At 49.9% G+C, this 70,951-nt stretch overlaps 2 protein-coding genes, 1 long non-coding RNA gene and 1 other non-coding gene across 4 annotated transcripts in view; 3 read left to right on the top strand and 1 right to left on the bottom strand.

The window, feature by feature from the left end:
- The window catches only part of LOC102397154 (proline and arginine rich end leucine rich repeat protein), a 12,846-nt gene extending 2,090 nt beyond the window's left edge, over positions 1-10,756 (top strand). Inside the window, exons 2-3 of the mRNA XM_006072402.4 lie at positions 5,361-6,346; positions 9,299-10,756. Of these exons, the coding sequence (XP_006072464.1) occupies positions 5,377-6,346; positions 9,299-9,474 (1,146 nt within the window). The 5' untranslated portion in view covers positions 5,361-5,376 and the 3' untranslated portion in view covers positions 9,475-10,756. The remainder of the gene's footprint in view (positions 1-5,360; positions 6,347-9,298) is intronic.
- A 5,760-nt stretch (positions 10,757-16,516) lies between these two features.
- On the top strand, positions 16,517-27,043 carry OPTC (opticin). The gene is made up of 7 exons (XM_025277703.3): positions 16,517-17,652; positions 19,183-19,393; positions 20,139-20,274; positions 23,486-23,644; positions 24,360-24,562; positions 26,179-26,274; positions 26,702-27,043. The coding sequence occupies exons 2-7, from the start codon at positions 19,190-19,192 to the stop codon at positions 26,870-26,872; spliced, it is 969 nt and encodes a 322-aa protein (XP_025133488.2). The 5' UTR covers positions 16,517-17,652; positions 19,183-19,189; the 3' UTR covers positions 26,873-27,043.
- LOC112582632 lies at positions 18,086-18,196 on the top strand. Its single transcript, XR_003107038.1, has one exon. It is a non-coding gene; the product is annotated as a U6 spliceosomal RNA (small nuclear RNA).
- A 263-nt stretch (positions 27,044-27,306) lies between the features above and the next one.
- On the bottom strand, positions 27,307-34,131 carry LOC123333750. Its single transcript, XR_006551258.2, has 3 exons — positions 33,916-34,131; positions 28,491-28,619; positions 27,307-27,991 (listed from the first exon to the last, which is right to left on the bottom strand). It is a non-coding gene; the product is annotated as an uncharacterized LOC123333750 (long non-coding RNA).
- Positions 34,132-70,951: the final 36,820 nt, after the last annotated feature.

Below are 70,951 nucleotides of genomic sequence, written 5' to 3'. Positions count from 1 at the left end.
GCGAACATTCCCCAGATGGCTGGGGCATCTATGGCTTCTCTAATTATTTGACTCTGAGACCTAAGTGTGGTTTCACAGGCCTGAAAGGGGAGGAGCTTGCTCTGTGTAGGAAAGTTGGTAGAAATCCAAGTAACCATCTGCAAGGATCGGAATTCAGTGGAGGGAACGGCTGTCCTCTGGCCAAGCTGAAGAGAAAGAGACCCCATTGCTTTGAAATAATGTCAATAATAGCTTAACATTCACCAAGCACTTGGTTTTTGCACATTTACTCACTTAACCTTCCAAATAATCTGATAAAAATGTATTAGTATGCCCATTTTACAGATGAGAAAACTGAAGCTTAGTAGAGGCAAGAGATTTCCCAAGAGTACCCAGCTAAACAGCTGAGGAGTTGCAGGGTTGAGACCCACATCTATAAGCACTCAACATATCAGACAGATTCCTGTAGGCTTTCTTCAGGGGGTGGAAAAGCTAGGGGATCGAGGCAGAGAGAAGGACTTAGTGAGGAGCCGTAATGAGAGGACAAGAGCCATCTCACCCTAAATTGTTCCCCTTGCCTTTAGAATGGAAAACTTGCTCTTCTGGACTAGTGGCCTGAGGCCAAAAAATATTGTGTTTACATGTTGCCTTGTGGTAGACACTGGGGAGACAGATGATTTCTCCATTAGAGTGTTAGATTTATTTTTAGCTCTTTTTGATCTGTAGCACATTTTAAAGTCACTTATCACGTTTACTTCTGAAAATAACCCGATGAGGAACAGAGGGACAGAGAAGATTTCTTTATCTGTGTTTTGCAGGTAAGGGAAGCAAGGCTGAGGACAGGGTCGCGTCACTATAGACAGTGGGGGCTGGGCGGGGACCCCACACCCTCTGTCTAGTTTGCACCATGATGCTCTCTTCACCTTTGCCCCAGTCAGCCTTACTCCTATTCTGATTTCACTCCCCAAGAAAGGGACAGTGAGTCGGTGACTTGCTGAATTCACCATGCCTCCACGTTAGTCCTTTCCTTACATCAGAACCCCACAACGCCTACTTGGAGGCCTTGGAAGAGTCTAAGGCAGCTGCGGTGGGCCTGCCTCACTCCTCTGTTAACAGCTGGGCAGAGATGACCCGATTCTCCCGGCTTCCAACTCCCCTGTGGGCTTCAGGAAGACATAGAGAATAGAATGGCTTTCAGAAGTCTGAGTTTAGGACAGAAAGAAGGAAACCAAAAAAAGAGGGTCATTCCAACGTCCCTGGGCACGGCTCTGGCAGGGGCAACCCCACTCCAACGGCAGGGTCACTAGCTGGGTTAAGCCATGGAGGCCTCAGGGGTCATGAGCTGGATGTGAAATCTGACAAGAACACCAGGAAGTAGTGTGGAGTCATCTTTCTTTAACCCAAGGAGACACACCCAACCTCACTCTCAGCTCAACCCCAATCCCAGGCTCTCTCCATACAAAGCCAATTACCCTATGATTTAGTAAACCCTTGTGGGCCTCAACCAAACCCTGCCCTGAGGCTAAACGTTGCAAGAGCCCTGGGAGTATGAAGCTTAAATGAATGAATTTATGAGCTAAACAGGGACAGGGCTATCTCACTTTAAAAATCAGAGTCTCTTGAGAGGGTATGTTCTTTTGCAAACAAATAAATGAATAAATGAAACCCCTGCCATTTGCAGAGACTTTATGCTCTATGACATGTCTTCATGTGGATGATCCCATTTGATCCTCACACAGTTGAGGAGCCTGGTCCTGAGGAGGTGGGTCAGAGCCAGGATTCAAGCCTAAGTCTCTAATACTTGAGATTGAAATTTGAATTTAAAACTCTCTTAGAAAATCTCAAATGGGAGAGTGAATTTTGGGTTGGTCAAAGCACTTGCTTTCCTCTCACAAATGAGCAGCTTTTTGAGAACAGGTGTTGGTGAATGGGATTAACAGGAGGTCAGTGGTTATAGGCGGTCCAAATGCATTTATTGATCAAGCAGTGAGCTCGGCCCAGCAGAAAGTGGGGAGGTGTGCTTGCGAAGGCATAAGAAATTTAAAAATCACATACACTTAAAATCCCGCCTAAGGAAACTTATGACGCGACAGAAGGTTCTGGAAGACAGGAACATACGACGGTGTGACTTTGGGCTTTGTGGGAGAGACTATGGCTCCCTTTGGAGTCCAGGGACTTCTCGTCTGTCCCAAATTCTGGTTTGGAGACTTAGACTGTGGGGACAGCCCAGACTCCCTCAGGAAGGAGCACCGTCCCATGAGAAAAGCCTTAGAAATGAGCACTGCTCCCTCAAGGACGGAGCGTGCGTGCACACACACAGAATGGTTCAGCCCCAGGGCTAAGAGCAGGGGAATTCAACAGACCTAGTTTCTCCAAGAAACAGGCCCAGGAGCTTCTCCTTGAGAACCTTCTCAGCTCTGAAAGGAGCGTGGCCAGCCCCTAGAGGTCTGGAGTGTAGACGGTCAGAGGGCAGGTGGGGAGATAAGGGAAGTTCCCAAAGGGTCTGGCACAGGAGGTGGCGGCAAGGGCGGCCTGTGTTCACAGCGATGGCAGGGGTGGGGGGCACGCCCGTCGGGTGGGGCTGTGACTGACCCGCGGCTCTGAGGCGCTTGAGCCAAGTGCTGCCCGGGCCCCGCGTCACCGGGAAGCGCCTCGTGCCAGGGCCGGCTGCCGCTCCGCACGGGCGTGACTTGCCCACTCAGGGCCCAGGGTGAATGCTCCTGCTGACCAAGGCAGTGAAGTGGACGGGGCTCCTCCAGGCTGGGAAGCTTCCCGGGGCTTCTCACTGCACAAGAAGCCTCTTGCTTATTGTCAGGCTCCCAGCTGGTCAGGAAGTAAAAAGTGCCAAAGCAAAAAAATGTAAGGTCACAAAAACTGGGGCTTTTAAAAATGTTAGGTTTTAGCACACGAATATAATGCTTTAACCCCGTTTAAAATCTCTATTTCAAGAAAATGACAGAACTTGTAACAATTTCATTGATCACCAATTACAAGTGGTGTGGGGTCTGGCCACAAGACTCAAGTTTAGTCTTACAATGAATGTCTTTTCACCTCAGTCTTTTTGGTATATCCCCAAGATTGTTACATGCGCAACTGGAGATAAAGCCAAGAATCTAACTGCAGCGTCCTTTGTGATAGGAGGCCAGGGGAAATGGCCCCCTGGACCCCCTTGGAGAGGTCTCCCTGGGAAGAGACCACCTTAGAGGAAGGAGGAGAAGGAGCAAAAGCTGCAGGGCAGCCTCCTCTCCCTTCCCTCCACGCTGTCTCCATTCTGCTCCTTCCTTTCCACACTCTATACTCCATGAGGACCCACGCACGCACACCGAGGAGGGGCGCATGCGTTTGCCCATGTGTGTGGCACAGGGAGAGGAGTGTCTGTGCGAGCGTGTGTGGGCTGGGTGTCCAGGGCAGGTGTGCAACAGGTGTAGGTAGACTCCCTCGCCCCTCCAGGGTGAGCCCTGCCCTCGTCCATGTTTCTTGTCACACTCAGCTCCTTCCAAGTAACAGACTCAGGCTAAACATCTGGTGAGGGGCTTCTACTGAGCTAGCTTTGAACAAAGCTAGCAGGAAGCCAGTACTGGGTCTCACAAGGGAAGAACCTAGCTGATGTGGGCTCCAAAGAAAGCAGGGGAAGCCTGGCGCAGAGGCAGTGATCACAGGGTCCAGATGCAGCTGAGGATACACTCCAGCCCCCTCTCTAAGAACTCCAAGAAACCTGCATCTCCAAAGTGTCCCAGGCCCTAGGAAGGGAAGGGGCAGACCACCGCAAATAGTGAAGAAGCAGCAAAGAGGGCCATTGGAAGCAACGTGGAGACAGAGATCCCGGAGCAGACCAGAGGGGCTGTCACAGGGACCTTGGGAGGGGAAAGGACAGGTAACCCGACAAGCTAGGGCAGGAAGTCTGAGAGAGATGCCAGTTTTTGTCTGCAGCCTTGGGTCTACCCCAGTTTCCTCAGCTTAATTTGACTCAAACCACATGGCCCTATCTGTAGCATCATCAGAATCAATGGGAAGGGCAACCCCAAAGCATCCTTCAGCAACATATTCCACTATGTCTCTGAGGCGGGCGGGAAGTTCTCCTCTATATCCCACCCCGATATCATCAACTCCAGTGCATATGGGAAGCAGCAATACCAGATCAGAAGAAATGAAAGTGGTTTCCCTGCAGCTTTTTAAAAAATTGAAACATAGTTAATGTACAATATTATCTAAGTTATAGGTGTACAATACAGTGGTTTACAATATTTAAAGGTTACACTCCACTTATAGTTATCATAAAATATTGGCTCTATCTCCTGTGTTGTACAATATATCCTAGCTTATTTTATACGTAATAGTCTATACCTCTTAATCCCCTATCCTTATATTGCCCCTCTCCACTAGTAACCACTGGTTCTCTATACCTATGAATCTGCTTCTTTTTTTGGTTATATTCACTAGTTTGTTGTATTCCCCACAGCTTTCAGTATCTTCCTTGTTTATTTCCCCAGGAGCCTCCACATCTGGGGAGAAATTCTTGGTGTGTGTCCTGCTGGCAAAGACCAGCGTTCTCTGAGCTGAGCCCTGGGAAGGAGGGGTGAGAGGGGACAGACGCAAGGGGACCGCAGCACTTCCTTCCCAAGAGCTTGCTGAGCCCACGGAGACGTGGGTCTTTGTCCTGGGTCTGCTGTTATATAGCTTCCTGGCCTTGACAAGCTACTACTCCCCTCCAGTACTCAATTTTTATAAATAGTTGAATCTGGACTTGGTGAATTTCAAAACACTTTAAGCAATGCTACTTTTTTTTTTTTTCAAATGCATGCTTCAGCTAACCCTTAATTTGTGTAGCAGATTTTAAAACCACAGAGCTCCTCATGTTGGACAGGGGTGAGTTGGGGGGTCCCCCAGGGCCATCCCCTTGGTCTCCCTCCCTCAGGAGGACTCCACAGAAATGGGGCACAGTTTGGAAACCACTGAGTTATGGAACCAGTAAGGACCCTTCCAGATGTAATACCCCAGGACTCTATGGCTCACATACCCTAACATCCCTCCTATAAGGGGAGAGATGATTTTCTCATGCTGCAAACCAGGAGACTGAGGACTAGAGTGGTTAAGGGTATTCTCCAGGAAACCCTGGGACTTCTGATTCACAGCCCAGAGTGCATTCTGCCAAGACAGCTGACACTCCAGCACATCAGCACCTGGGCCTCTGGGAAAGGGAGCCAGACACTCAAACCCTTGCTGCTTTCTCACCTGCTGGATACAGGCAAGCAAGGAGATGCTTCCACAGGTCCCTGCCACAGCTCCCCGCAAGCCCATCCCAGCCAACTCCAGCTGCAAAGACACGTGTTCTTTTTACTGAGGCCCAGCAGGCTGATGACCTCCTGCGTTCCTCCCCACAGGTGTGTCGCCTGGATCATGAGGTCATCCCTCTGCTGGCTCCTCACACTTCTCCTCATCTTGGCCACAGAGGCCCAAGGCCAGCCAACAAGACGACCGAGACCCAGACCGAGGCCTCGGCCCAGACCCAGACTCAGACCCACACCCAGCTTTCCACAGCCCGATGAGCCAACGGAGCCTACAGACCTGCCTCCCCCACTCCCCCCAGGCCCCCCGTCGGTCTTTCCTGACTGTCCCCGGGAGTGCTACTGCCCCCCTGACTTCCCGTCCGCCCTCTACTGTGACAGCCGCAACCTCCGAAAGGTCCCTGTCATCCCATCCCGCATCCATTACCTCTATCTCCAGAACAACTTCATCACTGAGCTCCCGGTGGAGTCCTTCAAGAATGCCACGGGCCTGAGGTGGATCAACCTGGACAACAACCGGATTCGAAAGGTGGACCAGAGGGTGCTGGAGAAACTCCCCAGCCTGGTGTTCCTCTACATGGAGAAGAACCAGCTCGAAGAGGTGCCCGCGGCCCTGCCCCGGAACTTGGAGCAGCTGAGGCTAAGCCAGAACCAGATCTCCAGGATCCCGCCCGGGGTCTTCAGCAAGCTGGAGAACCTGCTGCTGCTGGACCTGCAGCACAACAAGCTGAGTGACGGCGTCTTCAAGCCCGACACCTTTCAGGGCCTCAAGAACCTCATGCAGCTCAACCTGGCCCACAACACCTTGAGGAAGATGCCCCCTAAGGTTCCCTCCGCCATCCACCAGCTCTACCTGGACAGCAACAGAATCGAGGCCATCCCCAGTGGGTACTTCAAGGGCTTCCCCAACCTGGCCTTCATCCGCCTCAACTACAACCAGCTCTCGGACCGGGGCCTCCCCAAGAACTCGTTCAACATCTCCAACCTGCTGGTGCTGCACCTGTCTCACAACAGGATCAGCAGCGTGCCCGCCATCAGCAGCAGGCTGGAGCACCTGTACCTCAACAACAACAGCATCGAGAGTGAGTGCGGGGACTGCGGCGGCGCGGGCGGGGGGCTGGCTCTCCCTCCTCAGCGCTTTCACGCGGGCCTCAGGCCTGTGCCTGAGGATGCAGAAGCACCCAGTCTGGCACGGTCTTCAAACCTTTGTCTTTCCACTTGCAGCCCACATGACCTTCAAAGAATATCTGACCTCTCTGCGAAGTCTCCTCATTTGTAAAATGGCACAAAATATATATGAAGATTTACTAGTTTAGTATGGATAAAGTGCCCAGAATACCATGCTTGGAGGGTAACAGCTTTTCTACCTCCAGCCCTTCTCACCAGCCCCTGCTCCTTTGCTCTCCAGACCTGTAGGTAAGGGAGACGTGAAATACAGTCCTGGACATTCTTCTAAAGAATGGTGACATTTAAATGCTGACTCTGGAATGTCCTGGAGAAGCCAATGGCACCCCACTCCAGTACTCTTGCCTGGAAAATCCCACGGATGGAGGAGCCTGGTAGGCTGCAGTCCATGGGGTCTCAAAGAGTCGGACATGACTAAGCAACTTCACTTTTACTTTCATGCATTGGAGAAAGAAATGGCAACCCACTCCAGTGTTCTTGCCTGGAGAATCCCAGGGATGGGGGAGCCTGGTGGGCTGCCATCTTTGGGGTCGCACAGAGTCAGACACAACTGAAGCAACTTAGCAGCAGCAGCAGCTGGAGTGTCCTGGATCTGTCCACTGCAGCTGTGAGAAAATGGGCTTCTTCCCAAGCCTGAGCCTAGGTAAAAACATACAGAGAGGTAGTTCTGTGTATATTATGAGTGGCTGGTGGTTTAATCGCTAAGTCGTGTCCGACTCTTTGTGGCCCCATGGACTGTAGCCTGCCAGGTTCCTCTGTCCATGAGATTTTCCAGCAATAATGGTGGAGTGGGTTGCCATTTCCTTCTCCAGGGGATCTTCCCCACCAAGGGATCGAACCTGGGTCTCCTGCATCGCAGGCAAATTCTTTTACCAGTTGAGCCACCAGGGAAGCCCCACACTAAAAGCATACGACTGGAAAAGACATGGCAGTCAGGAGAATATGTCTGTATGTGGATGCTTTCTGAATCTATCTGGAAGGCTGAAGGATTCGGTCATAAAAGTCAGTATACTCAATGCAGAATTTGCCTAAGCTACATTTACAGGGTCCTGGGCTTTGGATAAAAATTGTAGGTCAGAAAAAAGACTGGAAGTGACAGTTTTGCCCAATCAAAAACATCAGATCTGAGTAGAGCATCAGCAGAACAATTTAAAAACAAAAGTGAGAATATTCTCTGGCCCCTGGACAAAATCAGGCTACATCCACAAGACGAATGCAGCAGCTATGGGAATGGAGACCAAGGAGAAAGAGAAGCACTCCCAAAATGATATTAGGAATCCTTAGCTTTCAAGCCAAAGGATGAGAGGGAGATTTTTGAATTTCTATAATCTCGAAACAAGTGGATAATAGAACAGGCTTATTCACTCATCTGAGATAATTGCCCAAAGGTAGGGGAAGTCTTCTTAAATCTTGCAAGAAAGAAATTCAGGAAAAGGCAAAACTGTCTAATTTTACCCTGCAGGTAGCAAACTGATGGAACACATTACTCCCACGAGGCTGTATCGGCCAAAAATCTAGCCAGAAAGGATACCTTGATTAATAAATGGTTGACAATTTTCTATCAGATTGTGGATAAAAACAGGCTGTGGTAAGAGGGGGTGGTGATCCAGCCTTCTGAGGTTGAAGACGGAAAGATTCCACCCACTCTCACCATTTCACAATTTCAGAACAGCGCATCAGGGGGGTAAAGTCCAAAGCTACAACAGGTCATAGGAAGAAAATTCATCTATGTCAGGGCTCTTTCTGCTGCTCCAACGCTGAAGAGAGAAGAAAGCAGAGAGAGGGAAGATGAGGAAGAGGAGGAAGGAGATGAAGAGCACCCAACCACCGCCCACAGAAGATAAAAGAAGCAAGGCTTGGGAGGATAGAAAGCTTCATTTAGAAGAGGGCATACCAAAAAGGTGAAGGGGAAAACGGAAACTCAGCTTCCATTTGAAAACCTACCTCCATTTGCCCATCTCTTCCCTTTCTAGCTCACTTTCCCCAGAGTCAGTCATCAGTCCAGAATCAATGGCTCCATCACGTCCTGGGGCCCCGTGCCCCTCCCTGGCACCCCTTCTCTTCCTGTCATCCCTAGGTCAGTCAACCTAGCCATCTTCTGCCCACCCTCAAGCCTCACATCCCGCTTACAGGAGAACCTCTGGGGTAATCCATCCACTGCGGGCTTCAGATCTTGCTTCCCTCCACTGTTTCTCCACATGCAGCCAGATTCATCTTTCTACAGTATAAACCTGATCATAACGCCCTTCCAGATTTAGCCCCCCTGGGACACCAGTTCATAAATCCCACCGTCCCTCTCATAACAGCAGTCCTGCTCAGTGACCTTCCTCAGACTAGAAATCAGAGACCCCATCCTTAGTGAAATATCTGAAAGTCTCCTATAATTGGTGGCCACAACTGGAGCCTCTCCAGTTTACTCTGCTTAGTATATCACGTTGTACTATTTACTGGTTCCTAACTCTGCCATGAGCTTTTTGCCTTCCACAACATCATTCAAACAGGTCACAGCATCAGAACACCGTCCCCAGGTCTCTACATGTTAATCCTATCTTTGAAGGGTCAGCTCAAAGTTCACTTCTTCCATGAGTCTTTAGAGTGAGTTTTCAATAACAATTGTTGATCAGTTCCAATTTAGTTCATTTTACAAACGGGTAAACCAGCCTGGAGGTTAGGGTCAATCACTCATGGTCGCATGTTCCCGAGAACTGGTGAGCCAGTTCCAGAGAAGAAATCTCTAGGGTCCTTATCCTTGTCCACCCTCTTTTCCCTCCACATTTTGGCCTCTAGCCCTATCTGGCCTGACCCCCTGCCCACCTCTCCTGCTGACTTCTCCCTTTCTTTCTCCGCAGAAATCAATGGGACCCAAATTTGCCCCAACAATATAGTTGCCTTCCATGACTTCTCCTCGGATCTGGAGCACGTGCCGCACCTCCGCTACCTGCGGCTGGATGGGAACTACCTGAAGCCGCCCATCCCGCTGGACCTCATGATGTGCTTCCGCCTGCTGCAGTCCGTGGTCATCTAGGCCCTTCTGTGCCCCTGGAGCTCCTCCGGCCGCGCTGAACGTGGAGGCCCAGGCGCCCGTGCCCACAGCTTGTTTGCTCTGTCTCCTTTTCTTGCTCCCAGCTCTGCCCTTCTTATCCCACCTTCCCGAGTCAGGGACAAGCCACATACTCTGCTGCCCCTGCAGCTTCTAGAACAAGATTTCCAAAGGCTTGATTTGGTCCACCCAGTTCAAAGACACCTGCTGTGCACCCCAACTTCTGGTCCCAGAAGCACAGGTGTATGTCTAAAGACATCCCACTCTCTTCCTCCCTCATCACTCCTGGGTTAGCCCGGGCCATGGATGGAAATCTGGTTCTCGTCCTGGCCAAAGCAAGCAGAGCATGGTCAGGGGCAGCCTAGACGTGAAGTTTGGAAAGTCCTGCTGGAAACTCCTCTATTGTGGGCAGCTCTGACCCAAACAGACTGAGGAACTCAGGTCTCCTGGGTCAAGGATCCCATCTTCCAAAACTGCTGCTGCCCTGCCCCATTCACAGGCACCAGACAGGCACCTGCCCTCTGCCAGCCTGGGTTCTGGAAAGGAGATGCAAGGGAACGGCTGAAGAAGGATGCAGGCTCAGAGATGGGCACAGGGACCTGCTGCTCCTTCATAGGGTGAGAGGGGCCCTTCTCGGCACACAGCCTCCTGGCTGAGCCTCTGTGCCAACAGTTAGAGCAGGGAGGAGCATTCCAGGAGGAGAGTGGCACAAAAACCCAGGGACCAGCCAGTGGGAGAGGCTGGGAGTCAGAACCCACGATGGCCCGTGTGGGTGCGGATGGCCCCTTGGCCGCTGGACAAGAGGCCCAATGCCTGAGGAGCAGCACGGAGAGGGTACAGAGCCAGCAACACCGCCCTGCCCTGCCGTGGGCTCTCTGCTTCTCCGTTGCTGGGGAGCGGCTCCTGAGGAACTGCTCAGAGAAGGGGTGGGGAGCCGGAAATCTCCCAGAGCCCTCTTCTGCTTGTGCAGCGGCCTCCCCTCTCAGCCAGGCACAGCAGTGACATCTGGTGGCTGATACTGCCCACAGCTGGTCCTGTGTCATCTTTCGGGGTGATTTGCCAAGGTCAGGAGTTGGCCTCTAGTTCCCACTTGAAAAGCTGTGGGCGACACGTGTGGTCTCTGTCCTCTGGGCTCTATAGGGCACTCGGGTATAGAGGCACCAAGATAGGGGACCTGGTTCCCATATGAGTGAACCCAAGAGGGAAGCTTCAGGAACCCAGAAGAGGATATGGCTTGTTCCCCTCTGCCCTCTCACCTTGCGGGTCCCTTCTGCTCTACGCTTTCAGGTGGTAGACTAAGGAGGTGGCTACAGTCCCCTCCAAGGACCCTCTGGAGCTCATGTTCCCTATGCAGCTCCACCTTTTAGACCATGTTCTAAGGCAGCACGAGTCCTAAATATTATCTCTTTCCTTTGCAATAATTTATTCCCTATATTGGAGAAGGCAATGGCACCCCACTCCAGTACTCTTGCCTGGAAAATCCCATGGACGGAGGAGCCTGGTAGGCTGCAGTCCATGGGGTCGTTGAGGGTCGGACACGACTGAGCAACTTCACTTTCACTTTTCTCTTTCATGCACTGGAGAGGGAAATGGCAACCCACTCCAGTATTCTTGCCTGGAGAATCCCAGGGACAACGGAGCCCGGTGGGCTGCCGTCATGGGGTCACACAGAGTCAGACACGACTGAAGCAAGTTAGCATAGCATAGCATAGCATAGCATTTCCTGAATGGACTGTCCTTCCCCCAAAGTTTTCACACACACTGCCTCCCAATCTGGCCCAGGGGAGCAGTGTGTGAAAGGCCTCTAAGGCAAGCCCGAGTCCCCCAGAGCTGACTGACCTTCATCTCCCCTTTCCTCCCTCTAGTGGGTGGTGATGCCCCCCCTAGAACCCCCAAGTGTACGTTGGTGGGACCACGGGGTGTGTGTCCTAGAAATGAGTAGGACACAGTGCCCACTCTCAAGTTAGGTTGAGAAAAGTTCCAGAGATGTTTAAGAAATTGGATTAAGCTAGCTTCCTAACTTCAAGAAATCCCCATTTTATCCTAATTTTTCTCTTTTGCTAATTTACAGAAAATAGGCCCATTTCATCAAGTTCCTCCCCATGTTCCCATTCAACTGCTTCATTCTTTGCAGCTGCAGCTGGTTTTTCAAAGCTCTTGCTTAAAGTCAAGATAAACTGTAGCCAAGGTGCTACAGCTTGGATAACCGCCCCTTGTGTATCTTACTCCCTTGCCCTCTCAGCCCCTCTGGTGATGAGCACAGCGCCTAGGACTCCTCACGGAGGAGGGGTGATTCCCCTGCTCCTGCAAACCTGAACTGTTTTGTTTCAGCAGCAACAAAATCACCATCATCCCAGTGCCCTGTCTAGAATATGCCGGCTCCCTCTAGCTCCCTGCAGCTGTAAACCAGAGGAAACGGAATTGGCCGTATAGTTCCACCCCCGCCCCCCACACACACAATGCGCTGGTTTCCCCGGGATTAAGGAGGCCGCCTCCTCCATATACAACTTCACTCTCTCAGTGCTGTTGGCATAGCCACATACAGGTGTGTAGGTAGGTGTGTTTGTGTACTCTGTACCTACATCTATTCTTTCTTAAAGATCATGACAACTTTGTGAAACAACTTTCACATTCCATCACGCTTCACAGCAGAGAAAATAAAGTGATATGAAAAATATCCTGCTTGAATCTGACAATGTAAACAGGTGAGAATAGTACCTTAAATTCATCTTGCCACCCTCTCCCCCTACCTCCAACCTTACTACCTCTGAGAAGACTGGTAGAGATAGGAGCCTATTCCTAAGAAACTCTAGGGAAATGATTCTAAAACCTTTTCTTGGGGAACTTCCCCCATTCCTAAAGTCAGATAAAAAAACCTGGCAGCTACATGTGAAGCCCCAAACTCCAAGTTCTTTTCAACCCACAGATACTACTAGATGCCTGAGGGTCTCCCAGATGCTCAGCACTGAGACAGATACAGAAAGACACAAGCCAGACTCCATTCCTAACCAGACAAAACCTACAGACTGGTTGAGGACCGGTAGTGTAAGATGCACAGAACAGTGTGGCAGAGGTATATCGAGCACAGTGAACAAAGGGCCAACCACCGCATCTGGAATGGTCTGTAGGCCATGCAGACATTCACAGAGGGGCAAGATCAGGATGCCCTGGAATCTCTCTTCCGTGGAAGGTTTGTTTCAGAATCCTCCCGGACTACACCACCTCCTTTTGGATAAAAAGCTGCCAGATACTGTCCCACTCCTTCTACCTTGCCTCCTAAATTTCTGCCTCAGTTCAATTCAGCAAGTGTTCAGTGTATATCAACCACGGGCAAGGTTTCCAGCTAAGAATTCAAGGACCGGTAATATATACTCCTTGCCCTTGAGGAATTCATAAAGGGAAAATCCATGAACTAGTAATTGCATGTCTTAAGTGTCTGCAATAATGCTGGGTACAAAAAGCATTGTGGAGGGGTCTCTCCTCCTGCCTGGAGAAGCCAGAATGCTTCCTATCATTTGCTCTGGATCTTACGATTTGAATCAGATTTTGCCAGGTGGGAGGAGGAAAAAGCACATAAGCAGGAAAGAAGGGAACCTGCTTGAGAAAAAGATCGGAAGACATGGAGTCTACTGTGTGTGTGTGTGTGTGTGTGTGTGTGTGTGTGAGAGAGAGAGAGAGAAGAGGAAGAATGATTTGCAGTCATGGATTTATGGGGCTACAAGCCCTCGGCAGGAAATAGACCCCTGCTGTCCAAAAAGCAGGGGAGTTCCTGACACTTCCACCCCTGCCTCTCTCTCTCTCTGTGCCCTTGAACAGGGAAGCAAGGGGGTCACCCTGACCCAGACCTCTGTCCCCAGGGCCTGCCACCTCCACTCCATCATCACGCCTCCTGCTCCTCCTAACGAGGCTCGGATTAGAGCGGCTCTCCAGGGCTGAGCTGCCTGGAACAACAGCAGGACAGTTAGACGGTTCCCACGCAGATCACACACACACACACACCATGGGCCCTCACAGACATGCACACACACACACACCACAGGTCCTCACACACACACACACACACACACACACACACACACACACCATGGGCCCTCACAGACACGCACACACACACATACCACAGGTCCTCACACACACACACACACACACACACCATGGGCCCTCACAGACACGCACACACCCACATACCACGGGCCCTCACACACACACACACACATACCATGGGCCCTCACACACACACACACACACACACACACACCATGGACCCTCACACACACACACACACCATAGACCCTCACACACACACACACCATGGACCTTCTCACACACACACACACACACACACACACCATGGACCCTCACACACACACATACCACAGGCCCTCACACACACACAAACACCATGGGCCCTCACATACACACACACCGTGGATCCTCACACACACACACACACACACACTGTGGACCCTCACACACACACACCATGGGCCCTCATAGACACGCACACACACATATACCATGGGCCCTCACACACACACACACACACACACCATGGGCCCTCACAGACATGCACACACACACACCATGGACCCTCACACACACACACACACATACCACGGGCCCTCACACACACACACACACCATGGGCCCTCACACACACACACACACATACCACGGGCCCTCACACACACACACACACACCATGGGCCCTCACATACACACACACCATGGATCCTCACACACACACACACACACTGTGGACCCCCACACACACATACTGTGGGCCCTCACAAACACACACACACACATATCACGGGCTCTCACACACACACACCCACCATGGACCCTCACACACACACACACACCCCCCCTACGGGCCCTCACCACACACACACACCATGGACCCTCACACACACATACACACATACACCATGAGCCCTCACACACACACACACACACACACACACTGTGGACCCTCACACACACCGTGGACCCTCACACACACACACACACACACTGTGGACCCACACACACACACACACACACCATGGACCCTCACACACACACACCGTGAACCCTCACACACACACACACACACTGTGGCCCACATACACACACACACACACCGTGGACCTTCACACACACACACACACACACACCATGGACCCTCACACACACACACACACACACACCATGGACCCTCACACACACACACCGTGAATCCTCACACACACACACACACCGTGGACCTTCACACACACATACACACACCGTGGACCCTCACACACACACCACGGGCCCCCACACACACGCACACACCGTGGACCCTCACACACACACACATACCGTGGACCCTCACACACACACCACGGGCCCTCACACACACGCACACACCGTGGACCCTCACACACACATACACACACACACACCGCAAGGGCCTTCACACACGCGCGCACACACACACACACACACCCCACGGGTCCTCACACACACACACACACACACACACACACCCCATGGACCCTCACACACACACACACACACACTCACCGTGGACCCTCACACACACACACACGTACCGTGGACCCTCACACACACACCACGGGCCCTCACACACACGCGCGCGCACACACACACACACACACACACACCGTGGACCCTCCCTGAAATCCATGGTAACAGACAGCTTGTCGGGTGTGTTTGTGAAGCCGAGAGTAGAAGGGGTTGAGAGTCTAGAACTTGAAGCCTGAATCAGAAGCGGCTGAGCCCAGGGACTGGGGAGCAGGGAACTGGCGCATGCGCAGCGGGACCAGAGGCCGCCGAGAGCTAGAGCGGGGCTTGCAGGGGCCACAGCCGTAGACCCGGGGAGTGCGGCGCAGGGGAGCGGGGGCAGACTGCAGGGGAGATGAAGGCGCAGTCACACTGCTTTCTTCTCAGGGAACAAGCGATGCGGCGGTGGAGGGGTGACGCCCGGCTGACTGGAGTGCGCCGGGGGATCTGAACGCGGAGCCTCGGCTGTGGAGAAGGTTGAGGACCGCACACCGCATGCGCCGCCCGCTTCCTGGGCACCTCCCTGGCTGCAGGGCCATCTCTCCACCAACAGAGCCCTCTGTGTCTCTCCTCGTGCGGGGGGTTGCCGGGGGACAGGAACAGGTTTTGCTCTGGAGACAATGTTCCTGGGCTGGGAAAGCCCCTCCATTCCAGCTGGTGCCCAGGAACACTGCAAGCCAGGCTCTGGCCCTTGGGCCAGGCTATTAGCTTTGCCCCTTCAGGTATGTGCCAGGGCAGAGACGAGTTCTGCCAGGGCCATCTGTTCTGAGGGCACAGAGACACATGGCCTCAGGACTTCTAGGGTGAGGCAAAGAAGGCAGCTGCTGCAGCTGCTGCTAAGTCGCTTCAGTCGTGTCCGACTCTGTTCGACCCCATAGACCGCAGCCCACCAGTCTCCTCTGTCCCTGGGGTTCTCCAGGCAAGAATACTGGAGTGGGTTGCCATTTCCTTCTCCAAAAGAAGGCAGGGGTCATATGAATTAAGGATTTAGAACCTGACGCTGGCTCTGTGTGATCTTGGGCAAGTCACCTCTCTTTGCTGGGCCTCTGATTCTCCACCTGTACTATAAAAGATTTGGATTAAATGATCCTAAAATTATTACTTTGCCAACAAAGGTCCATCTAGCCAAGGCTATGGTTTTTCCAGTGTTCATGTATGGATGTGAGAGTTGGACTGTGAAGAAGGCTGAGCGCTGAAGAATTGATGCTTTTGAACTGTGGTGTTGGAGAAGACTCTTGAGAGTCCCATGGACTGCAAGGAGATCCAGCCAGTCCATCCTAAAGGAGATCAGTCCTGGATATTCATTGGAAGGACTGATGCTGAAGCTGAAACTCCAATATTTTGGCCACCTCATGCGAAGAGTTGACTCATTGGAAAAGACCCTGATGCTGGGAGGGATTGGGGGCAGGAGGAGAAGGGGACGACAGAGGATGAGATGGCTGGATGGCATCACTAACTCAATGGACATGGGTTTGAGTGTACTCTGGCAGTTGGTGATGGACAGGGAGGCCTGGCATGCTGTGATTCATGGGGTTGCAAAGAGTCAGGCACGACTGAGCGACTGAACTGAACTGAACTGAATGATTAATTAGTGATCCTCAGACCCATGCAGCTGGGATTTAGTATGTGGTTAGCGGGAGGAAGCAGAGAGGAGGAGCATTGTCTAAGAACCTGGGCAAACCATATATACAGGACGGCAGAATCAGGAGGAGGGTGTCTGAGGTCCTTCCCACTGCCTTCAGCAGGGACTTGCCAAAGGCACCAGGGAAAGAAGAGTCTCTCCCAAGAAGTGCATCTTTGGTAAGGACCCCAGAGTGGGGAGATTCTCCTCAGACACCTGAGGACCCCACACGATGCTTTCTGGTGTTTATGATCAGGAAATGCTTTTCTAGGGCCCATTCTTGTAGGTCCAGAGAGTTTCCTGTATCTTCCTCTCCATCATTGTCAGAGAGCTTGAAGCTGGCTTTCAAATTCTACCGCGTCCCCTGTTAATCTCCTCTTTGAATCTCTCTCCCTGCGGTGACTTTTGTGCACTTACAGTCCCATATTAGAGGGCCAGGGGGCAGGTGGTGGTGCTGGTCAGAGTACCTCAGGTGAGCCTCTTTAAATCTTGGATTCCATCTCTGAAACCAAAGCCGCGTCACTCTCAGGCTGAAGAAAGCGGGAAAGGTGAGCTCTGTCCCTCCACAAAGCTCCACGGCTGCCTTCTCTTCTTGGAGAGCGCAGGATCTGAGGGGTGGGTGTCCCCTGCAGGGGTGGTAGCCACCTGCCCCCTCAAAGAGAGTGGGCCAGAAAAAGAGACAGACGGCAGACAGAGAGAGGAAAGGATGAGGTGGAGGTGGGAGGGGTCTGTGTGGGGCTGGGAGGGGAGGGCTGGGGGGAGGGAGAGAGAGTCTTTCCAACCAAGCAGAGGGGTGACGTGAGGGACCCGCTGAGGAAAGGGGAGAAGAAACGGCTGGACCTCAGGAAAGAGAGAAGTCATTGGCTTGACTCGCTCCCCGCCCTCCCCAGGCAACCTTCTACCCAGGCCCCTCAGAGGGTCATAACTTCCCCGTCAGAGTTCCCGCCTCTCTGGAAGCTGTGAGGCTCCATTTGGAACCCAGAGTCTACAGGGTAAGGTTGTGGGCTTTGAGGTGTTAGGCCTATTGGTGCGCAAGTGAGGGCGAGTGTGGGTGGAGGGGAGCACCGGGTGCAGCGGGCTGGGGTGTTGGCGTTGAGGTTGGAGGGTGGCAGTAACTCGTCTTAGGGCTTTCTTCTTGAAGAGATTTTTGATTATATAATTTGGTTTGGAGTAAGGTGTCGGAGGTAAGTTGAAGAGACAGCTCTTTTTTTTTTTTTTTTTTTTTTTTTTTTTTAAGAGACAGCTCTTGCTATGGATGGGGGCTTACCCCCTTGCCCAGCAAAAATTAAGAAAGAGGGAAAGTGCTCGCTTTAGCAGCATATATATATGCGCTACACACACACACACACACACACACACTTTATCAATATTAATTATGACTGGTTCGAGTTGTATGGCAGAAACCAACACAACATTGTAAAGCAATTATCATCCGATTAAAAAATGAAAAACAAAATAAAATGGGGGTGATACAGAAGATTAGCATGATCCCTGCACAAGGATAACATGCAAAGTCATGAAGCGTTCCATATTTTTTATAACTGAATCACTTTGCTATACAGCAAAGATTGGCCCAACACTGTAAATCAACTATACTTCAATTTTAAAAATTGAAGGGAAAAAAAGAGAGTCTCCTAGAGACTCGTGCAGCTGACTTGGGGAAAGATGTGTTATCAGAAATGCACCAGGTGCTTCACACCCACATGACACACATTCCCTGACCCCTCTGTGCATATGTGGATGAACATGCGTGAACATTTGAACTCATCTGTACAGATACCTACGGAACTTTCTGGGTGTGTACAACCATACACAAAGAGTTCTTTTGTTTCTATAATCTTTTGTTTAGAAAAAGCTGAGTTCATAAATATATTTTAAAACTAACATTCTTTTCTGTAGTCAATTCTAACTGGAATCAATTTTTAAGCCTATGTTCCTTAAATGGATTAGGCATTCCTGGAACTAGGCTTGCCCTATTTATTTCTGTGCCCCCAGAGACAAATCCAGGACCTGGGACTATTAAGATAGCTCATACATGTTTGTCAGGCAAAGGCAAGAATGAATGAATGATCTTCTTAAAAACCACAGGTTTCCTTAATGGTGAAGTTTCTCTAAATCTAGTGTAGTGGCTAATAGTTGTACTCTGAATGGGTGACTGTATAAGAGAGCACATCTCTGTATGCCTAGTTAGTATGGAGTGATGTAGACAGGGGGACACGCATGAGTGTGTGTGTTGAGATGAGTAAATGAGATTTTGCCAGGTGCCTGCACATTCCTGCGCGCGTGAATGAGTATCAGTGTGTGGACGAGACTAAAGCGGGGGCCGACAGGAGACGTGCCCTGAGATGTAGCCCCAGCGTGGAGGGAGCCTGCACTTACACTGAAGACACTAAGTGTGTGGCGAACAGCTTCAGGGTCTGCAAGTGTAGGGGTGGGAAGTGGGATGAGTGTGTGAGCTGTTCCCCCAGGGCTGGACACCTTGGTGATTCGGCTCCATTCTCATTCCACTCCCCACCTGCCAGGACCCCCATGAAGCTCTTGGCCTTACTGAGCCTTCTGATCCTGATGCTGCAGGAAGCAAGAGCAGCATCTCTCTCAAAGGAGGAGAGGGAAGGCGATCCTTATGCCATTCTGCATCTGGGGGACTATGTCCTGAGCCTGGACAACTACGATGAGGTCATCGATCCAAGCAACTATGATGAGCTCATAGACTACGGGGACCAGCTCCCCCAGGTGAGGCCACGCAGCAGACTCACTGCGTTCCCCGAAAGAAACTGGGAACCAGAGGCCTGGTCCCTCTCTACCTTGTAATCAGCTGTCTCAAGCCTCCGTCTTTCTCTGGGAAGTGAAATTCTTGTTCCTCCACAGGAAACTGTCACTTACATAATGCTAAGAAAGAAGACACAAAACTTCAAATTTGTAGCAACAATTGTGAGCCTTCCCTTAGAAGTCACACGTCCCTCCCTCCCTCAGCCTTCAAGTGAGACCATAAAGTATATCTCACTGGAACACCAGCGGTGTCCTCACATTCTCCTAGCAAAAAGGAGTGCCACAGCCTGTCCTAGACTGCCTTCAGTTCGCAAGTCCATTCCTCAGCCCTGCCTGCCTGCGCAGGGGCTGACGTGTCCATTCCTCAGCCCTGCCTGCCTGCGCAGGGGCTGACGTGAAGCCTGCACTCGTTTGCTGTGTGAGCCTGATCCCCAGGCAAGGGAAGGTCCCCAGTTGATCCTAGCTCTCCCACCAGCTTGGCCGCCTGCTGGCCCCTGAGCTTAGGCCCTCCCTGTCAGGACCTCCTTTTCCGCCTCCATAGCGTGATGAGGGACCAGACGCTCAGAAAGTCCTTGCCTGTCACACTTTCTGCCCACCCTCCCCCATTCTCCACAGGGACTCTCTGTAAGCTTGGAATTGGTTGCTGACATCCCCAGACTACGAAGTTCCTCTCAGGCAAAAACTGACTTACTGTGTGCTGTGTCTCCAGGTTAAAGGCACCAGCCTGGCTTCTCTCACCAGGACACATTTTACTCAGAGCGCAGAAGCTGCAAGGACACTCCCTTCAAACCCCACCGTGGCCAGGCCTCCGACACTAGGGCTGCTGGCTGCCCCGGCCAACCACGGTAAGTTCCCAGGCGCAGCCTCAGTAGCCACGGGCCACAGACTGGGTAGCCACGACCGAGCACCAGGGGTGCCAAAGAGGAGTGTCATCAGAGGTGGAGAGCAGAGGGTCAAGGAGAGAAGGGCAAACAGCCGCGGGGGTCGGGGCGGAGGGGGTGGGCGTGGGAAACAAAGGGAGAGGCTGACTGTTCCTGAATGCTTCTGCCTGAATGCACAACCTGGATGGAAGGCAAAGAAAGCAAGAACTCCCCTGTGCCTAGCAAAGCCACCTGCCTTAATTAATGGCATCGCTGGGGGAGCAGGTTGAGTGGTAATTAGATTAGAGACAATTTAAAACCTGTACAGAAGAATAAATAACTTTGTGGCTGTCGTTTGGCATGGGGGCAAATGAAGAATTTATTTTGCTTTTCAGCTTGAATTCCCTCCCTAGTATCTTCTCCCCTACTCCCTGAGGCCCTCCTGGAGACTCAGATCCTGGCATATCCATCAGTAGGGGGTTGGCACTCTGCTGCGGGTCAGAGCTGAGGCACAGGAGGATGCAGTTAATTCCGGAATTGCTTGTTCTCAGCTCCTGTTCTTCTCTTGAGATGTTTGCCTTGAGTGGGTACAGGGTAATGAGGCATCATTAGAGAAAACACTTTAGGCAGGAATCTATGACCTCCCAGGCTTAAAGGGCCTCAGCTGGACCTGCCATCCAAGGCCTGGGGATAAGTACACTGTCAACTCATGGCTGGTGAGGAAAAGCTGTCTCTTAATCTTGAGTCCTTGCCACTACCAACAGAGTTCCTCCTTGAGCTGGACTAGCAGTGGTCTTTAGCAAACTCTGTCCTTTCTAAGCGGAGAAGGCGATGGCACCCCACTCCAGTACTCTTGCCTGGAAAATCCCATGGATGGAGGAGCCTGGTAGGCTGCAGTCCATGAGGTCGCTAAGAGTCAGACACGACTGAGCAACTTCACTTTCACTTTTCACTTTCATTCATTGGAGAAGGAAATGGCAACCCACTCCAGTGTTCTTGCCTGGAGAATCCCAGGGACGGGGGAGCCTGGTGGGCTGCCGTCTATGGGGTCGCACAGAGTCGGACACGACTGAAGTGACTTAGCAGCAGCAGCAGTCCTTTCTAAGAGCAAGAGATAGAGACTGTCTACAGTATTCAATAAAACCGTCCCAACTCGTTAAAGCCAGTCTGAGCTTAGTGGCCTGGCCTAAGTCTCATGACCACTGGTCATAGACTGAGAAGAGGGGAGGGATGTTTCCCAACAGCACACTGAGATGCTGATATCATAAGAACGGGAAATGAATCCTCGACAGTCAGTGTGCAGTCCACCTTGGCTCTATTATGGGTTTGGAGCCACCTAAAACCTAACTCCTCTCCCGCAAGGCGAGTAGCAGAGTAAGCAGCCATTGGCCATTGCGCTGGCTTTGTATCATCTGCAGTGCGCTTGGGGGCCAGTGAGAAGCTCCATGGAAAGGAGACTGACACATCCAGCTCTGTGGCTGCACCTAAATGTCCTAGAAATACCCACATAGGCCCGGGGAAATCTACACAGGACCAGGGTCTGATGAAGGCACTAAGGGCTTGGATCATAACGGTAATAATTGAGGGAGGCTCTGCTTCTCGAAGTCAATGGCTGAGTGCCAGACCGGGGCAGCCAGCAGCACTTCCGGGGGCACTGTGACAGTCGGTCTGGGTGGTAACCCGAGGGACACGGGGGACCTCAGGTCAGACACTCCTTGGCCAGGGCCTTTGGTCCCAGAGGCTGACGGAGTCTCACGGGGGTGTGTGTGTGTGTGTGTGTGTGTGTGTGTGTGTCTCCCATTGGTCCTAGAGGCTGACGGAGTCTCACGGGTGTGTATGTGTGTGTGTGTGTGTCTCCCACTGGTCCCAGAGGCTGACGGAGTCTCACAGGTGTGTGTGTCTGTCTGTCTGTCTGTCTGTCTGTCTCCCACTGGTCCCAGAGGCTGACGGAGTCTCACAGGGGTGTGTGTGTGTGTGTGTGTGTATGTCTCCCACTGGTCCCAGAGGCTGAGGGAGTCTCACAGGGGTGTGTATGTGTGTGTGTGTGTGTCTCCCACTGGTCCCAGAGGCTGACGGAGTCTCACAGGTGTGTGTGTGTGTCTCCCACGGGTCCCAGAGGCTGATGGAGTCTCACAGGTGTGTGTGTGTGTGTGTCTCCCACTGGTCCCAGAGGCTGACGGAGTCTCACAGGTGTGTGTGTGTGTGTGTGTGTGTGTGTCTCCCACTGGTCCCAGAGGCTGACGGAGTTTCACAGGGGTGTGTGTGTGTATGTGTCTTCCACGGGTCCCAGAGGCTGAGGGAGTCTCACAGGGGTGTGTGTGTGTGTGTGTGTGTCTCCCACTGGTCCCAGAGGCTGAGGGGGTCTCACAGGTGTGTGTGTGTGTGTGTGTGTGTGTGTGTGTGTGTCTCCCACTGGTCCCAGAGGCTGAGGGGGTCTCACAGGTGTGTGTGTGTGTGTGTGTGTGTGTGTCTTCCACGGGTCCCAGAGGCTGAGGGAGTCTCACAGGGGTGTGTGTGTGTGTGTGTGTGTCTCCCACTGGTCCCAGAGGCTGAGGGAGTCTCACAGGGGTGTGTGTGTGTGTGTGTGTCTCCCACTGGTCCCAGAGGCTGAGGGGGTCTCACAGGGGGGTGTGTGTGTGTGTGTGTGTCTCCCACTGGTCCCAGAGGCTGAGGGAGTCTCACAGGGGTGTGTGTGTGTGTGTCTCCCACTGGTCCCAGAGGATGAGGGGGTCTCACAGGTGTGTGTGTGTGTGTGTGTGTGTGTGTGTCTCCCACTGGTCCCAGAGGCTGAGGGAGTCTCATGGTGTGTGTGTGTGTATGTGTGTGTGTCTCCCACTGGTCCCAGAGGCTGAGGGAGTCTCACAGGGGTGTGTGTGTGTGTGTGTCTCCCACTGGTCCCAGAGGCTGAGGGGGTCTCACAGGGGTGTGTGTGTGTGTGTGTGTGTGTGTCTCCCACTGGTCCCAGAGGCTGAGCGGGTCTCACAGGGGTGTGTGTGTGTGTGTGTGTGTGTGTCTCCCACTGGTCCCAGAGGCTGAGGGAGTCTCACAGGGGTGTGTGTGTGTGTGTCTCCCACTGGTCCCAGAGGCTGACGGAGTTTCACAGGTGTGTGTGTGTGTCTCCCACTGGTCCCAGAGGCTGAGGGGGTCTCACGAGGGTGTGGGGGTCTCCCTGTGTTCTCTCCTCCACCTGGACCAGGCCTGCCGACCTGTCTGATCTGCGTGTGCCTTGGTTCCTCTGTGTACTGTGACGACGCGGACCTGGAGAACATCCCTCCTCTTCCGCAGACGACTGCCTACTTATACGCTCGGTTCAACCGCATCAGCCACATTCGGGCTGGAGACTTCAAAGGGCTGAGTATGTATATATGTATATGTGAGTATGTCCTGGCAAAGAAAAGAGTGGGTGGGCAGAGGGAACCCCTCGGTTCTTCCCCTTGCCACTCAGCAACACCGAGCAGTCATTAGCATGCCCCATCTGTGTCAGCCCTTCGCTGTGGCTTTCAGTCTCTCCAGCCTGGAAATTAGTCTAATTCCTGGCCTTGTAGGTTCTTCTGCGGCAGAAGTGATCTGTTCTTGTTTTTGCTCCACCAAGCTATGGGAAGCTGGGGAGGAGAAGCTATGAGCAAGCCTGTTTTCAGGCTGTCCTAGCAGCTGTAGCTCTCTGCCCTCCTGGCCTCTGAACAAAACCATGCTAAAGCTGGTCTATAACCCAGGTTCTACCGCTCATTGTTGACAGGCTTCCCGGGCCTCAGAGTTTTTTGGGTTCTTTTGTTAGTTTGTGTAAACTCACAGGTAGAAGTAGGATGGATCCAGGAATTCCTGCACCTGTTGGGTCTTACCCTCAAAGCCTTCTTCCAAGCCCATCCACACAGGACAGAACACTCCAGGGAAAGGTATCACGGAATCTGAGGACTTTCCCAGGTTTATCAAGTTCTTCCTTCTGATTTGACCCTGGTGCAAGCAGAGCACTGGCCCGCCTCCCCTGTGCTGAGACAGGAGAAGGGCGTGGGCAGCTCCAGCAGGAGCAAGGGGAGATGGCGTGTCCCTGTGTTCTGCTCTGCACCTCTTAGCAAAACTGAAGAGGATTGACCTCTCTGGCAATTCCATCTCCTCCATCGATGACAAGGCCCTCCGCCTGCTGCCTGCTCTGCGGGATCTGATCCTCCCTGAGAACAAGCTCGTGGCACTACCCACACTGCCCACCAGCATTGAGGTCCTGGACGTCCGCATGAATCGGCTCCAGAGCTCAGGGATACAGCCTGAAGCCTTCAGGGTGAGCCAAGGCCTTGCACCCCTGTCTGCTGCATGCCCTCTGGGCCCACAGCCACACACACACATACACACACACACACCTGGCCCTCGTGGAATGTCTCTGTCCCAACCCTGCTCTGGGGCATGAAAGTCAAATGTCATTTTCTTTTTTTTTTATCTTTTGCTTTTATTTGCATTTATTTTTTGTGGCCTTTATTCCCAGGCCATCAGTTTTTGTTTCCTCTGTTTCTTCTGAAAGGATATCTTTTTCTTCTGTGCAGATGTCCTCTTCTGGTTTAGGAACAATCTGTTCTTTTTCAGTAAGGGTCATCTCAACATGGCAGGGGGAGCTCATGTCTGTGTTGATCCAAGTCCTGAGCTGCATCTTTGGGGCTTTGTTCACATGAGATGCTGAGTGGCCAGAAATCTAAGCCTTTCAGTCCAGCATTACTCTCTGCACTTCTGAGCATGTGCAGTAAAAATTCAGCACTCTTTGGGCCACGGACCCTCATCCAGCCCCTTTGGCCTGGGCACACCTGCCATTGTAACAATGAATGGCGGCGCATATTGCTTCTGTAAAGTGACATCTTTCAGATACTTGGTGGCCCTTCAGATATGCATACCCTTAATGACCTGGGCAGTTTCACAAAAGTTCTTAACGTGAACAAGAAGATTTAAACCTCTTGATTTCCGGGTCAAGTGGATAGAGAACCGTTTTTAGAGCTCCCCTCAGGCCACTCACCAGAAAAGCCAAGCCCCAGTGTCTTCATCTAAGCCACCAGCAACTCCCCCTCTCCCTCTTGGGGCCTCTGGCCTCTTGGGTTCCTTCTTTGCACCTGTTCATTCACCTCCCTGGGCACCAGTGTTCCCCACACACTCACCTTCTGCTCCCCAGAAACTTGGACTAACATGTGACTTGACTTGGAGTTTGTACTGATTCCTGCTCTCACTTTGCATATCTTTTTGTTTTCAGAACCCACCACTAACTGACCAAGCTTTGTCCTTCTAGGAGCAATTTCTCAAGAGAGACAATCTGGTTGGTCCCTGGCTGGCCAGTTTCAATGGGAAGGGCTAAACGCATGCACAGATACGGCCCCCTGGGCTGCCCACTCAGTGGTCCAGGGAGCCCTGGGGACAGTCCCAGTGGGGGAACGGAGAGAGCTGTGAGTGAGACTGACACCCCGGCTGTCACACTCACACGCACAATCTTCCCCATCGTGCCTGCGGCTCTCCTTATGCTGGTCCGAGTATCTCCCATCGGAGCTCTCCATATTTGGTCCAGATTTAGCATCTGGAGACTTTTCACTTGGGAAAGTCCCTTCTGATAGCAGGGATGTTGAAGCTGGGCCCGAATGTCCTACCGGCCTGTTTCCCAGCCATCCCTGCCCCTTGCTTGCTCCTCCCAGAGTCCCCCCGACACTGCTGAGCCCCTTCATGGCCCTCAGCTGCAGCAGCTGTTCCTTCTGCAGCCGGTGGGAGGAGATGAACCATCCCTGAAGCACCCAGCTCAGAACCTGGCACCTGGCTGAGGCCCAGGAGACGGGCCCAGGAGTGGAGGAGTGGGGTCACATCAGCGCCCCTTACTCCTTGGGCCCCACAGAGCCCACCAGCCTCCCGCATCCTTTGCCCCCTCCCCAGGCACTGGAGAAGCTGCAGTTCCTCTACCTGGCCGATAACCTGCTGGACGCCATCCCCCAGTCCCTGCCCCTGAGCCTGCGTTCACTGCACCTGCAGGTGAGTGGCTTCCCCGAGAACAGGGGTCTTGGACAGCACAGAAGGTGGAGGTCAGACTGCAGGGAGCCCTCTTCAGCAGTGGTGGGTCTCCGTCACTGAGAGCTTGGCCAGCAGAGTTGGCATGTCTCACTCAGACCACTGTCTACAGCCTCCATCTCATTCTTTCCCCTTCCTGCCCTTTAAAACACTTCCCCTCCGCGTTCTTACCCATCTCACCCAGTGCTCACTCCTGCTCCCCTCCCCTCGCCCTCTGTCCCCACCCCCTCCGTGCCCCCTCTCTCCGTCCTCAGTGGGTCCCCGGCCTCCTTCCTTGTTTGTGGCCCCGGCCTTCTGGGCCTCGGTGTCTCCAGCTGCAGAGGGGAGGTGAGCTGATGGGGCGAGGCCTGAGGGCAGAGGAGCGGCACAGCGGTCGGTGTGTTCTCTCCAGAATAACATGATAGAGACCATGCAGAGGGACACCTTCTGTGACGCCGAGGAGCACAGACACACCAGGAGGCAGCTGGAAGACATCCGCCTGGACGGCAACCCCATCAACCTGAGCCTCTTCCCCAGCGCGTATTTCTGCCTGCCTCGGCTCCCCACGGGCCGCTTTGTCTAAGTCTGCCCGCCCCCTAAACAGCGACCTTTTATCCGGGCGTTAGTCAGCCTCAAGATCCAGAGCAGAAATCCACTGCCCCCCCTGCCTCAACACACACACACACACATGCACACGCGTGCACGCACAATGCACACACCCATGGTGCACACACATGCACACACACATGGTGCACACACACATACATGCACACACGTGCAGATGCGCGCGCACACGCACCCGTGCACACATGCATATGCACACACACACACATGTGCACACACACTGAAATGTCCTCCAGGAGCCAGATTTACATTTCTCCATCCTCTTTCCTTAACACCTTATGGCTCCTGGATCAAAGAATAGAGATGTCTGCAGCAAAGCTCTTTCCCATATTCCCGATTCTTCCTACCCACACAGAAGGCCAAGAGAATCATGTAAGAAGCAGAGGAGGGACAGAAAGAGAAGAGGAAGGGGAATAAGCAGTCGTGTGCTGGAGCTAGTTCTTACTACTAGGCTTGCAAGAACTGATTATTAAATTTTCCAGAATTTTTCAAGCCAGTTGTTAAATGCAGTCATTATTAAAAAGTAAATCATATAAGCTCACAATTAAATATTCTATGTTGAAAACAAATGTAATAAATACTCAAACTCATCACTTGCCAATTATTTTACCATCTTTTACTATTAACCATGTTCTTGAACTTAATTATGTCTGTGGTATCTGTGCGGTGGAAATACTATATAATGACATGCTTTTAGTGACATCACACTGGTCATTTGAAATTGGCCACGGTGGGAGTATTTATACCACAGAATTAGTAAACGCTACGTGTTAGGATTTTGTTAGAGAGAGAGCCTGTTCTTAAGCCTTTGCCAGCACCGCTGAGGATGAAAACAGCTGTTTAAACTAGCTTCCCCCTATCTCCAGGCCACCCCAATGCGGGTAGGGTGGGGTTTCTGGGGCTTTTGAAAGCTCCTTGCTTTTCCTGTGCCGGGGCTTGCTGTTAGACTTGGAGGGAGCCTTTCCCAAGGATGGAGAACGGACACGTGTCTTCCTCTGGAGGCCCTTCTTGCCGCGCTTACCTACTCCTGGCTCTTCCTGGCCACGCTCTCTTCTGTGTTTAACCACCAGAGGGCAGTCTTGTGCAAAGGTAAATGAATAAATACAGCAATTACTCATCTGCAGCTTTCCTGGATTCAGGGCAGGGCCCACTGTGCTGGGAGAACAAAGAGGACAACTATGATCTAACCAACTTACTCCTGGAATTATAATGGTAGGAGAGATGTCATCTTTCTTCTCAGAAGGACTTTGTGGGCAAGGGGGTTGTAATAGATGAGTGCTTGGCATCAGGTGTTGATTGGAGCATAGAAGAGGGGTGTGTGTGCTCAGTCGCTCAGTCATGTCTGACTCTTTGTGACCCCACGGACTGTAGCCCCCCAGGCTCCTCTGTCCATGGGATTTTCCAGGCAAGAATACTGGAGCGGGTTGCCATTTCCTTCTCCAGGGGATCGTCCCAACACAGGGATCAAACCCACGTCCCTTGCATCTCCTGCATTGGCGGCTTCTTAACCACTGAGCTACCTGGTGAGGCAGGCAGCGCATGTATTCATTCAAGCGAGGGTTGTGTTCAGCACCTACCTGCCATGTGCAGATGATATGCAGCAGACATACTCCTTTTCTTCATGGAACTTAGAGCTGAGTGTGGAAGACATGTGTTGAACAGGTAATCACACAAGTAACCACAGACTATTCAACGCATGATAAATACTGTAAAAGGAATATACAAAATGCTATGAGACCTTACAGAAGGGGGACACGGTTAAGGGTCCAAGAGACCTTGAAGAATCAATGTCTAAGCTGAAAGCCGAAGGACTAGGAGCCAGCCAAGCAACCACTCAGTGTCCCAGGTGGTCCTCAGGTCTGGATGAACAGGCCCGCACGGGAGGGGACCCGCGTGTCTGCCTCCTCTGCCTCTGTCTAGCACTTCTGCAAGCGCTGTGGAGGCGCAGGTCAGTGCTCTCAGACAACCAGTCAGGGATTGTTATTCGCGTTCTTCAGATGAAGAATTTGAGAACTAGAGAAGACTCCACACACAAGTTGCAAGCTGTGAGTGGGTGGTGAGGGAGGCCCGGTTTAGTTGCTGCTGTGTCTGCCCTCTCTCTCCCTAGGGATCCAAGGATTCCAGGACCCAAGGACCTCTCTCTCTCTCTCATCCCCCAGTCACACCCCCTCCATATCCCGCTGTATTTGATTATGATACGGCCTTGGCATGCGGCAGCTGGAAACCACAAGATCCCTGAGTGCAAGAAACCCTGATTTGAAATAATCCAGTAAAAAGAAGCGAAGAAATTTTCCAGAAGTGGGGCTCTCCAGTACCAGAAACTGCATCATACCCTCACACCCCGAGGTTAATATGTGCTAAGAAAGGCATCTGACCCTGGTCTCATGTAGCAGAAGTGGACTAAGGATTTCTGGACTCCTGGAATCTGCCAGATGTGTATTAGGAGTATTTATGCACATCAACTCACTTAGCCCCAAGCACCACTCTAGTTAATAGAGATGTTGATCTCCATACTGTGGATAGCGAAACAAGCTTATGGAAGGGAGGTACCCACATCCACACAGCTAATAAGTGGCAGGGCCAGGATTCAAACCTGGGGCCCTCTAAGCCCAGGGAACTGAGTCTTGTTCTCACAGCACACACAGCGCAGGCACCGCTGTCAAGGCCAGCCCAGCAGGCAGTCTCCCCCCTGAGGCTGAGCCTGCTGTGCGGGGTAGAATTTCCCCAGGGGCCTGCTGCCTCTGCAGCTGCCTCCTAACTAATCCCCTATTTTTGGCAAGGGAAACCCAAGGAACAGAAAGCATGCCCTTGTTGGCCGCCCCCCTGCAGAAATTCTAAACAATGCATCTCTGGGCCCTCCTGTGACCCAGGGAGGGGCGGGGGGGAGAAATCCCAGCAGCTGTCACATCTTCACTGAAGGAGCTGGGGGCTCTCCTCCGGGACCTAGAGAAGCTAGGGTTGGAGCCTGTCAGGGGAAAGAGAGGGTGCCTCTTTATCCGAACTGAGGGTCTCCTGTCGTGAGGAATGGAAAGACGGGAATGAGCCACCCCTGCGGGAAAGGGAGAGCAGAGAGGAGTGGGCTGCGGGGGTCCAGTCAGGCAGGGAAGCGCCTCACCGCTGACGCCGTTGGACAGGGCTGTGCTGGTTTTAGATCCACCTCTTCCAAGAGCCAGTCTTTCCTAGCCTCCCTCGTGCAGGTCCTCGGTGGCAGGCAGCACCGTGCTCCACCGTGGCACACTTGGCGAGGACCCTTGCTCATGGGTGGCTCCTGGTGGCCCTCCTGCCAACCTTGAGAAAAGGGGAGCACTCCCCCACACACACAACACCCCTGTGGCCTTCAGGATGGTTCTAGCTCCAGGCAGGTGCCCTGACCAGTTCTGTGACTGTCTGGGAAGAGGCAGAGTGAAGGGGGAGCGTTTGCCGTGACCGCCCTGTCCGCCCACCTGTCCTCAACTCCACAGCCAGCTCAGGCCAGCAAGGGATGGGTGGGGAATGGAAGGAGCCGGAGAGGGTTTCCTCACCCTGACCTTGCCTTGCTGCTTGTCTTCCCTTAAATTTCCTCCCTGAATAATAATCTCTATGCTTATGTTGTAAATTGGCACTTTGCTGATCTCTTTGACATATGGGGTTGAATTTATAGTCCCTATAACTCTGTGCAGACGGTATTATTATCTCTGCTTTACAGATAGAAAATGGAAGGCTAAGTGATTTGCTCAAGAGCCAGTTGACTTAACACGTAGGAACACAAGGGGGAGTGGGGGCGACAACCTTCACTTGGGAACTCCGCAGGAGAAATGGGAATCCCAGCCCTGCCTGCTGGAGCCATGGGTCAGCAGCCCCCTCCCCACTCCCCAAGAGCTCTTTGAAAAGCAGAGAGCATTTCCCAGACTGGCCAAGTGCCCGCCACCCGCAGAGCTGCCGGCCTGCACGCGGACGGTGCACCGGAGGTGATGAGGGGGACTCAAGGACGCGCTGCACCCTGTCTCTGCCCCCACCCAGCAGGCGTGCAGACAGCCCAGCACCCCCGTGCTCCTGTGTCCCTGTTTCCAGCCCAAAGGAGGGAGGCACCGCAGGGGTGGGCCCGCCCCGCCCGCTGTCCCCCCCCACCCTGTCTGGCTCTCTCCCTCTCTCCTCCCCTAGGCCTGCCCCTCCCCGCTCCACACACTAGACACCAGCTGGTTAGGCCTCTCCCCTCTTTCAAGGTCATCTCTCTCAGCCGGACCAGCTTCCCATCCCCCGGAGCCACCATCTCACAGACTCCCTCCCGCGGCTGCTGGCAGCTTGAAGAGGGTCTGCATGTGGAGGGGGCCGCTTCTTTCCCCACAGCTTCCGAGTCTCCCTGCTCTTCCAAGGGTGATGACGCAGCCGAGCGACCATGTCCTGCCTGTCTCACTGCTCAGCCTCCCCAGCTCAGACCTGCTTCTCGTCTTCAGACCGGCCTGTTCATCCCTCCCGGGCATGGCCACACCTATGGCTGGGACACGCGTGTGCACACCTTGCAGCACACACATACAGAGCATGCTACATCTGCTCTCTCTTCCCCTCTGCATCTGGCCCCTTTCCTGCAGCCCCTGCTGCGCCCCAGGCCCTGGAGCAAACAGTGCTTAGCCTTCTGGCACCGCGGGTCCCAGCCCCATTGCCCAGAACCCTCATCTCTGGTGTGTGTCTAACACATAATTCACACACAGGAGGAAACGCCGGGAAGAGCACTGGAATGAGACTCCAGAGCCCTGAGTCTGACCACCCCAAGCCCTGATGTGCTGTGTGACGTGTGGCAAGTCATGCGAGCACCATACCCTGGCTGCCTCCTGCTTGGGGCCGCTCAGCCTAGTTCCATGGCTCAAGGCATAAACAAGCCTGGTGGGCGAGGTGTCTCTCCCCATCCTCATTATTTTTCTTGTCTAGGACCAAAGACCAAACTCTCCCAGGAATCTGGGACATGGACATCCGTCCTGACCCCTCTTGACACGAGAAGCAACACCTCTTGGGTCGCACGTTACACATGATCAGTATCCACCCACCAAAGAATAACTGTCTTGGAGTCTCACAGGAAGTGCTTCCCTCCCCCAGAGAGGAAACTGCATCCCAGGATGGGCTCCTGGAGTGCAGGGTCTGCCAGAGGGGCAGCACCTCTCTTGGGGACCTAAGAAACCCCCACAGAGCCATGTCCTGGGAGACAAGCAGGTTGGCAGGTTTGAACCCTGGAAACAAGCAATGGCAGGTGAGCTTGTGGCCTTGGGGAAAGTGCTGGGGGAAGTGGGGATTGGCATGAGCAGAGGAGAGGTAGGACTCTGGTCATGCATAAAAATGCCAGGACAAAGGGATGCCCATAGCCCCCATGCCAGAAACGCTCTGCAAAGTAGGAAGATAGTAAGCAGTTACACAGATGGTCCAAGCTAAAGCTCCCTTCAGAAGAGGGAAACAGTGTTGGCTTTAAGGATTAAAGTCTTCCAGATCATCTCTGTATAGTTGGCTTAAAGTCACCTTGCCCGTATGGATTCTGGTAACCCTTTGAACAAATCAGTCTGAAAAATAGGGTCCGTTTTAAAGTCAGCAGATCAGGGCATGATCTCTGCAGAGATTATGGGAGGTAGAGAAAGATGGCAATGGCACCCTGCTCCAGTACTCTTTTGCCTGGAAAATCCCATGGACGGAGGAGCCTGGCAGGGTACAGTCCATGGGATCGCTAAGAGTCGGACACACCTGGGCGACTTCACTTTCATTTTCATGCATTGGAGAAGGAAATGGCAACCCACTCCAGTGTTCCTGCCTAGAGAATCCCAGGGACGGGGGAGCCTGGTAGACTGCCATCTATGGGGTCACACAGAGTCGGATACGACTGAAGTGACTTAGCAGCAGCAGCAGAGAAAGATGGGGAGAAATCCAGGCTTCGAAATTCCTCAGAGCTCTTTAGTCCAAGCCCCACTGTGTAGGCAGGGCTTTATCTAGTGCACAAGGTGGCTTCCCCTGGTTTTAAGCAAGAGCCAGAGCTCTAGGCTGCCCAGACCTAGCCAGCCACCATTTGCAGGACGCTATTGCCTGGCCTTGGCCAGCCCTTGGCATTGCTTGCATGGTTACATTTAATCTCCAAAGTAGCTCTATGAAGCGGGCACTGTCTCAATTTTGTAGAACTCTGAGATGTTAAGTTCCTTGTCCAAGGTCACTCAGCAAGTAAGAGGCGACTTGGAATGGAAATTCAAACTTGGCCTGGCTGCAAAGCCCTCTAGTCCTGGATTGATGCTGGGTGTCTGACATTCCTGGTAACCTCACACTTCTATAGGAGCCTTGCTTAGGGAACACACCCAGTGAACACTATGCGGCCAGCTCCATGGCAGGGGGGAGGCAGCCTTCTGCAGAAATCTGATCGTAAACAGCTTCTTTTCTGCTCCCTCTCTGCCCCAGTGGTGGCACCCACACACCTGACTCCTCCAAGCTTTCCAGACTAGATCTCCCTTCCCACACCACTTCCCTTCCTACCCATTGTCTCTGTGCTCAATTTCTTGGCTCCTGATCTTCTATTCACCAAATTCTTTCCGCTTCTTTCACCCTGAATACAATAGGCTCCTTCCCTTGCATTGGTAAACAGAATGACAGCAGTCCGAGGGCGGTGTGTTCCAGGTTACAGCTCCTGCCATTAGGTCTTCCTAACGGAGATGACCTCCTAGCGAGGCGGCCCAGGCTGGCCATGCCTGCCTCTCTGCCCCTGCCATTCTTGCACACTGCAACTTAGGGGGCAAGAAGTACAGTACCAACTGTACTGCCTGTTTCTTTCAACTCAGAGCCCAGGAACTGCCCTCTCAGCCCCTGCCTGAAATATCGGAAGAGGAATGGGAACGTGTTTGTTCGTTGCCATCACCAAGAAAGTTCCCACCACCCTATACCCAAGCTGAACTCTGATGGGTGGAAGAATTTTGTTTTCCAAGTAACCTCCATGACAACTGGCAGAGAAGCAGCAATAAACAAGGCAGAGACACCAGCACCCCGAAAGGGAGACACACCCACCTGAACACCGCAGGCAGCCGCAGCTCCTCCATCACGGTGGGAGTGTCAGGCGAGTGTATTTTCCTCGGTTCTGTCTCGTCTCAACAAAAATTCGAAGCGACGGACGATAGAGCCCTCGGCGTGCCATAGCTCTCGGACAGACCGTGTTAAAGCTCTCAGGTCTCGAACAGATCGTGTTTTAGCTCTTAAACAGATCAGTGTTACAGCTCCGTGTTACAGCTCAATTTTATTTAGAAAATATCAGGAATATACATCCTCGAGGCGTGAGGGCATGCCAACCCAAAGACGCGAAGAGAGGAGAGAGCCCTGGCCCTTTGGCTCCTCTTTTTATATGTTTTCCCTCCCCCTGGGCCTGCCCTCTGTAAGTTGGGCTAGCCAGGAGTGCTGTTTGTTCTACCTGCGGTCCTCACTCCGGTCCTCGGACCTTCCTTTGACCTTCCCTTGTTCTATTTTTGCGGGCTTTCCCCTTCCTTGTCTTTTGGCCACCGCCATTTTGGACTCCTGTTTCCTATTCTAACTGCCTAACAGGGAAACCTTAATTCTTTACCCACACAGATTCTGAGTCTCAGCTTTCTGAGCAGGATGGAGAAGGAGCCCCTGAATCTGCACGGGCCCATTTACCAAGAGATTCACATAGAACCAGGCCCTCCCTCAACCTAAACCATCTCCAGTGTCCTTCATCGATTCTTTGAACAATGCTTTATTAAGTACCAGGCATCAGGGACATTATAATAAATAGACGGACAAGGTCCCTATGCTCAGTGGGGGAGGCAGGCGGTAATGGAATAAATGAACAGCAACAAGTCAACGATATAATTCAGACATGCAACAAAATGAAGATGATGTACCAGAGACTGGCGACAGTGTCCACAACATTAGAAAGGGGAATTAAGGAAAGCCTGTTGAAGGTGGTGATGTTGAGCTTGGACTTTCATGACAGGAAGGCAACAGCCATTCCAAATTGGAGGGGAGTGCTCTCCAAGCAGAGCGGGGAGAAGAAACAAAGGCCCTAAGCAGAAACAAGCAAACTTAAAAGGAGAGAAGAGACCTAGGCAAGCAGTCAGAGCTGCTGTAAGGCAGGTGGGAGGCAGCAGACCCTGAATACGAACATCTTGTAGGATTTTACTGTAAATGTGACGAGTCCTTTTCTAAGGAGCTCCCCCTTGTCTCTCTGTTAGTGATGCTAAAAAAACTAAAAACCCAAGGAAGGAGGGGAAGGAAGCTTGATTCACTAGGGATGATGGTGACCAGAGCCAGAGCATCCTTCCAGGGAGGAAGGGTCTGTTGCTTGGCTCCCAGACCTGGGGAGTGTCACGGGGGGAAATGGGAACAGAAGCGGAGTACGAAGAGAGACATCAGGAGCTGAGCAAGGGTTGAGAGCAGATCTTACTCGGGGAGCTTACGGAGTGAAGGGCCATGAGCAGCCCCCAGGAGCCAGGGCACTTTGAAGAGGGGGACAGAGGATTTAAGAAAGCTGGGTTTTCGTGTAGCTTAACTTCCCTTGGTCATCCTCTTAAGAAGGCCTTGTGTTAATAGTTGTACCATGTCTCAAAGCTTTTAGAGTCTAATGTCTGCTCCTTTGGGGTAAGTCTCTAGCTTGAAGCAGGCCTCAGGAGAGGCCCGGTACTGAGTACACTTTGAGACTGGGACGCAGGTGAAAAGGCCCCCGGTGGGACACTCACGTGCTGTGAGTGTGTGGCCTCAGGCCAGGCACTCCTCTGCTCCCTTCCTCTGGACTTGAGACGACTGAGTTACCTCATCTCCAAGGTGCAAAAAGTCTGAGGCTCCAAGATGCCACAGGTTCATCCATTTTCTTAACAGAGACTTGAGAAGATCAGCAGGGAAATCTAACCAGTCCATCCTAAAGGAGATCAGTCCTGAATATTCATTGGAAGGAATGATGCTGAAGCTGAAGCTCCAATACTTTGGCCACCTGATGCAAAGAACTGACTCATTAGAAAAGACCCTGATGCTGGGAAAGATTGAAGGTGGGAGGAGAAGGGGACGACAGAGGATGAGATGCTTGGATGGCATCACGGACTCAACGGACATGAGTCTGAGCAAGCTCCGGGAGTTGGTGATGGCCAGGAGGCCTGGTGCTGCAGTCCATGGGGTCGCAAAGAGTAGGACACGACTGAGCTACTGAACTGAACTGACCTCCAGAAGGCGGCCTCACCCCTGAAGCAGGCCACTCTGCTGCCCTTGGCACCAAGGGGGGACAGTTTTAGGGGCCCATCCACTCCGTAATACCCACACACACTGCTCAGGTCCAGTCTTCTGCAAGGAGCTGACCTCCCTCGGGGACGGGGACTCTCAGAAGCTGCCATCAGCATCTGTCTTTCCATGCCAGGACTGGGTTGGATGCCGCTCCCAGCAAGGCAGACCATGGACACAGCTCCCCAAGGAAGGTAGCTCTGACATCAGTTGGTGAGATACCCCCTGGGGAGCAGAAGAGCCCTGCCCACTTTTGCAGACGGCCTGGGGTAGCCTGGGACCTGTGGTCCAGAGTTTAAGCCCCTTCTCCCACTCACCCTGCTGCGTCAGGGCCAAGCAGAATCTCCACTCCCTGGTTAGCCCTCTCCTTCCTAGCTGCTTCCTCTAGCTCAGCCCCAGGAGCCTGGGCAAAGCTGCTCTAGCCAACGGCCTGCTTCCTTCAGCACAGAAAGCCTTCCTACGAAGCTGCGAGGCTCCGGGCTCTCCACCATCTTAGTAATCAGCACGGGAACCACAGCCCCTCCTCTCCTCCCCCCTCCTCCTCCCCTCCACTCCGCTCCCCTCCTCTCGCCCTCTCCAGATCCTCCCCTCCCCCTCCCCTCCCCTTCCTCCTCCTCCCACCTTCTCCGGCTCCTCCCCCTCCGCTCCCCCTTCCCTCCCTCCCCCCTCCTCCCACCTTCTCCAGCTCCTCTCCCCCTCCTCCCCCTCCCCTCCCCCCTCCTCCCACCTTCCCCGGCAGCCCTCCGAGCCGCTGCCACCTCATGAGAAACTGAGAGTTTATCATCAAATGAGGCTTTGTCATAGGAAAACAGCTTTCTTTTTCTCACTTTGAGAAGGCGCTGACAGGAACAGCTAGGTAAAGGGTGTCATGTGTATTCAAAGCATCCGTCTGTCCTTCCCCACGGTCCCTCAGCCCCACGCCCATGGCTGAGTCCGGCTCTGCGTTTTCCTCAAAGCCTGCTCCTCTGACCTGCCTCGGGCACCCCGTTCTCTTGATCCTCCCCGCTGAGCCTGGGCCCACAGGACCCATCCCCTCCTACCCGTTCCTTCATTCAGGTCACCTCACTCCCTCAGCAGTTTACAGTCCTTGCTTTCAGGGACTCCAGGCGCTGGGGTAGGAGACACGTGGGAGAGCGGGGTGGGGTGCGGGGCACAAGAGGAAACCACTGAAGTGCAAAGCGTGACGGCGGCTAAGCGGACCCTGGGCTGGGGTGCGGTGGGGGTGAGAGCGGGGCTGCAGAGACTCATGAAGGGACCCTTGCTGGGCTGTACTGGGGCACCGGAAGGGGCAGGCTGGGGTTTCAGAAGTTCTGAGTAATGACAGGCTGGGGTTTCAGAAAGGCAGCTTTGAGGAGGACAAGCAGGAGTCGGGGAGGGAGCCTGGTTAGGAGGCCAATGGCACGAACACCAGAAGTGAGTTCTGAGTGAAGAAGTCCCAGCAGCCATTCAAGACCGAGCCTGCAGTAGTTCGGGTGAGAATCCAGGGGAGGGTTGGGATGATCAGTAAGCACAGAGCCATGAGAACGGCAGCCAGGGCCAGGAAAACGCCCCAGCAGGAGGAGCCCCAGGCCAGGCAGGTGCAGGCCAAAGAGGAGCTTGAGAGAGCAGCGGGAGAAACCGGTGACCCAGACGGAAGGAGGGCGGGAGGGGGAAGCAGGGAGGAGGCAGGCCCGGCTCCACTCCTCGGGGAGCACTGCTCAGTCCTGCAGCGGGAGGACGCGGGCCCCAGGCACACCTGTGCGAGCAGTCTGGGTTCACTGCTGCCTCTCCTCTCGCCTCTGAGGCCTTCCTGGAGGCAACCCCACCATCCATCACAGTGACTGCTGAGCATCAGTTAGCAGGGCCTTCTACAGGCTGTTGTTGAAGGGGACACACAGCGCTCTTGCTCAGAAAGCCCCTGGTCTAGTCGGGGAGCCTGTGTGTGCACAGAGTCTCCATCCAGTAAAAAAGCAGCCAACAAAGTGGTATCAATCGGGACTGCACCTAAAGTCAGTGAACACGTGCTGAAGGGACGCTGGGAAAAGAAGCTGACTCTGGAAGGCAGGCAGGGACACCCCGCGGGCTCTGCCGCCCCTGGGGCAGGACTTCCGGAATTCATGGCCCGTCAGCCCTGCAGGGCCCAGGGCTCTGACCCCTTTGGAAACCACTCTCCTCTCTGACAGCGGAGGCTCTCTCCTCAGAGGCCTAGGGCAGGCAGGTTTCCTGGGAGAAGTACTCTGGTGCCCTGCAGTCAGGATGATGGATGAGGAGGCAAAAGCTGCTTGGGGCCGCTGAGACCAGTGGGGCAGGGAGAGAAATATGGCTGAGCAACTGAGAAACGAGAGAGACACTCGGGCTGGATGGCAGTGGTGGGGAGCTAGGCCCTTCCCTCAGATGTACCCAGTCACCCGCCTGCCTCTCCCATCAAGTCCTAAGTTCTATTACGCAAATGATGCAGAAAGCCTGGGGTCAGCTGACAGGGGAAGGAGAAAAATCGAGGGTACAAAGGCTCATCTATTCCCTTCGAGGTCACGGGTTTGAAAGGCTCTTGGCTGTGGAGTGGCTCCCCCAGCAGTCAAGACTCATCCCTGCCCCAGTGCCCCAGTGCCCCAGAAATGGGCCCTGGCCCAGTCTCTCCTGGCAGAGATTCAACTCCCGTTCAACCTCACTCCTCTAGGCACAAGGAGATGCCGGGGCCAGCAGCTAGCAGAGGGAAACGCACATCTCCTAGGACTGAGTCCAATCAGGACTCCATCCCAGGGCCCAAGGTACAGTAGGATTGCAGCCAATCTCTCTGGGAGCTGAACCAGCCTTTTAAGCTGCCCGGTAGGCTCCACAGTCCATAGATGTGATGAGCAGGGCCTCAGCCTACTCTCCTCCAGCCCTTGCCTTCCACTTGTCCAGGCCTCTGGGCTATACTCCATCCCTCCCATGTGTACCCAGATAAGTAAGGATGCTGGCAGGTTACGCCTGCCCTCTCACTCCCCAGCAGCTGCTGGATAAGGGGGTGGGGGGTGGGAATCACACAAACAGAAGGCAGTGGGACCCACCCTTGCAGGCAGTTGATGTGAGAGGATCCTGGGCACAGGGGCAGGGCCCGGGGCTGGGCAGCTGGCATTAGTGGTCCCACCTGCCCAACAGACAAGACGACTGCGTTATCGGTCTCTCTTTTCTAGAGGTGAGCACAGGGCAGCAAGAATTACAGAGCATCTCTAACCTCTAACATTAGAGCATCTCTAATGTCTGTTCCATGCCTGGAACTTCCCTGACTTCAAGGAGTAGGGTTATGTTGGCAAATCAAACATGAGCCTATCCTGGTGCGTTTACCCTGGAGGCCATAGCCAAGGCAGTAATGCTAACAGCATAAGACGTGAAAGGAAGCTCAGGGAGGGTGCCACGGGCGGAGCTCAACTGGAGGCCTGCACGGAGGATGTGGTGTATGAACTGCCATGCCCCTCCTCATTCCCACAGAGACAGGTGTTTAGTACCACCTCTTCATGGCAGGGACAGGCCTTTCACACTGCACAGCACAGTTATAGAAAGAATAAAGGGCCGCTGGCGCTGAGCGTGTGCCTCTAAAGGTAAGAAGCATAAAGGGGAAGCTGGCCTTAGCCACTCCCTCGCTTCCGCTCCTCCCTTCCAAGGTGCATCTTCTCCAGGGCTCCTCCCCATCTCTGCTCGACTCCCTCCAGAGAGGCCCCTGTTCAAACCTGGAGCCTCCCCTGGGCCCCTGGGGGCAGGAATGGGTGCCTTCCCCTGTGGCTCTCATACCCGGGACATCAGGTAGAAGCCACTGCCCTAGATGCGGGCCAAACAGCACTATGGACTTCCCCAGCCCGCCCTCGCCAGGCTCCGAGAGCGTCAGGCAGTGCCCGTCTCCCAGAGAGTTCCAGAAGCAGCCTGCAGTGACCAGCCTCCATTTGCCCTTCCGCTCCACGTCCTGCCCTCCCCGCTGCTCTGCCCGCTCTGAGCTCTGTGCCTGGAAGGCTGATTTCTAAGCCTGCACCCGCCAGGCGCCTGGACGTCAGGCTCCGGGGGGACCAGCTCGGGACCAGGTGGCGGAGGACTGTGCAGCCCACCGTCCTTGGTCAGCCCCGCTCGCCGCAGCCGCCACTCTCTCCAGGTCTCCGGATGGCTCTCCCCGTCCCTTCAGGGTGTCTCACCCACTCTCCCTGGTCTCCTGCAACCCTGCCTCGGTGCACACGCCGCCTCTTTCCTGCTGCAGCCCCACAAGTGCATATTTCTCCCCTGCTCTCCCCACCAGCAGGAAATAGGGAAAAAAGATGTGTTGACCACAGCCCCAGAACAAAGCCCAGTCTGGTTAACTTAGAGACGAATCTGGGTTTGAATCTTAGTTCTACCACAGGGTGTTTCTCTTGAGCTTCACATTTTTCATCTGTGAAGTGGGAATACCACTCCTTCCTGGGGTTGTTATGAGGGTTAACTTAAAGAGCATACACACACACAATGCTTACCATTATTTGACACATAGAGCTTGACAAACAGAAGTGATTGTTACTGTGTTTTAAAAGAAGGTTGACTGGCTCTAAATCCTCCCTCTTTCAGCTCCCTTTAGGGCCCAACAAGCAGTCACAGTGACCAAGACATGGGGCTACTTTGGGGCCTCTGAGAGACTGCAGGACAATTCCCGGAGCCTGGATCCCAGACTCCCCTTTTCTTGAAAGGCTCCCTTCCCAAGAGACCTCCAAGCCTCCCCCTGGCGCCACAGGAATAGCCCAGGAGCAGCAGGTCGGGGTAGGGGGCGGTTAACAGAGACCGTTTGTGTTAGAGTCCCCACCGGTGAGGACCCTGTGGCAGAGTCCCTACTGGTGAGGGCCCCTTGTGTCAGAGTCCCCACTGGTGAGGGCCCTGTGTCAGAGTCCCCACTGGTAAGGGCAAGGATGGGGCAGCCGGCCTCTCTGATTCATTTCCAAGCTCCATGATGCTCATTATCATACTGAGATCATAATGCTGCCTGCTCTCATTTCCATGCTATCAACTGCCATGACTCATTCTCCAAGTCTCGGGGTACATCAGGAGCCACAGAGGCTGTATGGATCCAAAGACACTGCATCTTGGGGGTGGGAAGCGGGAACTGAGGCCTGAAGCCTCGGGTGACACAGATGAGGCCAAGGTGAGGGCAGCTGCAGCCGCACCAGCCTCCCAGGTGCTGACTGACAACCAGGCCTATCACATTCCTGCCCCGACCCGATGCTGGAAGGACACAAATTAGCTAAAAGGAGGAAAGGGAAATTGGAAGCTAAGACTGATGAACTCCCTCTCTGTGCCAGATGTCGATGTAGGCAATGTATGCTGCTGCTGCTGCTGCTGCTGCTAAGTCGCTTCAGTCGTGTCCGACTCTGTGCGACCCCATAGACGGCAGCCCACCAGGCCCCACCGTCCCTGGGATTCTCCAGGCAAGAACACTGGAGCGGGTTGCCATTTCCTCCTCCAATGCATGAAAGGGAAAAGTGAAAGTGAAGTCGCCCAGTCGTGTCCGACTCTTAGCGACCCCATGGACTGCAGCCTACTAGGCTCCTCCATCCATGGGATTTTCCAGGCAAGAGTACTGGAGTGGGTTGCCATTGCCTTTTCCGAGGCAATGTATACCCACTACCTAATTTGATCCATACCTTCAATCAGCCGTATCTCCATTTTACAGGTAAGAAAAATCTAAGGCTTGTAAGGGTGATGTGTTTGCTACATGCCATGCAGCTAATCAACGGGGTTACAGCCCTGCTCCTCCACTCCCTTAAGCTGCAGCCTGCTAGGGAGGGACACCCTTTCACCGGGAGCATATTGGGCGGCTGCAGCTAGGAGCTCAGGGTGGTGAAGGTCACCGGGCAAGAGCAGGGTGAATCCTGGTGAGCCGGGGGGCTGGTGATCGCTGGGCCTGAAGGGCAGGTGACTGAGCAGCACACAGACCGGGGCCTGGGGGCTGGGGACGGTCAGCACCGGTGATCCCTCGGGTAGCAAGCTGGCCACAGGGTGTCCGTGTGCGTCTCTGAAATATGGGGGTAGGGAGAATGGCAGAGAAGGAGGCACACACCACCAACAAAGAGGCACTGGCTCCAGTAGCAAGAGACCGAGCCTCGGGGTCTGAGGCTGGGAATGCCGGCCGGGGCTGGGGCCGCCCCGCTGGAGCGGGAGCCACAGTCCCAGGGACGCGGGTGGTCCCGCTGGACACACAGGAGCCCTGTCTGCAGCTCTGCCTGTGCGACCTGGGAGATGACAGCCCTGCCAGCCCCCGCACGAGGTCCTGAGGCCACTCAGCGGAGACAGGGAGAGGGAAGTCCAGGAGACGGCGAGGAGAGCTGGGGCGCTCCCACACACTGCGTCGGTGGGAGGGGCGCCCCTGGAGGAGCTCACGCTGCCTGCCCATCCTGCCCTCTCTGAAAGTTGGGGGCCTGCGGGTCAGAAGGTCACTAGAGCACAGCTCTGTGCAGGGACAGAGCCCCGTTATAAGATTCCCGAGATGCTTCCAGTACAGGCAGTCACAGAGGGTCTGTGATACTGTCTTCTTGGCCCCTCTGCCACAAGGACGCCAATGGATAGGCCCCCAGAAGGACCTAGAATTCACCAGCGTCAACCAAAGACGTGCAATCCTCTGTAACTGCTAACACCTGAGCCACTTAATATTTTCAGCAGAACTGAAAAATGTTCACATTACACATCCATTTGTTTGTGGAAGTAGGAAATCTATGTTTAATATTTTTTGATTTATTGATTTTCACTTGACTTTTATGGGCCACTCTACTCCCCTGCACTTGCTGCAAGAGCTGCACAGAGCAGGATCACAGTTTGCACACATTGAGCAGGAGAGACGATGGCATCCTGCTGAGGAACGGTGCCAGGTGCCAGCCTGCGAGGGGCCCTGGGACCACAGGGCTCCCAAGGCAGTGATGGGCACGGGCTTCGGCCCCCAGCATGGCCTTCCTGTCAACACTCCAGTAGAGGCGGAGACCTGGAAGGCACAGGATAAGTCAGAGCTGAAGCCCAGGGCCGTGGCCACAGGGGCTCTTCCCGCAGCTCAGGGCTGTTGCCCAGGCTGGTGGCCTCCCATGGTATAGGTTTCGCTCTCTTGGGCTCAAGTACATGATGCCCCTAAAGCTCTCTGAGCATCCTCAGTGCCTGCACAAAACAGGGCTGGGCTGTGCAGGACCGACATCAGCAGAGATCTAGAACATTCTGCCACCACCCATCTCTGAAATGGAGTCTTTCTCACCCGCAGATCCAAGACCTAAGTCCAATCCCAGGTCTACCTCTTCTAGCTGAGTGACCTTTCCCAAGCCACCCTAATTCTCTGAGCTTTAGTTTCCTCTATAAATAATGTGGGAGCAACATGCTATTGAAGAGGCCGATGCGAGGTTAGAGGGAATAGCATGGGCAGAACTCCCAGCACCACGCCTGATACACAGTGGCCTACAACAGATGCGCACCCCTGACTCTGGGGGACGGCCGAGCTGTCGCGGCCACACCCGCCCCGCCCACGGCCTCTGCCCGGCTCTGCAGACACCCAAACGCTGCTGAGTCCACCGCCACCACCCTCGGGATGGCCAAGGAGGGAGGCAGGGGAGAGAAAGCACCCTGATCAGGGCCCCGAGCTGGAACATGAGTCCAGCATCTGTGACGTGAGCCCACTTCCCAGACCCCAGGCCGAGGCAGGGTGTTTCTGGATCAAGCACTCTGTATGCCTCCGGAGCCCTGGGGACCCCATCTGGGTGCCTGACAAGGTCCCGATGCCCAGCTCGGCCTCTGTCCTGGGGCCCTCAGAGGCTTGTGTTACAATAATAGATGCAGATCCCAGATTAAAATGCTGCAGCAGGGAAAATCAATAACTATTGGCAGCTGAGCCTCTAATAAGTATAATAATCACCATTTAGGGAAAGCGTGGGGGAATGAGTAGGGCCGGTCATACAGCGATGATACTAATCTGACTCCATCTCGATCTGCGTCTGCCTGCTGCTGGCACGCCAGTGCCTGGAGCCCGTCGGGAGGGGCGGAGCCGGCTGCCAAAGCAGGTGGCCCGGCCTGACCCTGCTCCCAGCCTCCGTGGGATCCGCAGCCCCAGCACAGCCTCACTCACGGGTCTGTAGGACAGTTCCCTGCCCAAATGGGAGGAGGGGGAGCTCGGTACTCAGAGGCCGTACTCACAGGTGTGGATCTGTTCAGGCTTCAAGACGTTCTCGCTTTGTGAGCTCCATGAGCTGATAATTTACTGAATCTCATTTAATAGAAGCTTGAACAGTCCATACCATGTACCACACATTACTTTAAGCATTTTGCACATATAAACTCATTTAATCATCATGAGTGTTGGTTCAGTCGCTAAGTTGTGTCCAACTCTTTGTGACCCCATGGACCACAGCCTGCCAGGCTCCTCTCTATCCATGAGATTTCCCAGGCAAGAGTGGGTTGCCATTTCTTCCTCCAGGGGATCTTCCCAACCCAGGGATCGAAACTGCGATTCCTGCCTGGCAGTCAGATTCTTTACCATGGAGCCACGTGGTAGCACAATCGTCATATCAACACAGGAAGTAAGTGTTCTTACTGTTCTCACTTTGCAGACGAGGAAAGTGAGTCACAGAGCTGGTTAAATAATTTGCCTACGGTGACTAAGCCTGAAGTGGCACATCCAGGACATGAACTAGGTGAAGAAAGGGAAAGTCACTCAGTCGTGTCCCACTCTTTGCGACCCCATGGACTACACAGTCCATAGAAGTCTCCAGGCCAAAATACTGGAGTGGGTAGGGTAGCCTTTCCCTTCTCCAGGGGATCTTCCCAACCCAGGGATCAAACCTAGGTCTCCCACATTGTAGGCAGATTCTTTACCAGCTGAGCCACAAGGGAAGCCCAAGAATACTGGAGTGGGTAGCCTACCCCTTCTCCAGGAGATCTCCCCAACCCAGGAATCAAACTGGGGTCTCCTGCATTGCAGGCAGATTCTTTACCAACTGAGCCATCAGGGAAGCCCCTTGAACCAGGTGACACAGCTTTACTCTCTGTGCCCTGAACTCCTTTTCTATATAGCCTGTAACCCTTGTGTCTGATATATGTGCTGTGCTGTGCTTAGTCGCTCAGTCATGTCTGACTGTGCAACCACATGGACTGTAGCCCGCCAGGCTCCTCTGTCCCTGGGATTCTCCAGGTCAGAATACTGGAGTGGGTTGCCATGCCCTACTCCAGAGGATCTGCCCAACCAGGGATTGAATCTGCTGCTGCTGCTGCTGCTAAGTCGCTTCAGTCATGTCCGACTCGGTGCAATCCCATAGACGGCAGCCCACCAGGCTCCCTCGTCCCTGGGATTCTCCAGGCAAGAACACTGGAGTGGGTTGCCATTTCCTTCTCCAATGCATGAAAGTGAAAAGTGAAAAGTGAAAGTGAAGTCGTTCAGTCGTCTCCGACTCTTAGCAACTCCATGGGCTGCAGCCCACCAGGCTCGTCTGTCCATGGGATTTTCCAGGCAAGAGTACTGGAGAGGGATGCCATTGCCTTCTCTGGGGATTGAATCTAGGTCTCCTGAATTGCAGGCAGATTCTTTACCATTTGGGCCATCAGGGAAGCCCGTCTGACACATAGCAAACACTTATCAAACTCACTGGCTGTCTGGAACACTAAGCTGCCCCTAGTCCCTCCCAATTATATTTAGCACTACTCACCTGCACTTTTATTGTTTCTAACCCTGTTCCAGAGCTTGGATGTGTTCCAAAACATTTTCCAGCAGCATTGGTAAGCATGAAGCAGGCCTGCGGGAGAGCACGCCCACGTCCCTGCTCCCCAACTCTGGCTGAGTCATGAAAACAGGCTGTGCCCTCCTCATTGCTGTGGGGCCATACACTCACCCAGAAGCCCCCTGCAGTTACCGGTTGGCCAGAAACTTTATTCAAGTTGTTCCATAGGATGTTTCAGAAAAATCCAAATGAAATTTTTGGCCAACCCAGTACATGCTTGGCTCTTCATTCTCTCAGAAGCCTAAAGCTAAGTGAGCCGGAAGCTGCTGTCTTCCAGAGGCAGAGTTTTCTTGGAGATGGGACAATACAGAGGAGTCCATTAGAAATGGCCATGTCCACATCATCCACCTGGAACCTAGCCCCCTCTCCAGCCCGAACAAGCAGAATCAGGGCACACAAGACACCACAGTTTATATGATCTCCAACAGTTTAACTGGTTCCCCTGGAACTGCAGTTCCCCTAGTTCTGATCATCACTGAGGAGAAAAATAGGTCGGCATCCAGGTCTGTCGTGTCCGTCCCACTGTGCATCCTGTTATAAGCACAGTTCCTGGTGCAAAGGTGTGTGTTTCACGATACGAATGAACATGGATGAACAAGTATTCTCCTTGTTCTCATTCACTATCTCATGTCCCAAACTCCAAACAATTTCTGTTTAAATTAATTGGAGTTTAGGAAAGAGAATTTTTAATATCTTCTTAGTTTTCTTTGATGCACTTTGCGTGTGTGTGTGTGTAAGGTATGTGAAAGTGAAACTGTTAGCACTCAGTGGAGTCCAGCTCTTTGTGACCCTGTGTCTGTAGCCCGCCAGGCTCCTCTCTCCTTGGAATTCTCCAGGCAAGAATACTGGAGTGGGTTGCCGTTCCCTTCTGCAGGGAATCTTCCCAGCCCAGAGATTGAACCCAGGTCTCCTGCATGCCAGGTAGGTTCTTTACCATCTGAGCCACCAGGGAAGCCCTGTGTAAGGGATACATAACATAAGGCTGACTGTTTAACCATTTTAAAGTTCAATAGCAATGAGTACACTCACATTGTTGAGTCATCAACACCATTCATCTCCAGATTTTTTTTGCATCTTCCCAAATTAAAACTCTACACCCATTTAACAACTGCTTATTCCCTCCCCCACACAACTCCTAGTAACTGCCATTCTACTTTCAGCCTCTATGAATTTGACTGCTCTTCGACCCTCATAAGTTTGCACAAGTTTGGGTAGATGGTTCTATCATAATTTAACTGTTCTCTTAGGATCAATCATGCAGTCTTTCCCCAACAGTAATGCAGCAAATGCATTTGTGCAACTAGCTTTTGTGTGTCTGTATTTATGATTATTACTCTGGGTTTGATTGTCAATATCAAGAATTACTGGGGAAAAGAACAGCTTAAACATATTTATGTTTTTGATATATGTTGTCAGTTATCCTAAAAGATTTTAGAATTTATATATTACATTTTAAACATTATGCCAGCAATGAATAAATGTGTCCATTTCTCTGTATTCCTACCTCCGCTGGGTTTTTTTTTTTAATGCATTGCTAATTTGTTAGGCAAAAATCTGTGTCATTGTTAGATTAAAAATATGTCATGGCAACTAGAGTTTAGTGGAAAGAAGGCTGAACTTAAAATCAGATCTATTTTTGGAAGGTGAGTTTAAAGCAAAATGGACTCTGAACTGAAAGAAAAAAAGTAGCTGCCACTGTTTTCAAGTGTGTAGGCCCTAAGTGGGGCTAGCAGAAGAAAAAGCAAGGGAAGGAAGAGAAATGAAAAACCAGTATCTGTATACCAGGCGCTGCTCAGCAGCTGGAAGGTCCAAGTCAAGAGGACAAGCCCTCTATCTGCTCACAGTTGAATAGATTTTTAAATTCCCTTTTACATATGTGAAAACTAAAGACGAGAGTTAAATAACTTTTGCAAGGTCATACAACTCAGTAATAATAGTGACTAAAATATATAGGTGGACTGTGTGGATCACAATAAACTGTGGAAAATTCTGAAAGAGATGGGAATACTAGACCACCTGACCTGCCTCTTGGGAAATCTGTATGCAGGTCAGGAAGCAACAGTTAGAACTGGACATGGAACAACAGACTGGTTCCAAATAGGAAAAGGAGTACGTCAAGGCTGTATATTGTCACCCTGCTTATTTAACTTCTATGCAGAGTACATCATGAGAAACGCTGGACTGGAAGAAACACAAGCTGGAATCAAGATTGCCTGGAGAAATATCAATAACCTCAGATATGCAGATGACACCACCCTTATGGCAGAAAGTGAAGAGGAACTCAAAAGCCCCCTGATGAAAGTGAAAGTGGAGAGTGAAAAAGTTGGCTTAAAGCTCAACATTCAGAAAACGAAGATCATGGCATCCGGTCCCATCACTTCATGGGAAATAGATGGGGAAACAGTGGAAACAGTGACAGACTTTATTTTGGGGGGCTCCAAAATCACTGTGGATGGTGACTGCAGCCATGAAATTAAAAGACACTTACTCCTTGAAAGGAAAGTTATGACCAACCTAGATAGCACATTCAAAAACAGAGACATTACTTTGCCAACAAAGGTCTGTCTAGTCAAGGCTGTGGTTTTTCCAGTGGTCATGTATGGATGTGAGAGTTGGACTGTGAAGAAGGCTGAGCGCCGAAGAATTGATGCTTTTGAACTGTGGTGTTGGAGAAGACTCTTGAGAGTCCCTTGGACTGCAAGGAGATCTAACAAGTCCATTCTGAAGGAGATCAGCCCTGGGTGTTCTTTGGAAGGAATGATGCTAAAGCTGAAACTCCAGTACTTTGGCCACCTCATGTGAAGAGCTGACTCATTGGAAAAGACTCTGATGCTGGGAGGGATTGGGGGCAGGAGGAGAAGGGGACGACAGAGGATGAGATGGCTGGATGGCATCACTGACTCGATAGACGTGAGTCTGAGTGAACTCCAGGAGTTGGTGATGGACAGGGAGGCCTGTTGTGCTGTGATTCATGGGGTCCCAAAGAGTCGGACACGACTGAGCGACTGAACTGTAATGAACTGAATAACATTCTAGACACTGTGTTACCCACTTTATATTGTTGTTGTTTAGTTCTAAGTTGTGTCTGACTCTTTGCAACCCCATGAACTGCAGCACGTCTTTCACTGTCTCCTGGAGGTTGCTCAAATACATGTCCATTGAGTTGGTGAAGCTATCTAACCATTTCACCCTCTGCCACCTCCTTCTCTTTTTGCCTTCAATCTTTCCCAGCATCAGGGTCTTTTCCAATGAGTTGGCTCTTTGCATCACATGGCCAAACTATTGGAGCTTCAGCATCAGTCCTTCCAATGAATATTCAGGGTAGATTTCCTTTAGGATTGACTGGTTTGATTTCCTTGCAGTCCAAGGGGCTCTCAAGAGTCTTCTCCAGCACCACAGTTTGAAAGCACCAGTTCTTTGGTCCTCAGCCTTCTTTATGGCCCAACTCTTACATGCATATGTGACTACTGGAAAAACCATAGCTTTGACTAGACAGACCTTTGTTGGCAAAGTAATATCTCTTGCTTTTTAATACACTCTCTAGGTTTGTCATAGTTTTTCCTCCAAGGAGCAAATGTCTTTTAATTTCATGGCTGCCATGAAATCACCATCCACAGTGATTTTGGAGCCCAAGAAAATAAAATCTGTCACTGTTTCCAGTCCCCCCCCCCCCATTTATTTGCCATGAAGTGATGGGACTGGATGCCCTGATCTTGGTTTAACTGTTGAGTTTCAAGCCAGTTTTTTCACTCTCTTCTTTTACACTCATCAAAAGGCTCTTAGAGTGGTATCATCTGCATATCTAGGTTGTTATTTCTCCTGGCAATCTTGATTCCAGCTGTGATTTACCCAGTCCAGCATTTTGCATGATGTACATTCAAAAAACTAAGATCAGATCATGACATCCAGTCCCATCACTTCATGGCAAATAGATGGGGAAATAATGAAAACAGTGAAAGACTTTATTTTCTCGGGCTCCAAAATCACTGCAGATAGTGACTGCAGGCATGAAATTAAAAGACGCTTGGTCCATGGAAGAAAAGCTATGACAAACCTCAATTCAGTTCAGTTCAGTTGCTCAGCCATGTCCGACTCTGCCAGCCCATAGACTGCAGCCCGCCAGGCCTCCCTGTCCATCACCAACTCCTGGAGCTTACTCAAATTCATGTCCATTGAGTTGGTGATGCCATCCAACCATCTCATCCTCTGTGGTCCCCTTCTCCTCCAGCCCTCAATCTGACAAAGCTAGATGACAAACCTAGAGAGCATATTAAAAAGCAGACATTACTTTGCTGACAAAGGTCTGTACAGTCAACGCTATGGTTTTTCCAGTAGTCAAGTGTGCATGTGAGAGTTGGACCATAAAGAAGGCTGAGCACCAAAGAACTGATGCTTTCAAACTGTGGTGCTGGAGAAGACTCTTGAGAGCCCCTTGGACTGCCAGGAGATCAAACCAGTCAATCTTAAAGGAAATCAACCCTGAATATTCTTTGGAAGGACTGATGCTGAAGCTGAAGCTCCAATACTTTGGCCACCTGATGCAAAGAACTGACTCACTGGAAAAGACCCTGATGCTGGGAAAGATTGAATGCTGGTGGAGAAAGGGAAGACATTGGATGAGATGCTTGGATGGCATCACCAACTTGATGGACATGAGTTGGAGCAAGCTCCGGGAGTTGGTGATGGACAGGTAGGCCTGGTGTGCTGCAGTTCATGGGGTATCAAAGAGTCGGACATGACTGAGCAACTGAACTGAACGGAACTCTGCATTTAAGTTAAATAAGCAGGGTCACTGGAGAAGGAAATGGCACCCCACTCCAGTACTCTTGCCTGGAAAGTCCTATGGACGGAGGAGCCTGGTAGGCTGCAGTCCATGGGGTCACTAGGAGTCGCACACGACTGAGCAACTTCACTCACTTTTCACTTTCATGCACTGGAAAAGGAAATGGCATCCCACTCCAGTGTTCTTGCCTGGAGAATCCCAGGGACAGGGGAGCCTGGTGGGCTGCCATCTATGGGGTCACACAGAGTCGGACACAACGGAAGTGACTTAGCAGCAGCAGCAAGCAGGGTCACAGTGTATAGCCTGGTCATACTTCTTTCCCAATTTTGACCAAGTCTGTTGTTCTATGTCCAGTTATTTCTTGATCTGCATACAGATTTCTCAGAAGACAAGTGAAGGTGGTCTAGTATTCCCATCTCTTTAAGAATTTTCCACAGTTTGCTGTGATCCACACGGTCAAAGGCTTTAACATAGTCAGTGAACTAGTCAATTTCAGATGCTTTTCTGAAATTTCCTTGATTTCTCTATGATGCAACGAATGTTGGCAACTTGATCTCTGGTTTCTCTGCCTTTTCTAAACCCAGCTTGTACATCTGGAAGTTCTTGGTTCACACACTGCTAAAGCGTAGCTTGAAGGATTTTAAGCATGACCTTGCTAGCATGTTAAATGAGCACAATTGTATGGTAGCTTGATCATTCTATAGCATTGTCCTTCTTTGGGATTGGAATGAAAACCAACCTTTTCCAGTCCTATGGACACTGCTGAGTTTTCCAAATTTGCTGACATTTTGAGTGTAGCACTTTAACAGCATCAGCTTTTAGGATCTGAAATAGCTCAGCTGAAATTCAATCACCTCCACTAACTTTGTTCATAGTGATACTTCCTAAGGCCCGCTTGACTTCACACTCCAGGATGTCTGGCTCTAAGTGGGTAACTGCACTATGGTGGTTATCTGGGTCATAAAGACTTTTTTTGTATAGTTCTCCTGTTTATTCCTGCCACTTCTTAATCTCTTCTGCTTCTGTTAAGTCCTCACCATTTCTGTCCTTTTTTATGCCCATCTTTGCGTGAAGTGTTCTCTTGATATCTCCAGTTTTCTTGAAGAGATCTCTAGTCTTTTCCGTTCTGTTGTCTTCCTCTATTTATTGGCATTGCTCAGTTAAGAAGGCCTTCTTTTCTCTCCTTACTATTCTCTGGAACTCTGCATTCCAGTGGATATATCTTTCCTTTTCTCCCTTGCTTTTCAATTCTCTTCTTTTCTCAGCTATTTGTAAGGCCTCCACAGACAACCACTTTGCCATATTGTATTTCTTTTTCTTCCAGATGGTTTTGGTCACTGTCTTCTGTACAATGTTACAAACCTCTGTTCATAGTTCTTCAGACTCTCTGTCTACAGATCTAATCCCTTGAATCTATTAATCACCTCCACTATATAATCATAAGAAATTCGATTTAGGTCATAACTGAATGGGCTAGTGGTTTTCTGTATTTTATTCTATTTAAGCCTGAAATTTGCAATAAGGAGTTCATGTTCTGGGCCACAGTCAGCTCCTCGTCCTGTTTTTGCTGACTGTATAGAGCTTCTCCTTCTTTGGCTGCAAAGAACATAACCAATCCGATTTCAGTGTTGACTGGTGATGCCCACGTGTAGTCACCTCTTGTGTTGCTGGAAAATGGTGTTTGCTTTCACCAGTGTGTTCTCTTTACAAAACTGTTAGCCTTTGCCCCGCTTCATTGTGTACTCCAAGGTCAAACTTGCCTGTTACTCCAGGTATCTCTTGACTTCCCACTTTTGCATTCCAATCTCCTATGATGAAAAGGACATCTATTTTTGATGTTAGTTCTAAAAGATCTTGTAGGTCTTCAAAGAACTGGTCAAATTCAGCTTACTCAGCATTAGTGGTTTAGGCATAAACTTGGATTACTGTAATGAATGAGTGATCTTGTAAACAAACCAAGGCCATTCTGTTGTTTTTGAGATTGTTCCCAAGTACTGCATTTTTGACTCTTGTTGACTATGAGGGCTACTGCATTTCTTCCAAGGGATTCTTGCCCACAGTAGTAGAGGCAATGGTCATCTGAATTAAATTCACCCATTCCCATCCATTTTAGTTCACTGATTCCTAAGATGTCAGTGTTCACTCTTACCATCTCCTGCTTGACTGCATCCAATTTACCTTGATTCGTGGACCTAACATTCCACGTTGTTATGCAATATTGCTCTTTACAGCATTGAACTTCACTTTCCCACCAGACACATCCACAGCTGGTGGTGTTTCTGCTTTGGCCCAGCCACTTCATTCTTTCTGGAACTATTAGTGTTAACAATTGCCCTCCACTTTTCCCCAGTAGCATATTGGACACCTTCCAACCTAGTGGGCTCACCTTTCGGTGTCGTGTATTTTTGCCTTTTCATACTTTTCACGGGGTTCTCACACAAGAATACTGGAGTGGTTTGCCGTTCCCTCCTCGAGTGGGCCACATTTTGTCAGAACTCTTCACTATGACCCATCTGTCTTGGGTAGCCCTGCACGGCATGGCTCATAGCTTCATTGAGTTACAAAAGCCCCTTTTCCATGACAACACTGTGATCCATGAAGGGGAAGCACTTTTTACAGATCATCTCATTTATTCATTACCTTCCCAAACTCCCATAAAGCTGGTCCCACTTGGTCTCATTTAGTAGACTGTAGGTGTCCCTCTTACATGGGTCCGTGGATATACCTATCACAGCCCTTACCAAGCTATATTGTAATTGCATATGTGTCTGTCTCCCTAGAAAGGGGTCTTTAAGATCACAGGCTGTGATTTTTATCTCCATACTTCTTCACCTGAGTCCTGGTTCACGGTAGGTCTCAATAAGTGTTTAGTGAATGAATGCACTTGCTGCCATGCAAACCCAGATTTGGCTCATTCGGAAGTCTGAGGAATTTCCAGCAAAAGTGAATGAAGCAGGGCAGAAGGAAGCACATAGACGATTCTCCTCCTGGGGGACCTCTGAAAGCCCTGGGCCTGCACCATCTTCCTGTTCTCCACACCTGCACCTTACAGACCTGCTCGTAACCAACACTGGAGAGCTCAAGAGGGAGGCACTGTAGGAACACAGAAGCTTTGGTCTGGTGAGAGAGATGTAATTAAATTTCTCTGCTAACAAGCTCATCCCGGAACATCTTTGCCTCCAGTCTGGTCCTCTGGGAATAGAGACCGGACTGTTTTCTTTTTCTGTAGCCTGGAGCCAGTGGCTGACTGGACGTGCTAGAGGCCCAGAAGCTGCTGGCACACGGGGAGAGAAAGCGGGTCATGGCTGGGCTGTTTTCCTTGTTACCCAGAGCCTGGGACTGACAGTTTCTCTAGGGGGGGGATGGAGAATTACAGGCCACCAGGCAGACTCCAGCCTCTTAGAAATGGACCTGCCCTCTCACCACACCTAGAGCTCAGCCACTTATTGGACACTCAACAAAGCAGACACACACACAAACAATTCAGACGACTTCCTACTTGACATTCTAGTCATCATTATGGGAGAGTCAGAACTATTTTGGAGATTCATGCCTTAACTTATGTTTCATTTTCTGCTATATGAGGATTTGGCACACTTGAGAAAGCACCAGAATCTTTTTAAGGCTCAGGACTTCTTAAATATTTTCCCCCAGCTCTGGCAGGCCCATATCCAAGGATAAAAGCCCTGGGTTTTAGGAGAGGCAGACCAAGGAAGAGTTTCTGAAGAAGGGTGTGAAGAGAACAGTCTAGGTGAATCCCGCTGAAGTCAAGCCTCTGCGACGCTTAGTCTTCATCTCTTATTTGGCCTTGGTGATAATGCCTTGCTCTTATTTGTGGATTAGGATTATTATCTTGGGTTTAATTGTATTATCTTGGGTTTAATTGAGAATTACTGGAGGAAAAAATAGCCTAAATATATTTATGCTTTTGATATGTATATATATGGTCAGTTATGCTAAAGGATTTTAGAGTTTATGTATTACATCTTAAACATTAAGGAGATGATACCTTGCTCTTCCTTCTGGGACAAAGCGTCCATACAGGGGCCCAAGGGGTGGGGCTGACTGCCCTTCGCCCTGCACAGCCTTATGGGCTGATGTGCTCAGTCCTATGTTATGAGTCGCATCCCCCACTTCTGACATTGCATTTTTGGAGAGGAAAGCTACCAAGGGAGGAGGGAGGAGGGCTAGGAGGAAGGTGAAAGGAAAGTGGGGAGGACGGAGCTCTTCCTTACAGGATTATTAGTCCTTCAGCACTGGAGTGATTAAAAATCAGGATGAAAATTTAAAAGTAAAAAACAAAACCAGCAAGGCAATTACTCTAAAGAAGCTTTCCTGAAAAAAAATGGGGAAAATCAATATTTAATTCAGGCTTCATTGATTTGCAATTTGGGTACCACACTCAGCCCTCAGTTTTTTCAGTTTTCTCGGTGAGAGATTATTATAGAGTCACTGGCTTTGGATACTTAGTGCCTCAGGGAAAGGCTGTGATGAGAGACAGAGAAACAGAGGAATTTCCCTTGAGTCAGCTTGCCCTGTCTGCTCCTCTCTTCGGCTCCAGGCACCTCCCTTCCCTGAGAGCAGGACACTCAGGCTGAGCATGAGATGGCAGCCGCTAAAATCCAGGAGGGATGTGAGGAGAATATATATAGTCCATTCTCCTGACTCTGAGTACAGGAATGCCCAAACCCTCTCAAAAAGAGCTGCCTATACTTGCACACACGCATACAAAATCCACCTTCATCATCAAAAATCATCAAACTGAAGTAACTAGGAATGAAAAATTGTAATATCTTTAATCTACTGCAAAATGCTTCAGAAAAAAAGATTAAAAAAAAATCTTAGAAGGAAGTTCTCAAAATTTCACACAGTCTCTCCTTTTTCTTTCCTTTCCTTCCAATTAACTTAATCTATGTAAAGTCTAGCCAAAATCCATGCTGCTGCACATGAAGCATGTACCATTCTGTTCTGACACGGAAACTGGATGCTCCCCTGTGCCCTAAGGTCTGGATGCGTGCATACACCTGGAGCACCCAGGATCAGAGAGCTCCCAGTCAGTAATAAATGACACCTTGCCACACTCATGGATTAGAGAGTGCTTTAAAATTAATTAATTAGAAATGAGAACACACGAAGTTCTCTTCTAGTCCTTCAGAATTTGTTACAGTTTTCAGTGTTCTTTTCTATCTATTAACTTCAACTGGTTCTTGTTCAGAATGCTATGAAATGGTTAAAGCTAGAATTATTTGTCCCCGTTTTACAAGGGAAGACATGGTGGCCTGGGGAGTTGTGTGAAAAAGCAGCACAGCTGAGTTAGCGACGGTGATTGGGGCACCCTGTAAAACCCCAGGACTCCTGGTGGGCCCCACTCCCACTGGGAAGCTCCTGTGTTCTCACTTTTCCCCAGCCTCTGCTATGTCCTGAAGATTCAGCCTTTCCCCCTGAAAAACTGCCATTAGCCACATATCCTTAGGGGTTCTTCTTTTTCTATGTAGTTTCTGTTTCTTTGCTGCCTCCAAAATATGCAGATAGATGGTTTTTCTTATTAGGATTTTATTGCTCATGGTTCAGGAGAATGAATGGGCAGCAGATAAAACCATCAAACAAGGGAAAGTGACAAAGATTCCCAAGTCTGTGGGCATTTATACAGACTTGACCTCTCCGGTCTAAAGGTTTTTTCTGAAATTCCAAGGAAATGTAGGGACTCCACTTGCTCCCACCCTCTGATTGTATCAACCCTAAGTGGGCTGTGTGACCTCTACCACCTTCCAACAAGCTCTACATTAGCAAAGTAAGTAAGTAAGTGTTAGTCACTCAGTCGTGCCCGACTCTTTGCAACCCCATGGACTGCAGCCCACCAGGCTCTTCTGTCCATGAGATTTTCCAGGCAAGGATACTGGAGTGGGTTGCCATTTCCTTCTCCAGGGATCTTCCCAACCCAGGGATCGAACCCGGGTCTCCTGCACTGCAGGCAGATTCTTTACTGACTGAGCTACAAGGGAAGCCTAAAGGCCACACCAATTTCTTCCCCTCTGGTGGTCCCTCTTCTTAGCACTTGGGCTTGAAAAGGTCAGTACTATCTGTCTTAACTAAAAGTGATTCTCGCTCAGCATTTCTGCATGAACTACAGACCTTGGCCAAGGCATTTCTCCTCTCTGGGCCCCAGGTTCCTCATTGGTGAATGAGAGCCAAAAATAACTCTTTCCCAGTGTTGAGATAATGGATTGAAAGAGCCTTACACATTACAAAGGGCGATTCTATCGTGAGTTATTTATTGTAGCTAAGTATAAATGGTGGTGGTTTAGTCGCTAAGTCGTGTCCACTCTTGCGACCCCGGGGACAGAGGATCCTGGCAGGCTACAGTCCATGGGATTCTCCAGGCAAGAGTACTGGAGTGGGTTGCCATTTCTTTCTCCAGGGGATCTTCCCAACCCAGGGATCAAACCCGGGTCTCCAGCATTGTAGGCAGAATCTTTACCAACTGAGCTACAAGGGAAGCCCAAATATAAATAGATATATAAAATTTTAAATGCCTCTTATTAACAGTTATACTTTATTGAGTGCCAACAAGGTGCTACTTACTATATTTAGTGTTTTAAATACATTATTTCCAAAACTCACAAAAGCAGTAAAGAGGGCATTGACCTCATTTTACAAATAGGCTGTCCAAGACATTCAAGTGAAGCCTACACCACCCACATGCTTCCATTGCCCTGTTTGCCACATGGCATTTGTAATTTGTTTGTCTATACGTTTTTCTCTGAGAAGACTATGAACTTGTCAAGGACTGAGAATATACATCTTGGGCATTTTATTCTATACATTTTGGTCCTAGCTCTGTGATTGTCAAATAGTAGGCATTAAATTGAAGAAAGTAGAGAAAACCACTAGGGCATTCATGTATGATCTAAATCAAATCCCTTATGATTATACTGTGAAAATGACAAATAGATTCAAAGGATTCAATCTGATAGACAAAGTATCTGAACAACTATGGATGGAGGTTCGTAATATTGTACAGAGGGGGTGACTGAAACCATCCCAAAGAAAAAGAAATGCAAGAAGGCAAAATGGTTGTCTGAGGAGGCCTTTACAAATAGCTGAGAAAAGAAGAGAAGCAAAAGGCAAAGGAGAAAAGGAAAGATATACCCACCTGAATGCAGAGTTCCAGAGAATAGGAGGGAGAGATAAGAAAGCCATCTTAAGTAAACAATGCAAAGAAATATAGGAAAACAACAGAATGGGAAAGACTAGAGATCTCTTCAAGAAAATTAGAGATACCAAGCGAGGATTTCATGCAAAGATGAGCATGATAAAGTACAGAAATGGTGAGGACCTAACAGAAGCAGAAGATATTAAGAAGAGGTGGCAAGAATACACCAAAGAACTATACAAGAAAGGTCTTTATGACCTGGATAACCACAATGGTGTGGTCACTCACTTAGACCCAGACATCCTGGAGTGTGAAGTCAAGTGTGACTTAGGAAGCGTCTCTATGAACAAAGCTAGTGGAGGTGATTAATTCCACTTGAGCTATTTCAGATCCTAAAAGATGATGCTGTTAAAGTGCTACATGCAATGTGTCAGCAAATTTGGAAAACTCGGTCAGCAGTGGCCATAGGACTGGAAAATGTCAGTTTTCATCCCAATCCCCAAAAAGAGCAATGCCAAAGAATGTTCAAACTTACCACACAATTGCACTCGCACTAGCAAGGTTGTGCTCAAAATCCTTCAAGCTAGGCTTCGACAGTAAGTGAACAGAGAACTTCCAGTGTACAAGATTGATTTAGGAAAGGCAGAGGAACCTGAGATCAAATTGTAAACATCTGTTGGATCATAGATAAAGCAAGTAAATTCTAGAAAAACATCTACTTCTGCTTCATTGACTACACTAAAGCCTTTGACTGTACGGATCACAAAAAACTGTGGAAAATTCTTAAAGAGACGGGGATACCAGACCACCTTCACCTGTCTCCTGAGAAATCTGTATGCAGGTCAACAAGCAGGTTGACTGGACAGGAAATAATGAACCGGTTCAAAATTGGGAAAAAGTATATCAAGGCTGTATATTGTCACCATGCTTATTTAACTTATATACAGAATACATCATGTGAAATGCCAGGCTAGATGAATCACAAGCTGGAATCAAGATTGCTAGGAGAAATATCAATAACCTCAGATATGTAGATGATACCACCCTTATGGCAGAAAGTGAAGAGGAACTAAAGAGCCTCTTGATGAGGGTAAAAGAGGAGAGTGAAAAAGCTGGCTTAAAACTCAACATTCAAAAAACTAAGATCGTGGCATTTGATCCCATCACTTCATGGAAAATAGATGGGGAAAAAATGGAAACAGTGACAGATTTTATTTTTTTCAGCTCCAAAATCACTGTGGATGGTGACTGCAGCTATGAAATTAAAAGACACTTGCTCATTGAAAGAAAAGCTATGACCAGCCTAGACAGTGTATTAAGAAGCAGAGACATCACTTTGCCAACAAAAGTCTGTATAGTCAAAACTATGGGTTTTCCTCTAGTCATGTACAGCTGTGAGAGTTGGACCATAAAGAAGGCAGAGGGCCGAAGAATTGATGCTTTTGAACCGTGGTGTTGGAGAAGACTCTTGAGAGACCTTTGAACTGCAAGGAGATTAAACCAGTCAATCCTAAGGGAAATCAACCCTGACTATTCATTGGAAGGACTGGTGCTGAAGTTGAAGCTTCAATACTTTGGCCACCTGATGCAAAGAGCTGACTCATTGGGAAAGACCCTGATGCTGGGAAAGATTGAAGGCAGGAGGAGAAGGGGATGACAGAGGATGAGATGGTTGAATGGCATCCCTGACTCAGTGGGCATGAGTTTGAGCAAATGCCAGGAGATAGTGAAGGACAAGGAAGCATGGCGTGCTGCAGTCCATGGGGTCACAAAGAGTAGGACATGACTTAGAACTGAACAATAAAGACATTCACTGAATGTTCATTGATATGGCTAGTCACCCAATCTCATTTCTCCCTAAGCATCTTCAGAGGCCCCGTATGAGGGTGGAAGGTCTTGGGGGTTAAAGAATAGGGCTCACAGGCTCTCTGCAATTCTCTGCCTATCGGGGCTGTAAATCTAGGAGTTATCCTCAAAAGCCTGCCTCTTTCCTAAGTTCTAAGAGCTCATAAATATACATAGTGGGAGAAAACACAGAGAAGAAATACTTATTTTGTTTATTAAACTGGCATCTTGGCAGATTTATAGCAGAAAATGAGTAAGCCTGTTTCCTCCTGTGCTTTCATAGTCTGAGAGTTGAATTGCTGTTGCCTGCTAGCCTGAGAGTCACAGGGAACAAAGAGATCTAGGCCATCACCCAACCAGGGTTAGCCTGGAGCAGCTCCTAAGGCAGAGGTGGGATTTACCAGAGAGGATGCCTGTTGGAGTCTAGGAGGCTCAATAAATAGCCCCCTCTGTTCTCTACCCAAGTGAAAAAGCCAAAGGAGAGAGAGACTCAATAATTACAAAGATGGAGACAGTAAACAAAAATATTTCAACAAAATGTTCAGATGTTCTGTACTTGCTAATATCCTCTCCCAGTATTGAATTTATCCCTTATTAAGAATTATTCAGCATTATCAAAATTTTGGAAATAATGCAAAAACATGACTTCTTGTTCTCTCAGTATTTTAGTGGACCACTATTTAAGGGCCCTGCCAAGGAGAAATTAATTTTTACTTCACTTTTATTGATTTTTATTAAGGCCCAGATTCATTAACATTACATGTTAAATGCAGATTTTTGTCTGATAGAGATCCAAGCAGTATCTGCTTGATAGAGAAAATAACTGCAGAGGCTATCATTTGATTGCATGGGAGTATATTAGCTGGTTTTACATCTAATTTAATAGACTTATTTCAGCATTCCTTTCTAGACTAACTATATAAATTTCTTCATCAAATGCTTTCAAGACCAAGCTTTAACATTTTCTTATTCACGATTTAAACACAACTTTGACATATATTCTTCCATATATTTGTATGGAAGTAATGTTTTTAACGTTTTTGAAAATTATACTTTGACCCACTCTCCATCCCCCATACCTCCCTCCACTCCCATCTCCCACCCGCAGCAGTGAGCCTGTTCTGAGGCATCAGACCATGCTCCCTAAGCTCACACAGAGTAGACAGAGTAGTTCAGAGTGCAGATCTCAGGACAGAATCCAGGAGGACTCCCTTCTTACATTCAACTCCATCCTCAAAAATCACTAACAGTAAGTCGATGCCTTGTTCCTCAGGTGGAATGAGAGAGATCAGGAGTGATACCCAGAGAAGCCCTTGATCATGGAAATAGAAAGAGTAGAGATTGTGTCCCCACTAAACTGGGCCCATGGGAGGAACAGCCACAGCCTGATGGGGAACCGGCCACTTGGCTGGTGGCCGGTGGAGGAGGGTGGAAAGTGGACCCCTTCCAGCGAGGCCATGGGGACCACAACACTGGGGTCCCAGACAAGGGCTAATAGGAATCCAGTTGCCTCGAGGGTGAGCCTTCTGGATCTGGAACTGGGTGAGACCAGGGCACCCGGAGTACCTGGAGGTTCAAGAAGGGAAGCAGATTGTCTGAGCAACCTTACTGTCTGGACAAGTCTTAATGTCCTTCTCCACGTTGTTACCTGGGTTACCCTCAAGTCCTAGAAACTCTCAACAAGGCCCTACATTTTGGAGAATCAGCTCAACCACATCTCATTACTGTAGTTTTTCATTTAGATTCAGTAAAGGCTGCATTTCAACATTAATAAGGGAAGGAGAGGCAAAAATAACTAATTTATGACCTTTCATGTACCAGGTACTGGGTAGATGCTTATGTATATTTTATATATTGTAATCCTCATGACAACTCTGAAAACTAGATAAAATAGACGCTTACTCCTTGGAAGGAAAGTTATGATCAACCTAGATAACATATTGAAAAGCAGAGACATTACTTTGCCAACAAAGGTCCGTCTGGTCAAGGCTATGGTTTTTCCAGTGGTCATGTATGGATGTGAGAGTTGGACTGTGGAGAAGGCTGAGCGCTGAAGAATTGATGCTTTTGAACTGTGGTGCTGGAGAAGACTCTTGAGAGTCCCTGGTACTGCAAGGAGATCCAACCAGTCCATTCTGAAGGAGATCAGCCCTGGGATTTCTTTGGAAGAAATGATGCTAAAGCTGAAACTCCAGTACTTTGGCCACCTCCTGCAAAGATTTGACTCATTGGAGTCCCTCTGATGCTGGGAGGGATTGGGGGCAGGAGGAGCAGGGGACAACAGAGGATGAGACGGCTGGATGGCATCATCGACTCGACGGACGAGAGTCTGAGTGAACTCCGGGATTTGGTGATGGACAGGGAGGCCTGGCGTGCTGTGATTCATGGGGTCGCAAAGAGTCGGACAAGACTGAGCGACTGAGCTAACTTACTAACTAATCCTCATGACAACTCTGAAAACTAGATAAAATAGAAGCTAAGTGACTTGTTCAAGGCCACAGGGCTAATTAGTGTAGAGATGGAGTCAGAATTTATGCCTGTGACCCCAAAGCCTATGTTCCTAACACCACACTGCCATATTCAAGCAAGTAATGCAGTATCTGTGGGGCCAGAAGTCTGCAGATCCAGGCTGCAGCACTTCTCCACTGTGAGACCCCAGACCAGCTCTGACCTTGCTTCTCTCCCATGAGGTTCAATGCCTGTAACCTCTTCTACCACTTTTATAGAGAACGTAAACTTAAATATGGTCTCCATATCTCGATTTGCATTGCAGTTTCTGTTAGAGTTGATTTCATTTCTTGGCCTAAGAGGCTCTCAAGAGAGCCAGCTGCAGTCTGAAGCTCATTAATGATTAGAACTGATTGAAGTTAAGGCGATCATTAGGAAAGCACAGACCAGGCTGTGTCGCCTCTTTAACAGCTGAGAGGTCTTGGGTGATAGCTCCCTATTCTCCCTGCTCTTGGCTGGCCAGTCCACACCTGGCAAAAACCTTCCCAAGCCAAGGAGATCTTGTGTAGCCACAGAGATAATGTGTATACAGGAATAGCCTATCTTTTTCTCCCTCTCTCAACCCCAATCCAAGAGTGGGAGAGAGAAGGAAGATGAACAGAGGGAAAGGTTGGCATCACCGAGCCCCGTGCCCCAGATAACTCACCTGTAGCAAGTGGGCCAGCAAAACAAGGGACGGTAATTTAAGTTTTAGGCTTTGACTTCATCAAGTTAAATAATTTGATAATTTAACTGGGACAGAGTTTGACAACTTAACATAATCCAAAAGGCTTATTACCTAAGAGTGATCAGAAAGTCATAAGACTATGTGAGTTTTTGTGCAAGAGCAAATGAGGAAATTTCCCAGCTGAACAAATTTTAAAGGGCAGTGGGAGACAAAATAAATTCACTCAGTGATTATGGCCCTCGAGCCCTGTGTGTATAGCATCCAAGAATCACTTCATAGAGGTCAAGTGTAACCTGTGCTCCGCTTCCAGGCCTGTGCCTTAATTGTTCCCTGCCCACCCAACCATTTTGCCTGTCAGAGTTGTGTCCTTCCATGAAAGCCAGCCTTTTTTCTTGTCTATAGATGTTTGACAACCAGTGGCTGGGTATTTCTCACATCAATCCCCCACACCTACAGTACAGTCTCGGATACAGAACAAGCCATCATGTCCCCCCAGTATTCGTATGTTGAAGTCCTAATTCACTGTACCTCCAAGTATGACGGTATGTGGAGATAGGGTCTTTAAAAAAGTAGTGAATTGGACTTCCCTGGTGGTCCAGTGGTTAAGAATCTGCCCTCCAATGCAGGGGACCAGAGTTCAATCCAAGTTCTGGGAAGATTCTACACACTGAGAGGCAACTAAGCCCATGTGCTACAGCTACTGAGCCTGCACTCTAGAACCCATGCTCCGGAGCAAGAGAAGCCACCATGATGAGAGGCCTGCGCACTGCAACGAGAGAGTAGCCCCCACTTGCCAAAACTATAAGAAGCCTTCACAGAGCAGCAAGGACCAGCACAGCCAAAAATAAACAGTAGAATAAAGAATTAATTAAATTAAAAAAGAAGTCGCTAGATTTGGCCCTAATCCAGTAGGACTCGTCCTTATAAGAGGAAATTAGGACACAGACACACACAAAAGGAAAGCCATGTGCAGACACAGGGAGAAGACATCTACAAGCCAAGGACAAAAACCGCAAAGGAAACCAACTCTGCTAACACCTTGGGCTCAGACTTCCAGCCTGCAGAACTGTGCGAAAATAAATCTCTGCTCTTTGAGTCACCCAGGTTGTGGTACTTCGTTACAGCAGCCCTAATACAGCACCCTCTATCCATATTTGCTGAATTAATTCAGAATTAAATAGTGCAGACTTCAGTGATCATTATTTTATTTTATTTTTCATTTTTTAAAATGTATTTATTTTTTGAAGGATCATTGCTTTACAGAATTTTGTTGTTTTCTGTCAAACATCAACATGAATCAGCCATAGGTATACAAATGTCCCCCGTCTTCCCATCTCCCTTCCAATGCCACCCCTCTAGGTTGATATAGATCCTCTGAGTTTCCTGAGCCATCCAGCAAATTCCCATTGGCTATCTATTTTCTGTATGGTAATGTAAGTTTCCATGTTACTCTCTCCATACAGCTCAACCTCTTCTCCCTCTCCCTGCCATCCGCGCCATGTTCATAAGTCTATTCTCTGTGTCTGTTTCAATGATCAGTTTTAATATATTCCTAACACTTCATTATCTAGATGCTTCATATTTTATTTAACCAGCTCCTACTGTTGAAATTTTGATTGCTTCCAAATGTTTTCTTCTATATAGAATGCCTCTATAAACACTATTGTTCAAAGAGCATTTGGTGTTCCATTGAGTTATTTCCTTGAAGCATAAATTTTCATGAGCTGGATTACTTGTCAAAGACATGAACATATGGCTCTCAAGGACTTCACCAATTTAGAACAATATCAGCATTGAATGAGGGCACCCATTTCCTGAAAGTCTTACCAGACTGGAATTTATCGAGCAAATTCACTGCATTCTGAGTCAGAGGCTCTGCTTTTCTTTTCTTCTACCCCTTGGCTATTGATTCCATTCTTCAGAGGTCCTCCCTTCCCCATTGCCAACACATCGACCTGTTGAAGTTCTTGTACATTCTAGATCCTGATGAAAGTCCTCTGTTTCCAAAAACCCATCCTGGTTTATCTTGCATGATTTTTATCTTCCCTATATTTTGACTGTTCTTCACTCTAATCTCTTTGGACTGAGTCAGCCCCCCAGGTTGCTAGGCAATTGTGTGCAATGGAGTAGCAGGGAATGAGAAAGAAAAGGAAGATTCTGGAATTTCTGATGATAAGGACACTTCAGGCTGAAATGTTGAAATGAAATAAGTAAATGAAATGTGATTGGGTTGTATTAATACCTAAATTGGTCAAGCAAATCATGGGGGATGAAGAGGCTTTCAAGTATGCCGGAAGTCTGGGGCTAGGAATGGGAAACAGAGCAGGCACTTTCCAACTGACCGGCATCCAGGCGCTGGTGAGGAGTGAAGACAGCTGGAGCCCCCAGGGCAGGCCCTGGGACTGTCAGCCAAGGGTATGGTGCCATGCTAGTAAGTTTAGATTTTCAATAGAAAGAGAGAAGGAGCATTGAAAGATTCAGAGCCAGTAAGTGATCTGATCAAACCAGGCCTCTGTACATCCAGCAGCTGCATGGCCAGGGGCAGGGCTGGGGTGGGGTGGGTGGGTGAATTAGCAAGGGGAGACACTGGAAGTGAGAAATTCTGTTAGGGGGCTGTTTAGATTCCTCCAAGGGAGAGACACCCAGGGCCCAAACCAAATATCCTCCATGTTTTCATGTGTGCTGGTGCTATCTTCTCCATGAGTCCAGAGGGGAGAACTTGGTGAGCAGGAGTCCTGGGGGATGGGACTGCTTTCTCTTCCCTGTGTCTCCCTGGAGCATCAGGCTGAGCATACAATACTGTTCACTTAAATGTTTGTGAACATACAGAGCCTGGAGGTAGGAAGTATTCAAGGCAAAATGGGCCACAGTTCCTGTATCTTCAGGTAGCTTCTAGTCTGTGTGAGGAAAACCATAGAATATTCTCATTTAGAAGGATTATATATATATATATATATATATATATATATATATATATATATCACTTAGTCAAACCTCTTCAGATTACAAATGGGAAAATCGAGACTCAGAGGAAGAAAATGACCCAAGACTAGAATTCAGGTCTCCTGGCTCCAGGTCAAAGGCTGGAGCCACTTCAAAGCATTTTGCATAGAGGGGACAAGGTCCCTGCTCTCGGGAAATTCCCAGTCAGGCTGGAAGGCCCTAGACGCAGCCCATTGCAAGGGTGGAAGGAAAGGCACAGACGCAGAGCGCAGGCATTAACGCTTGGGCACAGACAATAAATAGTGTGGGGGCGAAGCTTTGCTGTGAGCCACATCGTGGCTGCAGCTTTCAGCAGACGTGCACTTGAGCCTCACCACTTCTACGTAAGTTGGTGTGGTTACTCTTTCCCATGAGAAAGATGAGAAAACTGCTGATAGGAGTCAGAGCCCCGACTCAAACCAAGGCTACTCACCTCCAAAGGTGTTCTCTCACTGGGTACAGAGGCACCAGGTTTGGGGGTGATGGGATTTGGCATGGCAGCAGGAGAAAGTCATGCGGTGTGCCAGAAGGAATATGGAGCTGAAAGCACACACCTGGGTTTATATCTCAGCGCTATCCCTGACACATAGTAGCCATGGGACTTAGGGAATTTAACCTCTCTCAGCTCAATTCTCTGTAAAATGAGGTAAAATCTGTCCCACTGACTTTAAAGGTAGCTGAGAGTCAGGAGTTCTCTAGTGGCCTAGTGGTTAGGATTCTAGGCTTTCACTGCTGTGACCCCAGGTTCAATCCCTGTCCTGGGAACTGAGATCCCATGTGCAGGCATGTTCATTCATTTCAGTCATGTCTGACTTTTGGGGACCCTATGGACTGTAGCCTGCCAGGCTCCTCTGTCCATGGGGATTCTCCAGGCAAGAACACTGGAGAGGGTTGCCATGCCTTCCTCCAGGGGATCTTCCCAACCCAGGGATCAAACCCAGGTCTCTTTATTGATGGGCAGCTTCTTTACCCTAGTGCCACCCAGGAAGCCCAGAGATCCCACAAGCTGACCAAAAAAATAAAAAGCTAACATGACAGAAATCTGTTTGTAAGCTCTAAAGAAAGTTCTGTGTCTGAGAGAGGGAGCCTGAGACTCAGAGCACCTCCCAAGGTCTGGCAGCCGCAGCCCTGCAGGGTTGGAACACCAGCTGTACTGAAGGGAACCTCTGCTAAGGGCTCTGGGCAGGACTGACATGGAGCCAGGGCTCTGCTGCCTGGTTCCATTTTTCATACAGTTAAACAATTCCATAAACTGAAGTATTTGCCAAATGAGCAACTTCCAAGGGAGCATTTGCAACTCATTTTTTGTAATAAGCCTCTTAAAGCCAGAACTGGCTTCTCCATCAGTTTCAAAGATGGTGGCCTGTGTCTGGCTCTGTGGAATTAGAGCTCCCAAGAAGGAGGACCACCACACGGAGTAACAGTGGAGAGTTTGGGAATCCGGAGGTGGAGTCTGGCTCTGTCAGTTGTTTGGGGGATTTGGGAAGTCACCTTATCTCCTTGAACCTCAATTTTCTCATCTGTAAAATGGTTAAACACTGGAAGGCCAGTAGGACTGGGCTGGTGGAAAGTAGGTTATCTTAAAAACTCAGTTTAGGACTTCCTTGGTGGTCCAGTGGTTAAGAATCCACCTTGCAATGCAGGGGGCATGGGTTCCATACCTAATTTGGAAACTAAGATCCCACATATCTCAGAGCAGCTATTGAGCCTGCACACTCTGGACTCTACACACCATGACTAGAGAGTCCATGTGCGACAATGAAAGACCCCGCGTGACTCAAGGAAGAGCTTGCACGCGCAACTAAGACCCGACGCAGCCAAATAAATAAATGAAAATATGGTTGATTAAAAAGAAGTGAGTCAAAGCAAGAAATCATTAAGAAACAGTATATTGAAAAGCAGAGACATTACTTTGCCAACAAAGGTTCGTCTAGTCAAGGCTATGGTTTGTCCTGTGGTCATGTATGGATGTGAGAGTTGGACTGTGAAGAAAGCTGAGCGCCAAAGAATTGATGCTTTTGAACTGCGGATTTGGAGGAGACTCTTGAGAGTCCCTTGGACTGCAAGGAGATCCAACCAGTCCATTCTGAAGGAGATCAGCCCTGGGATTTCTTTGGAAGGAATGATGCTAAAGCTGAAACTCCAGTACTTTGGCCACCTCATGAGAAGAGTTGACTTATTGGAAAAGACTCTGATGCTGGGAGGGATTGGGGGCAGGAGGAGCAGGGGACGACAGAGGATGAGATGGCTGGATGGCATCACCGACTCGATGGACATGAGTTTGAGTGAACTCTGGGAGTTGGTGATGGACACGGAGGCCTGGCGTGCTGCGATTCATGGGGTCGCAAAGAGTCGGACACAACTGAGCGACTGAACTGAACTGAACTGAACTGATACATTTACCTTAAACATTCAGTTTCAACTTAAAATAACTAAAAGTACATGTGTAGATCAATATTTTGATGTAAGACCAGGCCTTCTGGGTTTGTTGGTTGGATTCCCAGATGATTTTGTTGCATGAACTGTACTAGCAATGTGTATAATGTCTTCAAAAGGGAGTAGGAACTTAGAAGACTCAAGAAGAAGTATGACTATGAAGCTATTTTAAATTTCATTCCCAATATTATACCATTTTTTGCCCTACACCTAATACAATGGCAAATTTTTAGGGGCTCACGTTTACAAGTACAGGCATATCTTGTTTTATTGTGCTTCACTTTACTGCATTTTTTTTTTTTTTTTTTTTTACAAATTGAAGGTTTGTGGCAACCCCACATCAAGGAAGTCTGCTGGCACCATTTTTTCCAATATTATTTATTCATTTTGTGTCTCTGTGTCACATTTTAATAATTCATGCTGCTAAGTCGCTTCAGTCATGTCCGACTCTGTGCGACCCCATGGACTGCAGCCTATCAGGCTTCTCCGTCCATGGGATTCTCCAGGCAAGAGTACTGGAGTGGGGTGCCATTGCCTTCTCCAATGCGTGAAAGTGAAGTCGCTCAGTCATGTCCGACTCTTCGCGACCCCATGGACTGCAGCCTACCAGGCTCCTCCATCCATGGGATTTTCCAGGCAAGAGTACTGGAGTGGGGTGCCATCGCCTTCTCCCTAATAATTCATACAATATTTCAAAATTTCCTATTGTTATTGTATTTGATCAGTGATTTTTGATATTACTACTACAACTTGCTGAAGGCTCACCAGATGATTAGCATTTTTTAGCAATAAAGTGTTTTTAAATTAATGTTTTTAGCCCTAATGCTATTGTATACTTACACCACTATACGTGTACTATTGTATACTTAGACTATAGTGTAAATGTCACTTTTATATGCACTGGAAAACCAAAAATATTCATGTAACTCAATTTATGGGGCTGATCCAGAGCTTAACCATCAATATCTCCAAGGCATGCCTGTATTTCCAGTATTTCCTGTATAACTCACTTATATTAGTTAAGAAAACAAAATTCGCTCTAACAACAAGCCTGCAAATGCATAATGGTTCAAGAAAACTAGATTTTTTTGTTATTACTCACATAAAAGCCAAATGGTTCCTTCTAGCTGGTGAGTGACTCTCCTCCAAGCATGGTTCCAAGGTGCAAAGTCCTTCAGTTTGGGCTACGCAATATTCAATACATAGCTTCCAAAAACTGTTTTGAGTGTGTCAGGTGAGAAGCAGAGGAAAGAGGAGAGAGGATTGTGAAGGCATACGCATCGCTCAAGTCCCTCAGCCCAGAAGAGAAACATATCCCTTCAGTTCACGTTCCCTTGGTGAGAGGTAGAAATGTGGCTCCATCCACAGCAAAAGGGTCTGGAAACATGGTCCAGCTGTGTATCCAGGAATTAGACGGGACAGGTTAGTGAGGGCTAGCCAGTCTCTGTCATTTCAGTTATCATAGAAACAACTCCTTTTATATTTGCACTCATATTAATGATACCATTGATTTATATCTGTGCCAAGATTGAGAAATTCTAATTCATGTGATATACTATTAAATTGGAGAGGGAAATGGCAACCCACTCCAGTGTTCTTGCCTGGAGAATCCCAGGGAAGAGGAGCCTGGTGGGCTGCTGTCTATGAGATCGCACAGAGTCGGGCACAACTGATGCGACTTAGCAGCAGCAGCAGCAGCAGCTACTAAATTACATAATTACAATAATAAAATTAGAAGACCCAGTAAGAAAAGCAAGTTGGTGAGCACAGCTATAGTGGTGATGGAGACGTGCACAAGCGTTCTAGCCCGTGGTCACACCTGAGCACTTTGTGCGTCACGGTCATCCCTCATTGTGTTTTATGGAGGAAAGCGAGAATGTCAGTTAATTGAGTTAGCGAGTGGATTTAGTGCAAGTCTATTAAGAAACGTTATACTGTTCCAGTGTCATAGGGTTGTTGGGAATATTAATGAGACATCCATGTAAGATGCTTTATATCACCTTATATCAGTAGTATCGATTGACATTTGGGGCTGGATGATCCTCTGCTGTAGGGACTTGGCCGGTAAGAGCACACTTGGCCTCTGCCCACTAGATGCCAGTAACAACCTCCTGGTTGTGAGAGTTAAAACTATCCCCGGACATGGCCAAATATCTGCTACGGAGTAAAACCGCTCCAGGCTGTGACTCACTGCTTTTTATGGTGCCAGGCACTTACTAACAATTTATTACATTTTGATTCCCTTCTCCTTTGCACCCCCTACCACCATCCTTTACACCCAGGATCTCTCCACCTCAGCAACATGATGATCAGTCCATAAGAGCAATGGCCCTCCTGACTCAAAAATGGGAAACGAAGATTAATAATATATTGAATTCATGCAGCATTTTACCCTCCAAGCAAAGTGAATTGGGTGTAATTTCAGAAAGATAAAATTGTAATTTGTTGAGGGTAAACTTAATCAGTTGTACCGTGTTCAGAGAAAGAGTATGTAACAGAAACAGGGTATTAGTTTTTCTTGGTTTTTTATTCTTGTCAACTGCTAAATAAAACATCCTTTTACCCATACATTTCTTATGATTGTACATGTTTAAGTATTTCTCATAGGATAAATTCCTAGAAAATGAATCAAAATGGAATAGGTATTACACATTGCTTTCCAAAAACTTGGTATGAATTTAGATTTCTGCTCCCACAAATGATGCGAGTGATTGCTCATTTTCCAAAAGCATGAATTA

The sequence above is a fragment of the Bubalus bubalis genome, chromosome 5 (genome assembly GCF_019923935.1).
Source record: "Bubalus bubalis isolate 160015118507 breed Murrah chromosome 5, NDDB_SH_1, whole genome shotgun sequence".
NCBI lineage: Eukaryota > Metazoa > Chordata > Mammalia > Artiodactyla > Bovidae > Bubalus > Bubalus bubalis.
This window is presented reverse-complemented; position numbering and strand designations above follow the sequence as displayed.

Coding starts and splice junctions, on each gene's coding strand:
- OPTC (XM_025277703.3), top strand. CDS start 19,190: ATGAAGCTCTTGGCCTTACTGAGCCTTCTGATCCTGATGCTGCAGGAA. Junction 19,394..20,138: donor ACGGGGACCAGCTCCCCCAG/GTGAGGCCACGC, acceptor CTGTGTCTCCAG/GTTAAAGGCACCAGCCTGGC. Junction 24,563..26,178: donor TACAGCCTGAAGCCTTCAGG/GTGAGCCAAGGC, acceptor CCCCCTCCCCAG/GCACTGGAGAAGCTGCAGTT.